Source organism: Diadema antillarum, unplaced genomic scaffold (assembly GCF_040938485.1).
Source record: "Diadema antillarum isolate AM-2024a unplaced genomic scaffold, OU_Dant_1.0 seq00001494_RagTag, whole genome shotgun sequence".
NCBI classification, from domain to species: domain Eukaryota; kingdom Metazoa; phylum Echinodermata; class Echinoidea; order Diadematoida; family Diadematidae; genus Diadema; species Diadema antillarum.
The window spans coordinates 328,592-400,680 of record NW_027272231.1 but is presented as its reverse complement, the minus strand read 5'-3'; the positions used below and the strand labels follow the sequence as shown (position 1 = coordinate 400,680).

General features: G+C 40.1%; 1 pseudogene; it reads right to left on the bottom strand.

Moving 5' to 3' along the window:
* Positions 1 to 14,480: 14,480 nt before the first annotated feature.
* On the bottom strand, positions 14,481 to 67,134 carry LOC139710024 (uncharacterized; annotated as a pseudogene).
* Positions 67,135 to 72,089: the final 4,955 nt, after the last annotated feature.

The following is a 72,089-nucleotide window of genomic DNA, read 5'->3' as shown; positions in this document are numbered from 1 at the left end:
ATTGTTAAAAGTATGGGTCGATGCCTTTGTAACTGGGATAAAAACAAAAGTGGCGTTTGTTTTGTTTTTGGTCTGTTTTTATCTTATTTGTTATTTTTCTAAAAGGAAAGACGGGACTAACAGGCTGTTGGAAACCACTAATTATCTGGATTTGAAATTTGCATGGATATGTTTCTGCCAATGTCTGTATATTCATGCGGTGTGCTAAGTGACAGGCTAACGGAACAAGGGTATTCCCATAGAGAATGTTTCTAATGGCAGATGGAACATCCTCTTTCCCTGCGCCCCCGGGGCACAGAGTTCAGACTTGACATAAGGATAAGATGTGATAAAATTCCCAAAGACTCTGTGAAGCGTTATGATGGCGTGATGGCCATGCTCACTGAGAACGTGGCACCTTGACGATACAGCTCAAAATGATACAATGTATAATGATGGAAATAGTTTGCGACGAGAGAGTGTGAGATGTAAAATGGTAGGATAATGTTGACGGGTGAAGATAGCCAATCATAGTCAAATGCCTGGAATATGATTTGGAGGCAATATACAGACATATGGCAACAGAGGGATCGTCTTCAAAATACTGACTGGAGGATGGGAACAAAGGTCACTCCTGTATGTTGCCAGGTAGATGCTTACTTTTTTTTTGTTGTCACAAAATTTCAAATTATTATTTGGTGTTCTTCTTAACAGACCTGTACAAGACATGCACAATTCATACTAACACATAAATAAGCTAAACGCAACAATGCATGGCACTGCCTATGCACGGGTTAGTGACAAACTCAATATCGAAAAAGACAAAGCGATACACTTTATACAAGTTATCAGTTGCACTAGAATGTTGTCGCATATTTTTTTTCTTTCTTTTTGTGGTTTGATTCGATTTCCAAAATGTTCTTACCAGTGCACAATTCTGGTAAAGTACATCGATAAAATATCAACAGCTACTAACGTGTGACTCGTACAAATGTAGCAATGATCTTACAACAGTACTTATAACTGACACAGCCGTTGCACAGCAACAAACGATTTACACAGAACCATATAAAATACAAAGAAAGTTATCCAACAGTCATTTCTGTACATTTCAAACTGTTGAGTACCATGACTTGTTTTCTTAAATCATTACTAGTTGGTATGTTTATACTGAATTGAATAGTATGACAAGCACTTACTTTAAAAACTTAGATATTGGCTTGCAAGACAGTTTGTGTACGTTCACATTTACACTTGACATATTTATCATATCTGAAAGAATATTTCATACACAAAATACTTCAGTACAAAAAAAAAAAAAAAAGACCTGAAAACAAAAAGCATGAAATACAAATAAACAAAATGAATGACACAAAATATTCAGTGGTTTATGTCAGTTTCTTATAAACTCCTATACTGGGGGGGGGGGGGGGGGGGGGGGGGGGGGATAAAAAGGAAAACAAAACTTCTCAACCATATAGACCATGTATTGATGTTAAGAGAAAAAGTAAACGATAACAATGTACGCACATCTCAAAAAATGACTTTCTTTTTCGTGGTCAACAATGCATCACTAAATACGATGTAATACTATTAACACCTCAAAATACGACATTTCTTTCTCTTCTCCGCGGTAAACACAAGACGAAGGTTGCCACAAGACATGTCATAGAAAAAAGAAATACACGCTCCTGCATCTCTGTTAAGGAGACATGCAAAAGTAAAGAAAAGAGAATACGAACCCACTTTCATTACATTTCAGAGTCTTTTTGGTCACAAAGACCTGCAAATACTGAACTTACAACATTGTGTATAACATCAGAATTCAACATTTGTGTGATACACGTATCCATCGACTCGCACGTTTGCTTTGCGAGCCTGTAGTGACCATGCATAACGCACAAAGCCCTGTGGATAACTCCCAGCGTCTGTGGAGTGTCCACTGATAATGTTGATACAAAGACATGCAATTCAGTCATTATATAAAACAGGCCTACTGATATGGGGCCACATGGTGCTATGTTAATAGTCCAACTGCATGCATTTTACCATTTGATGTGCATAAAGGTGATACATGATTTTACTGAGTTTTTTTTCTCTCTTTGCAAGAGCATCACACAATGATTTCTTTTGTGCGTGTGTGTGTGTGTGTGTGTGTGTGTGTGTGTGCGCGCACACAACACATGGGAGTACTTCAATCAATCTCTGATCACATGACTAGACAAGCCAATAGAAAGTGAGCGCTAAACATGAGCAAAAGGTAATTAACAGCATCATTATCATTGCATCATCACCTCAAACATGATACTGCTATCACAACTTGTCAATATCAACGCAGTTCGAGCAATATCAAAATCTAATCACAGTTTTGCTGGAAAAGATGGTACACCTGAACAATACCGGACACAGAACTCCCAATAAGACAACAAGAAGTGAAATTATTTTTCTAGATACGAAAAAGATCCCACAACGGGACGACAGAGAGATAGTCCAAGGTGAACTGAAAACAAATACCACCAGTGCTCACTTCTGGTGCTTAGTGACATGCCAAACATCTGTGCATCATGGGGTATGAACGTAACTACATGTATCTAAAAACCATCTCACCACACAATAAGTATGAGAAAACAAGGAACAACATTCAAATGTTTTCATTCTCTCTTTTTTAACAGGAACATACCACAACATACACACACAACTACTTTTTTTTTTAATTGCTTCACAAGTGATCACAATACAGTCTGGCACATCCTCCAACTTGTGCGCTTTTCTGACCAAATCTCTCCTCGTGGGGGAGAAGAAAAAACATGCACTTGCTACGCATGGGGAACGTTCACTCATTCCGTGAGTCAGACCGAAGGTACTCTATTAGCTACAAATGTTGAGGCGTTTTTCTGTCTACGAGAGATATATAGCAATACATACATATATAAATTAAGAGGGAGTGTAGAGCGAGGGGAGTGTATTTCATGAGCAGGAAAAGAAGATAATAATCATCATATGAGAAAGGGGAAAAAAAGAGCGACATAAAAAAACCACCTAACAACAAACAATGACAAACATTCACGCCAGTCGCGACTGAATATAATTCAGTCGAGCTGGACAGCGAAGACTGAAAGCACGTTGAAGGTCTTCCATTCACGGAACAGTATGATTCTCGAAATGACTGATTTGTTCCAGGGACGGTCACATAAACACAAAAACAAAACATGACAACCAAAAGCCAACACAGAGAGGGAGAGAGATCTGTAACATTCACAATCTCTACTGACAACAAGACTATCTACAAGTTTCATCATTGGTAATAACATCCCACAAACTAAAGTCAACGAACAAAAGCCATGTCAAATGGTAAGACCTTATATGTTGTTGTTTAAAACAAGACAATGCAAGGAGAGGGGAGTATTTGCATATCTGGTCAGTACATCTCACAAACTAACAAACTAATGCTACAGATCGAGGAAATGAGCACCTCTTAAACAGGGAGCGTCGCATCATTTCCTAACAAAACAGACGTCACATATCAGTTAATACTCGGTGACACTGTGCACTAAAATCGCCTAACACACATGATGCGAGTGATTTCTCTGAAATAACACAACCCGATTCACTGTAAGCTCACACAATGAATGCATCAAGATCAAGTAAAAAAAAGAACAAACAACACAAAAAACTAACTACTCGTAGTACTTGTAACAATCTCGGCAGCCGATGAAAACTGACCCAACACTTGAGTGCTGATACACCTGCAGCTCATCAGAAAACACAACCAAGACATCTAGTACATACTCATACATACTATATGTCACTACAGATTCTTACATATGACAGCAAGTTCTACCTTTAATATATTCGCTATTACACACACACACACATACAAACAGACAGACACACACACAGACACACAAAACCAAAAGACTAACTCCCTCTCTTGCTAATGACTAAATCCAGTTTAGTCCAGGGTTCGTTAATGATACCTAACAAACAAGAATGTCCCTCTTGTTTTTCATCTTAATCTACACCTAAACTACATACACTGCATGAAGATACAGTACATCTACCCAGAAACATACAAATACACAGACAGACAAACAAACAAAGACAGACACACTTAAATACAAAGACATGCACAGTAATCATCCTTCTGAGAACAAACCTTCTGGCTACAACTAGGATTTCTAGTAACTGGCATGACAGTACAAAGCATCATCCATGACTTGCCATGGTTGTCAAGGTAACGGACAGAAAAAGACTGCATGGAGGAAAAGCCATTCATAGATTTGTCAAGTCAAAGCAGTAACGTGCCCATCTAACCCCATCGAGGCTCGATCAAATGTGACAATCCCCAGAGCTGGTCTCATACCTTATGCTCGGTATGCCATGGTTCTTCTCTTTTAACAATGATGTCAAAGAAAAAATAAATGTTTTCCGAGCATATAAACCTCTAAACTACTTCTGGAACTCCAACTATTCACTTCACACTGCAAAATGCACACCCTACCAACTCTTAAGTCACAATTTTTCAAATGCTAACATCACTCATGGGTGGATTTGAATCCCTTAGGATCAAGATACTAATATTACAAATTTAATGAAACATTTATGAAATCGTGCTTGCCAGCAAGCATTCAATACACTTCATGAGAAAAAGGTTTGGTGTCATCAAGTTATAATCACTCATTTTTTTTTTTTTTGCCTTTGCAAATTTGTTTTTGAACTACATTTTGCCATTTTTTTCTGATATGTCCATGTCATAAGCACACAAAATGGTTAAATTAACCAAACTAAGAATGCAACCACACGGTTTTTCAATCCTGCCAACCCCCCCTCAAAAAAAAGCCCCATTTGTGTAAAGGTTGGCATCAGATACCGTACAAGACCCCTCCTGTCCATTACAGATGGTTTGTCTCTACGCCAACAAGTCAGAAGAATGCCCAAGCTTCGTGGAAAGCGCTTGCATGAAAGACAAAAATCCTGAAAGGATCCATTCTTTCGGTTGAAGACTTGCCGACACTAATACTTCTTGTGATGGGCTAGAAACAAATGCTCCGTGTACGGCGGCGTACTCGTGTCTCACGCCGTACGCGATCTCAGCGACAGATTCAAATACGAAGAAGGTGGCAAACATTCGAGCCAGTGCTCCGCGAGGAGAACCTTACTCAAAAGAGGATTTAGGATTCAGAGCCAGCAGAGAACGGGCCATCTCTCGTGTGGAAAGAAACAATGCCAAAACAAAAACAGAAACAAAATGAACTAGAAAAGCACTCTGAGAGAGCAGACCTCCGCCAAGTAGCTACTTTCCACCGATGATCTTGCTCACCCCAAAGAGATTTTCCTCTTCTTCACCACTGGGGAAAAGTTCTCTGGGCTCTTTACTTCCATAGAGATCAGTGATTTCCACCCAGAGGTATACATGTTGGGAAAAAATCCCAATATAGAAGCCTTTGTTACATCATAAGTCCTCAGCTGCGCGGCACGCCTCGCCCTAGCAGAAACTAGAGCACGCACTTTAGTGCGCGCATGCAAACCTCAAATACGTGCAGCCTGATCTCCCCAGTTCATTGACCCTACCAGCCAAAATGTCAAAAATCCTTCATATATTCCCCCAAAATTCTCGGATCACTACCAAAATTTAATCATCTGTTACTTGTATCATTCTAAACCTTTCCTGCAAGTTTCATCCAAATCCATTCACTACTTTTTGAGTTATTTTCCACACGGACAAACGAACACACAAACCAACGGTAACGAAAACATAACCTCCTCCCTTGGCAGAGGTAATAACAGAGAGAAAACATGCAAAAAGAAAATATGTAACACAAAGAGACAGGGAGAAGAGTTGGGGGTGAAATGAAACGTAGAGGTATGTGAAGAAATCTGTCACACTGGAACTTGTACATACTTGGATTTTTAAGATCATATCAATCTATGTCTGGTTGCTGTATATTTCGTCTTATCTCTTTCTTCCTGCTCCCGCATCATCACTTTCCTTCTCTCTTTCATTTTTTTGAAAGGCAAAAAAACACTAAAAGAATACCAGCATTACCTTAGAAGACACCCCACAAACTGAATCAATTTCAGAAAAAGGTACAGTAAATACTGAGCGACACTTTGGTTAAGTTACAGCTCTGCCTTTGCTTAATAGGGAGAGATGCAATAGTCTGTTCAGATGCAAACTTTGAGTGAAAAACTTTGAACGTTCAGAGGCAAGTCATTATATGAAAATCAACATGTGGAAAACAGTCCTTGTGAAAATGTACCCATTACATTTTCCATTAACAATCACACACTGAACATTTCAGAAGGTGGCTTAAAGCAAAATTTTTATATGTTACTCAGAGAGTAACAAGCTTTAAAACTTTTAGAAATCTCCTGGCAACTAATATTCATCTTTAACACACTCATGGCAGACAATGTATGAGAGTTACATTTTAATTGAAAAGGTAATTGAGCATGTTTAAAGATAGTCTCTAATATTCTTAAAAGAAATAATAAAAATGAAATGCATGAGAAAATGAATTGGCTGAGATATCCAGAAACAAAGAGATCCTAATTAAAGGTGGGACCCACCATTATAAAGACCACTTTGTTTTACTTTCTTTTCAGATATCTCAGCCATTTCAAAACCAATTTACACCAAATTACCTTGGAATACCTCTTACTGCTGTATGCCTTTTAATATTTCATTAGTGGTTTCTCACAAAAAGTCTAAATCTGAATCCCCATCTCGACCAAATCTATACCATCCCTTTAATCACGATAAGACATCTACTGATGAACAAAAATGCATGCCCTGGAATCTGCGGTGTTGAAATAATGGTCAATGAACTCTGGCATGAGCTCACAGTCACATTTGGTGGTCTACCCACTACCGCAAGAGCCAAAGCACCTGGCTTCCTTCCGACTTCAGCCTCCTACGGGGGCTTCTTCTTCAAGAGAGGGAGGCAAGATTACCATCCCTCCCCCCCCCCTCCCAAACCACATGTCTGTACTCCTTGTTATCATTTCCACGAACACTACAATGGATGAAAGCCTGTTCTCTATTCACACTCATGTGTTACATACTTGTCTGCACAGTCACTTGATGTTGTGTGTTTGCACTAACCAGCTTCTGATCAGCTGTAAAGCCAGCCAAGTGGTATCAAAATTGGAGAGGGGGGGGGGGGGGGAGGGATATGTACAGATAGACAAATATGAAGAAAGTCCACAGCAAATCTTGGTAGAGGAATGCCGCACACAAAGGCAGTTTCTTCAATTAGACATTGTCCGAATTACTTCATCATGGTTACCTTTCATATCTCTCCCCATTGTTTTTCCCTTTTCTCTCGAGATGCCCCTCAAAGTCTTGGGGGAGGGGGGTGGTAAGCTCCTTAACTGGGCTAGAAACGCGCAAACATGCATTGTGGCGTGTTTTTCTCAAAAAAAACCCCACAAGGGTAACTCGCGTCTGATGAATGGGAATGAATCCATTGGCTGAGAAATAACAGCAGCCCTTGAAATGCTTCACAGTTTGAGTCAGAAAGAAAGAGAGAGAGAGAGGGAGGCACTTGTTGAGAGCAATTTAAAGAATCTATGAGTGCCGCATGTTTCAAAGAAATAGCTACAGTAACAAGCAGCATTCAACCCAGGAAAGAGTGTCGTCTTGAATGAAATGCAACGAGGCAAAATTTACGGCTGCACTGAAAATCCCAGAAGCTAGCAAATGGTACACACAGTTTTGTGACTTGAATGCAAGCCGACTTGACACGTACTTATACCAGTATCAAACTCTTTACTGAGGTCATGTAATTTTGGCTCAGCTTGAATTTTGACTCTCCTGTTTTATGCATGAAAAACAACAAAATTTCACACTTTTCCCTGACAGCAAATTTTCTACATGACAGCATTTCAGACACATCTCAACTGTTACATAATCATTCTCCAATGGAGTGCAGCATTGCCATACTGAATTGTCACTTAAACACATAAACATGTGACACACAATTACTGGGTCTTAATTCTTTGGAATTTGTCTGCATCCACTACAGAGTCTAGAGATATTTTCAAGAATAACAGACTTAGGGAGAGTGAAAGTGTGACGACAGATGGAGAGTGAGAGAGAAAGGGGGGGGGGGGGGGAGGGTGGTTAGTGGCAATCGGATACTGAAATTCTAGCAAGCTTTTCCAAACTTGGCTTGGTTGAATGACCGGGACAAATACTGGATATTAGGTGCGCGTTGGTGCGAGGTGGAAACGAAAAAAAAAAAAAAAAGATGAAAAAAAAAGAAGAAGAAATAAGGCTTGTATGGAGACTTAAGAACAAAATTCCTTATAACGTAGCTACCAGGCAAATCCAGCATTTTACACCTCGAGATCTAGGGGTCACAGGTGTGGAGTAAAGGATAGTTTGTAACCCCATGCCTTGTAACCTGTCACTTAGCACCTGACAATGGGTTTCAAGTTCCCAGTCTTGCCGGAAGAGAAAGGCTCCGTTGAATAGCAGTCTTTTGTTACCAAACCCCTCCGGGGCACAATCGTGCATGAAAGCACGCAAGGACTGAAAAAGTGGTCTGGGACCACCACAATGAACAGCTGTGCCACGGGGAAGAATGGTTTTCAATCTCTCCCCCTCTCCCTTTTGTTTCCCTTTTCTGTACTGCTTTTGTTGGATACCTGTGGTTTTGATTCTCTGGAAATTAGACATCATATCTTGAGTTAAGCTGTTCTCAAAGACATACTATTGTGAGACTCTCTCCCACCTCCCCTCCCCCCCCCCCCCCCCCCACCACCACCACCACCTTGTTGCTCACACCTTAGCAAGGCTGGATTGGCAACTGTTTATATGAGGTCATTAAAGTTTGTGGTAACAGAGAGCATGTTTGACGTGGAGTAGATATGACAGCAGGGTCTTGAGCACAGAGAGAAAAAGGGTAACGTTGTACTGAGATACTGATACAAAGAGAGAAAGAAAGAGGAAAGCAATAGAATAAGCGAGAGAGAGAGAGAGAGAGAAAAGGTTGAAGTTATATTTTTATAAGTGGATACTTTCTTGCTTCTCTCTATCCCAAACACTCTTTATGAAGGCTGTATCCCATGGAGAATTGATGTTGTACTATGCAGTGCACTCTTCTTGCAGCTAATCACATCTTGTTACATGAAAAAAGTTATGTTTGCCACAAAAGTAATGTGCAAACACGAAGAAGGGAGGAAGTTTGGTTGGGGGAAAATTAGTTGATTGTTTATCAAAATATGAAATTCTTCTTAAAACATTCCCGAGTGGCATAACCTCAGTTGCAGCTTAACTTTTTTTTTTTTTTTTTTTGCTTTTTTGCAACACGTGTAACCAGAAGTTCTTATCAAAGTCATCAGATTTGAGCTGCAAAGGACCAGACCATTTCAGGTACAAAATTTAGTTTTGGGATAGCCTCTTGAATTCCATGGTCATCAAGTGATAAATGACCGATCTGAATTATTGCATCATGCTCTTGCTCGTCGCCTCTTTCTCAAAAGCCTGATCTCGTCGCCTGCTGGAGACCCGTCGGCAGCTTGTACACAGCTTTCAGTCAAATGCAAGTGGTGTATGTAGCTGCAGCATCATCTTGAAACAAGGCAATGATGTCATTTAGGATGGAGCGAAGAAAGTTTGTGTGTGTGTGTGTGTGTGTGTGTGTGTGTGTGTTGTGTGTGTGTGGGTGAACACTTGTATGTGGTAGGTAAAGTGAGGAGTTAGTGTTTGGGGGTAAGGAGTTAGTGTTTGGAGGGTAAGGAGTTAGTGTTTGGGGGTAACCACGCGCGGAGCATTCTCCGAAGCTAAGATAACATGGATTGTGCACCATTCATGTTTGGTGATTGGAACTGCGGACAAACAAGACAAAGGAGGGGGATATCTTCCATACAGGGATTAAGTGGGAGAGAGAGACAGGCGCAAGGATAGGATTAGGAATGGACTCAGCAGCGTCTTGACATATCTGATTATCTCTATCAGACCGTCTGGACGGATGTGCGCTAGCTAATGGATGATTCCCCCATTCTTTCGAGGTTTTTTTTTGGATGAGTTCCAAAACATGCAGCGGAAGTTGTAATTGCTTCCGAAACACACACTTTTGAATCAGTTGATGTCACATGTGACCGCAGCACTAAGTGTCACACATTTAACCAACTGTGACTGATTTCTCCTGTTTTCCACTGGACGAAAAATGAACAACCCACTACCTGATGCCATGGGGCGGATAACCGCACTGCAGTTTGCTGCATCACCGGTCAAGTCAAGACAGCAATGACATAACTTTGTGCACACAAGTTCTACACAGAAAGTGAGTGACAAATGATGTAGAAAAAACCCCCCAAAACAGATTTTTTTTTTTTTCCCCTCTCCCCCTCCCGATCCCCTTTTCAAGTTACACAACTTCTTCATCCATAGAAAAAGAGAGAGAAGGAATACAGAGACACAGCCAAATCAAAAGATCTGGATGTGGAGATGTCAGAGGACTGCAGAAAAATGAACACACAAAGGTATCGCCAGGACTTTCTTTGGGGAGAATGTGGACAAGATTCAACCTGCTTTCAGCACCTTGCATATGACATCTAGAAAAATAAAACAACAAAGAGAGTCCAGCCTCAGGTATGTAGCCATATTGTGAGTGTGGCGCCCATCTAGACAAGTAATACGGCCGGATAAGTGAGATATGCTTAAGCACAACATTTTCAGGCAAGTTGTGTAGGGAAATACACACAAGGCATTGCTAATTTCGTATTCACCATGATTTTGCATATCTGACCATTCAAACTCAAATTAAAATTATGTGAAAACGAAAATGGAATATGACCGGAAATACACTTTCTTCTTCCCCCCTTGGTCTCTGTTCCTTCTCGAGGTGGTATTTCGCACTGAAAAATGTAACAACAATCGTATGTGCCAGTCCCTGTCCTGGTAATGTAGAGATCACGAAGAGCGATGGCTGGGTATCAGTGAGGTCGGACTGTACTGGTAAGAGAGATAGAGCCATAGAATATTATAGAAGTAACTAGAAAAGCACTTGCAGAGCCCCGACCCCCACCAAGCCAGCAACACATTTCCACCCATACACACATGCAATTTTCCAATAAAGAAGCCGTTTTGTTTACATCATCAGCTTCCAGCTGCACGGTGCCTCGCCCCAGCAGAGCACACGCTTTGGTGCGCGTATGTAAACCTCCAGTATGTGCTGCTAGAACTCCACAGTTCATTGACCTTATATGCAAAATGATAAAAGTATCCTTCAAAAATCCACGAAAATTCCCGGATCACTACCAAAACTTCATCATCTGTTCCTTGTGTCATTTTGAACTTTCCTGCATGTTTCGTTCAAATCCGTTCACAACTTTTTGAGTCATTTTGCAAACAGACAAACCAATGCTGATGATCACATAACCTCCTGCTTCCTTTGCCGAGGTGATAAAGAGAGAGAGAGTGTGTGAAGGAAAGAAAGAGTAAGAGGAAGGGGGGAAAGCAAGCTGAAGTCCAAAAATTGTCAGTGAGGACTAATGTACAAAAATGAAGTATAAAATGGGTTGACGGGAAGAAATTGCCAAAGCCAGGGCAATTCTCGATACTCACAATGATATGCATCAAGCACAATGTACAAAATAATCTTGAGTAAATGACCTGAATTCGCCGAGGGGTCCCTGGCCTAGTCTAGTCTAGTTCTATATCCTTTCACTACACTTTAATGCCACGATTGCTTGGCACGATTCATAATCACTGCCACGTTTCATTTTTTCCTGCATTTTGGAAGTCAAAAAACATTTTTCTTTTTTAATAAAGTGGAAGATATGAAGGCAAGCCAGTTGCCAATTGTCAGTTTTCCTATAAATCATTTGTTCTAAAATCTGAGTAAACAAACAAAACGAAAAAGAAATCCATGCAAATTAGCATAGGTTCTGTTTTGACAATACCAGTTGCCTTTGAATTACACGCAGTCACATGCCTCTTGAACGCTGTCTCCTTTATGATTCTGCTTACAATACTGTATACGCCATATATTTCGCAAGTCTAAATTTTTGCGAATCGGGAACTCCCGACGATTTCGCGAGTGGTTAAATTCGCGATCGTGGAGTCCTGTACTGAACAGAGAAATGTACACGCGACGTCACATCCACATCGGGATCAGAGTCAATATTTTCGTGTGTCTTTAATTTCGTGAATAGCACCTGACTCACGAAATTTGCGAAAATAAAAACCTCGCGAAATATTCGGTGTATACAATAATAGGTTCCTATTTTCTCCCTTTGAAACTGACGGTACCACATGTACAATACAGACTTGAATTCAGTGCTTAACTGATGAGCTTGCTCACAGAAAAAACAAAACAAAAACGTTTTGTCCAAGTTAATCAACGTGCTTATTCTACTATGTACATACCATCTACACTACAACCCAACCCGTACATGGGCGTGACAAGCTAACAACCTTTACATGTCCTACTGGACACTTGCCTGCCATGAAGCATGAGACCAAGTTACACATGCCTATGTTCCAAGCTCCATGATATATCACACCTTGACAATATAAACAAGATCAATCGATCTATCTCAAATAGACGTGGTTTTTCTCTGCTCTTTTTCTTCTTTTTTACTTCATGATTTTAATCATTCATGCAGTGTTACCCGGCAGAAGCTTTCACATATTCATCAAAGACCTGCCTATATCAACAGTAAAATTTCTTGTGAACTTGTAAACGAACAGCTCACTGCAGAATTCTCTAGCTTACATGGCTTTCAGACAGAACCGAACAACTCACTGCTCGCAGGGGGCGAGTCGACAATTTTACTATCGCGCCAGACAGGAATGATACATACATGTACGTGTAGAGCACATCATGTACAAGGGTGGAAGCTGTGATGTCACAATATGATTCTGGCCAAAAAGAGGTCATCGTCAGACAGAGAGCCGCAATTGTGTCGGCATGTCCAACAAGCGAACGAATAGTTAATTTTACAACCTACTTGAGCGTCCATGCTCTTTTTCAAGGCTATGAGTATTTTTAAGTGTGTATATGCTGCATACAGACAAAAAAAAAAAAAAACCCAACAACATAAAAGCATGCCAGTCAACATCAAGAAGTGCCACTACATCAATTTCAGAGGTCAAGGGTCAATGTGCACAGAAAAAAAAATGCTTCCAATCAGTTGGTGTAGTTTGAAGTACAACTTTACACCACATATCCATGTTGACAAGGAAAGGGTAATATCATATTGTGATAGCTATGAATTGATACACACCTTTAACTCATTTGTACACACGCATCATTTTGAAACTGTCCATTGTGAAATCACTTCCCCTCATTTTGAAATCAATTCATTTAAAATCGGTGAAAACCAACTGGTTTATAGAGAGGTAGCATTCCCACTAGCACAACAAATTCATACAGAATGATTCCTATATACCCCCATACACACTATGTGTGGGTGGGAGTATAATAAGATTGAAGGAAAACCATCTATTTGCACTGATGTGCTCAGCAGACCAGAGAAATGACATAACAGGACATAAAACATTCACTGTTTTTTAAAAGGTTTGCAAGCACAACTAAAAACACTTGTCCTGCAGTGCACACTATTACTGGAAACTTGCCGTTTTGCAGGAAACGTGTCGCTATTTTGCCAACGGACCATGTGCTCCACAGACCAGCCAGCTTTCCCTCAACATTCTGCTGCATTTATAATCACCATAGCAACATCAAAACGCCATGCGGCCTTGTTAACAAGTCCAACTGAACCACGAAAGAGTCATTTTGACAGGCAATCTTTGCCATAAGTACTGAAATGAAGTACACATACATTTTAGAGATATGTCATTAATTTTTCTTCATCAAAGCTTTAGAGTGGACTTCTGGCTCATGGCAGTCTCAAACAAATTATTAAGATTTTTTTTTTCATATTCAAAGATTATGATAATATTATTTTTTTTCATACGAAAGACTTACATGTCTTATACCACTTCAACATGATGAGTGTGAAATAAGATAGAAGTACTGCAATCCAGTGTGAAAGTACTGCAATAACACTCTTGACATTTGTAATCACGTTGACAACATTATGTTTCACATGCTTGCATGCTTTTGTAGTAACTATTTGCACTCTGCTGAAAGGAAAACTAACTTGTGCCGTAGTCAAAGATTTGTAAACCATGACATGATGGGTAAATGAGTGAGTCTATGTGAGAGACAAAAAAAATCTCAAAGCTTCAACTACTACCTTGTAATTTCACTAAATTGTCCTACATGTCATCCCAACTTACCCCAAATCATCCCAACATCAAGATGACATGTAGGAGGTTAGGGAAGGTTTGGGGGGAATGCATACTCATATCTTCCATAAGAACCCAATGTGTATTTTTCATTATAGTCAGGATTAGGGAGTTTCTTTGACATCTCACTGTGCTAATGAGAAGACAGAACTATCCTACTCTTTTTTTTTTTTCAAGGGTGGAGTTGGATGGGGTGTTCGGTGTCGCTAGTAACAAAACGGGAGACGGGAGCACATCAGTGGTAGGTGTACGCATAGCGACGGTCGAGCTTGGGGTGACCCCGGATGGGCAGGTTGGGAGAAGCCCCCTGGCTGTGGCTGGTGGTTGATGTCGAGGAGGCCGCCGAGGCGATGGCGCTCATGGAGCCGGAGGGGGAGACGGGCGTGGAGTTGGGCGCCCAGACCGACGGCTGGCGGAGGGAGAGTGGGTCGCTCCACTGCGGCGTCAGGGCGGCGTGGATGTTGAGATGCTCCCGGGAGGAGGAAGGGGAGGGGGACGGGGACGGGGAGGACGGCGGGTGCCAGAGCTGGTGGCTGCTGCCCCCTCCGCCCATTCCTGGGGCTCCTATGCCGGCTGCTGGCGAGTTGGGGCGCTGCCATGCTATCTTGGGAGGCCAGGTCTTTGTCCCATTCTTGTCCTGTAGCAGGACAGAAATATCAAGATTACTATCATGGACTATCAACACGTTAATTCCCCACAAAGCAACAACGAAATCACTACCTTTTCCATCCACAAATCCTACCATTACATGTACAAACTTTATATGTCCTGAATGGAGTTTTAGCGGTGGCCAAAGACTGAATTTAGCGATTTACCTCCACAAACACAAACACACACACACACACACACACACACACACAAACAAAACACACATACACACAAGCGAAAATTAAAAAACAAAATGAACACAGAAATATCTCTGACTAAATTTAGGGCCCCAACCTTCGAAACCCAACTCTAGAAAGAGCTCACCAAACATGAAATGCCAGCAACGGCAACAAATACACTAACAGCAAGAAATGCAACTATTCCTCTGACCTACAAACAAGGAAGGATACGTGTGAAAACCATCAACACTTTACAATTTTCTGTTGGACCCCAACAACAAGATGTGACTCACCAAGGGGACCACTTCCAGATAATGCATACTGGGCTCTGGGCTGGCGGAGAACGGCTTGCCGTGTAGCGTGTCCTCTCCGCTGCTATGTCTTCTTGAGTAACAACGTGCATTAACAGATCCAGGACCACGTGTTCGGAGAATTACCAGTCACGTGTGACAGAATGGAAATGTTGGACCGAGTCCAAGGATAAATGGACGGAGAAATAAGGTAAACATTTGAACAGAGATTGTATTCATGACTCTCTTTATCATATGTGTATTACACAATACCTACAAAGATTCTCACTATCATAGGGGCACACTGCTCATCATGAAATATGGAGTAAAAAGTACCACTGCATTGTGTCACTGCTGAGTGTTCAGTCTTTGTCAACCAGCTTTGGATATTGCGCTCAGACAACATTTATATCATATTGGATGGCTATGAACAGGATACTAGGGAATATTGCACTCATCAAACATGAGTGCAGTATTGGCCCTAACGTGTGTAATATTCCCTAGTATTCCATGAATTAATGCCTTTCAATATAATTATTATCATCTACATTGCATAATCATTACCATCGATAATCATATGTAGAAAAAGCATGAACTGCACACAACAAAAACAACCATACTTCTACTCATTTTTTAAGTTGACTTGGCACTGAAAAAGGAGTAGGCCCTATGCAACTGCGTATGAAGCAACTAGTTAAATGTTTGTACGCTTGTAAATTGTAACAAGATTTTGCGCGCTAGTAGAAAGTGTTCGCACACTCAGCAAGCGCTTGCGCAACAGACGAGACAAAATATGGTGTATTATAAAATGGGTTCAAGAATGTAGCCAATAGGAAGCGCTGAAATGAGACACACCTCCTTCCTTTACTTCAGTACAACTGCACTGCCTGTAATCCTATGGTAGATTGCCGATCGTCTGTGCGCGCGGCGGCTCCTTTGATGAATTGCATGCATACGCGTACGCGCTGTCAATCCTGTAAACAACTTCTAGCCGGCCTTAACCCTTAACCTTGTGCATAACATATGTGGCGTACGTACGTATACTGTACTATACGTACACTTTGTACAGTACAGTAGACCAAGCGTTATGGGACCGGACGCGTACATGGAGTCACTTTGAAGAGCAAATCCAACGATTTAGCAGGTTAATTCTCACGCCGTTTTCAGAGTATGTTGTCTATATGAGGAGTCTATATCAAGTCTTTAAGGTAAAGGGTGCATATTCTATGTAAAATAAGTAAGTTTTCATGCGGGTGTCCGGAAACCCAACCCCCCATTATACTTATACACACTGTACTGTATGTGCGGGACTTCCGCGAGTGCGACGTGCGTAAAAGTTTGGGACGAACATCTTCGGACGTCTTGACCCACAAAGGTACGTGAAAAACGCTGAAAAATGATGTTAGTTTTCGAATTTTCGACCCATTTTATAAAACAAATGATGCACAGGATTATTTCGTGGCGTTAACGCACTCTATCCTGTGCATCATTAGTATATTATTGAATGGTCAGTAACAGTGAATTGTTGAAATGTCTCACCTCCTCGAGACAGGAGCCAAGAGGCTAGCTCCACCAGGAGAACAGTGCACCATGGAGGCCAGGGAGCTGGGGTTCTCCCCACTGTTGGAGGCCTCATCACTGGAGCTGCCGGAGTCGTGGGCTGGGTTGGACCAGGTGCTGTTCAGGTTCTCATTTCTGAAGGGGTACCATAGGATTAAATGGATATATCAAGAACATGACAGGAGTGGGTTATATCTCCTTCATCGGCTAGTCCAATGGCTTCGGATGACGGTAAAAATGGTGGGTGCTTCTTTAGTCCCCCTGGTTGATAAATGTACTTGCATCCTTTGACAACTTGCTTTTTTTTTCAGGCATTAAAAAAAATATAGGTGCAATGGTCAATGGGTAAATACATCAGAACTTACAAACATGAAAAAAAATCTGGTTGGAATTGAAGGGTAATTCTCAAGAGATTGTGCATACCTGAAGGTACAAGAGACATGTTTCAGAAACTTATGTCATCACAAGAGATTTGTTCATGTCGGCAATGGTCTCTCTGTCTTTCTCTCTGACGCAACATGTCAATAAGGCCAAAAAAAAAAAAAAATTGTTGCATTGGCGTCACCCGCCCGACCCTAAAAATTCCGCCGACCCCATGTTTTTTTATTATTTTTTTTGCTATCGATATCAAATATCTTGTTGATTGCGATCGCGATCGCACAAACCCGGAAGTGGAAACGGCTCTGGGGATATCGGATGTACGAGGGAAAGATCTAGCGCCTCGCATAAGCCTCGCTTGATCAGTACGTCATCTGTTTCCAACACAGACGCATACTCTAACAAGATTTATTCAGTGTATACCATAGTTATGGGTAAACTCGGCCTAGCGGGTAAAGTCCGCCCCCAGCGCGCGCAGTACAACTTCTTGTACTGCGCGTGCTGGTGGTCGACTTTACCCGCTAGGCAGAGTTTACCCATAACTACGGTACTTAGCATTCAGACTGCGATGTATTGTGCACAGTTTTGCCATAGGTTTCTTGTGTGGAGAACTTACACGAATCTGTATATGTAGGACTGTAATAGAGATCGCCGTATGCGATGAAAAGATCGTACATATGGGTCAATTTGCATCTATCTTATCTAAGTCAAAATAGTAAAATATGACGAGAAAACATTCAGGATAGGGATTTCAACATCTTTAAATTCTGTGAAGGGGTATAATTCCAGTAATATCAGCCTCATAAATGATTTGTAGAATAGATGAACACAGCACATTTGGTGCAGCAGTTGTAACTGTTTACTGAGCTGAGCACGAGTTTTACACGTAAAATGCAGGTAGAAAAAAAAAAGAAAAAATCCGCCCGACCGACCCTATTTGAAAATCTCACGTTACGCCAATACAACCTTTTTTTTTGGGGGGGGGGGGGGCCTAAGCATACTTTGTGCTTTTCATGATTCTGCCACTATCATATTTGATACCATGCATTCTTGTTTGTCTGTTTGTTTTTTTAATGCAAATTTTGTAAACAAATTATGAAAGTGGAAATAAATGAAATGAAACGAAATGAAATGTCCTCCCCAGATTAAACAGAAAGATGGAGATAAAGAGAGAGATATTGTTGGTGCTCACCTCTCTGTGATGACATCACTGGTGGGCCATGTCCTGCTCATGGGCCCTTCCTCCTTCACACTGCCCACACTCCACTGCTGCTGCTGTTTCTGGTGGGGGCGGGGCGAGAGCTGCGGCGAGTGGGCCGCATGCGACTGGCCGGGTAGGTTCAGGTTGTCCGAGTAGCGCTTGGAGCGCTTGCCCAGGTAGTTGGAGGCCACGTAGGTGGCAAAGTCTACGTCGTTGTTGTTGTCGAATGTAGCGATACCTCCCTGCATCATCTCGTTGAAGAGCTGTTGTTGTTGTTGTTGCTGATGTTGTTGTTGGTGCTGCTGCTGCTTGCTGCTAAACTGGGGGTAATGCCGCATCGACCACATGCCCATCTGCTCCTGGAAGCGGTCTATCAGGTCTGCCTCCTGGAAGGAGGGGTTGTAGTTGCCGAAGCGGGATGAGTTGATGGCATTGTCCACTCCCTCACCACGTCCCCAACCACCCATGCCTCCACCAACTCCTCCGCTTACACCTCCTCCTCCTCCACCGCCTCCTCCGCCCTGACTGCTGGTGCTACTGGAACTGGAGGTACGGGTCACGCTGTCATGCACAGGTTTGGCCTGAGGGTCCAGGTGGGCCTGCGAAGAGGTGCGAGCCCGCACCCCCGACAGCAGGTTGACCAGATCCTGCAGGACGGAGTCTGATGCAAGACCCTTCTTCGTTCTTGTCAGATCTATAGTTGAAAATAAACAAAAGCACAAGTACAAGATGATTCAGATTTAATAAGATAGCACGAAGTTTTCATGTATCTACGTAAAAGTACACACACTAATTACAAAATGTTATAATCTGCACAAACTGCTTTAAATTTTGACCAACTAAAGATGCAGAATATTCAGACTAGCCATCATCAAACTGGTTATCAAACTATTTTTGTCATCATCATTGTCAGACCATCACGTTCATCATTTTCTAAATTATCACACTGATAAGAGTGACCACTGTTATCACCATTGTCATCACTATCATCACTATTACTATCGTTGTTACCACTATCAATATCAGTGTCATGTCACTATCATCACCAACATGTTCACTATTAACCAAGTTATCAAATCATCATCATCATCATATTGATCATAATCACCATCATCACCATCATCACAATCATCACATCATCAAATCATCATTAAATCATTACCAAGATCACCATCATCATCAATTATCCAGGTCTGCCAACATTAGTACATCCAAATCTGGGGGATTCCACACAGCAATCAGGGAGATATCTGTGTGTTACATGCATTTCAATGGGCAAAAATAATTCCCAAATTAGGGAAATTTGAATATCCTCTTATTCAAACATGAACAGATTATGACATTTTCAGGGAGACTCCTGCAGAATCAGGGAGACTTGGCAGCTCTGAATTATCACCATCATCATCTTCACCATCATTATCATCATAGGGACTGTTGATCCCCTCACCATGCTGCCTCATGATGGATGCTTCCCAGTGGTTCTTCTCCTCCGTGGGGCTCGGTTCGGACGTTATGGTAACCGTTGGACCGACCATCACCGGGTTCCTATACTCGGACTCTCGTGTGCTGGCCTTATCTCCCTGCACGGGGAAGTTCTGCAAAAAAAGAGTACCATGAGAAAATCTCTCTGTACACATGCCATGCAGAAGTATCAATAGAAATAAAAATATATACTTTTTCCTACTAAAAGGAGAACTTAACTGAAAAAAAAAAATGGTCCAGAAAACCGCTAATACCTCACATTCCATTTTTTTTTTTCAGCCACCAAATTTTGACCGTAAGTATGGAAAACATTAATCTCCACTTAAAAATTTCAGGTCGACCTAAATGACATATTTTGGTTCATTACAGAGAATCCTAATCTGCATTTTTTTTTTGTAGGTTTTGAGCTGGGCAGTCACATTCAAATGAAAAAAAAAAAAATGAAACTGAGACACCAACCATTTTGACAGTCTTGGTCTCTGTGTCGGGCGTTTCCTTCTCATAGAGGCTGCTGTTGGAGGACATGGTGGAGGAACCACTAGAGATGGATGGGGAAGAGAGGAGGAAGGCCTCTTTGCTGCACCCACTGCTGCTGCTGGTGGTGCTGTGGTTGCCGGGGCTCATGGCGGCTGCCGGCGCCGTCTGGACATCCAGGTGGCTAATGGGAAGGTAGAAGGCGCTCTGCGGGGTCGGCGCGGCCGAGACGGAGGCGGCGGCGGCGGCGGCCGGGTGGTGCACGGAGGACTTGCTGATGGGGACACGGAGCCGGAACTTGGAGACCAGCTTCTCGATGGTGCGCTTCATTCCGCCGCTAGAGGACAGGCTCTCCGTCGGGGTAGTGGGGGTGAGGGGCGTGGAGGAGGCGCTGCTGGTATGGGGGCCAGTCACCGTGATGGTGATGTCTTTCTTGACCAGTTTGATTTGGATGAGAGGCAACGAGCTTCGTCTGAACGGTGCGGAAGAAAAACAAAACAGAATGCGGTCAATGCTGGAAATAACATCGTCCACACTGTCATTCAATCTTTGAATATGTTCAATCTAAAAGACCTTAAAGGGACTGTACAGTACTGGTTGAGGTGGGGATTCATGTTTTGAAAATTCCTATTAAGTGAGATAATGAAAAGCCTCTTATGAAATATGAAAGAGCATGTAATTTTAAGAAGGATTCAATATTTATTTGATGAAAATTGGTTTTCAAATGGCTGAGATATCTAAAAAAGTGCTAATAATAAAAGGCGACATGCCACAACTTTATTAGGATCTCTTTGTTTCACGTTGTTTTGGATATCTTAGCCATTTCAAAACTGATTTTCATCAAATAAACTTTTGATACCCCTTAGAACTGCATGCTCTTTGACATCTCATAGAGTGGTTTCTGAATATCTCGCAAAACGTTAAAAGCTAAATCCTTACCTCGACCAGAACTGTACACACCCTTCAATTTACATGGTAACTCATGGTGAAATCATGAAATTATGTCAAAAACTTTGAATGTAGCTCAAATGCCTACATGGAAATGAATATTCTGGCCTAATTGGATTATTGTTTGCTTCAGAAAAATATGCCATTGATTTGATCATCAAAATTTCATCTTCAGGTGATATTCTCGTTGACAGGTATTACCCATATGTACATAATATTCTATATTCCTTTGAGTGAGAATGACAGCCATATACATTTTTACCAGCATCTACCCCTGTTTTTCACATGGCAGTCTGCCATAGATAATCTTTAGTCCATTGAATCAAATACTGGGGGCAGCATATAAATATGTGTGAATTCAAATTTTTTTCTTACAGACAATAAAAGTGGCAATACATAATGTGGAAGACCATGCTTTCACGGATGGTTTGGAAAAGTCTCTTGGAAGAAAATTTTGGCCCACTGCCCTCACCTTCTTTCCAAGACATCGATCAGGTCCACCTTGGCTGTATACACAACCTCACAGGCCCCAAGCTCAGCTTGTGGCTGCTTTTTCTCCTGGGCACCCTTGCCCTGTGCCTGACCCTGTGCTTGACCCTGTGCCTGGGCCTGCCCTTTGCTACTGGGACCACCCTCCTTGGACTCTGGACACGCCCCCTGGAGACCAGCTCCGCCCACCATGACCAGGTCCCAGACTGAGGGTACCTCCACGAGTATGGCGCTCTCCTGCGAGGTGATCTGGGCATAACGATGGTACGGTTCCGGCACCTCTGCTGCCCTCGTGGTCACCTGTGTGGCGTCAAATGGAAAGGAGGAAATTAGAGTGGAATTTACTACATTCGAAAGACTTGAGGAAGAAATTTTATTTCCTTTACAATAACTGACTTTGACTGTATTACATCGATATTGAACATTTGCATGTTTGCTGAACAAATATCCAACACTACCCATAGCTATATATGTGCTAAAAACACCTTATTTGAATTGCCTCACTAATGGTTATTATCATCATAATTATCACCATCACCATCAACACCATCATTATCCTAATCATCATCACTACATGTACTACTATCATGCCATAATGTCAAACAAAGATTGATATGGCACCCAATGGATCTTTTTTTTTTTTTTTTTTTTTTGCTACTAACAGACACACTCATAAACATGTGCCATAACTGTTTTCATCTAAAAAATTCCTGACCAATAAGCAAAAGGACAACATTTTGTGAAAAATGATGCCATGTCAAATCACAAGATTAAAAATGTTATCAGTCCCATGCATTGAATTGGATGTCTGTTTGTAAAACCTGTTACAATTGCTCAATCATCAACTACAGTTGAACCTCTCGTATCCGGACAAGTCGGGACCGGGGCTCATCCGGATAAGGGATTTGGCCGGATACGGGAGACTCAATGCTTTATACATGTACATATACATACACATGTACTGATGTAGCCCATTGTAGTACTACATGTACAGTAGTAATGTGTATACTGCAACCTTTTCATTGTTACATTTGGGGATGTTTGGGGATGTTAAAATGTCTGAAGGTAAGCAATTTGGAAGGAAATTTGATGTAATATATGTTAATCATGTTGGAAGTAATATGTAATTCATGTGACAATGTGTTTGTGTAGGAGTTCTCAAGGAGTTGGGAATCCCCCTTTCCTCCCGTAATTATAAAAAAAGAAAAAAAAATCACGGCGAGATTGCGTCCGTATAATAGAGAGATCCGGATAAAGGGAGGCCAGATAAGAGAGGTTCAACTGTACATCAACAAGTAACATGTCTGCTAAAATGGTGCACCTGTCTTCATTTATATCTACACATATTATGTATGGATGAAAGTCTGAGGCAGGCAGGACAAACAAAGAGAAAGTTATTGTTGTTGTTGGTCTTTTTTTTTTTGCACCTTGTTTCAACTTTGTTGTCAGTTGGTTTGAAAGCACTGTGAGATGAGATGTCAGGTTGCACAGGCATGGTTGCTAAACTTTGTTGTCCTGCAGTGCTTCCATCCCGAAACAAAAGCTCCCATAACAGCATCAATACAGCGGATGCCATAATTGGAGCCAACAAGCCTTGGACATACATGCATAATCAAAACCACAGTAGCACGCTCAGAGAGGAATTGAACTTAAAACCTTGTGATCCCAGCAGTCGGCGACTCTTTCTTCTTCTGTGCCAACTTCTACACATGTCATGAAATGTCCTACAATGTGGCCACTACCACCACACTCAACCTAATCGGCAAATGCTTGCCAACACTCACCACGTAGGCCCGGCCGAAGAGCAGCTGCACTGCCGTCTGACTCTGGAGATGGGCCAGCGCTGCACAGGCATGGCTGATGACCTGAGCCGCGACAGACTGGATGTCGATGATCACGTCCAAACGGGCTGCGATGTCTGTCACAAGATTTGTCACCACTTTCTGCAAATTAGATTTTTTTTTTCATCAGATTAGATTAAAGAGACATGCATTTGTTGGAGCATTACAGATTGAACACGAGTTGTCTATTCACGATCAGTGATGCATACGACAAATCCGCTAATAACACTCAAGAGATTATCCCATCAAAATAACCATTCTACAAGAAATGTTTTGCACATTTCTAAAATCTGGAACCAAAGTGAGGAGGATAACAATTAGTAGTTTAGAGTAATTTAAAGATTTCACACCTTAATTCGGACTTCGGATATTGAAATGTCTTCGTAGTCATATCAAATCACACGGTTGTGAACTACTGGCAATCCCACACATCAAATTTAATGTCTGTTTGTCACAATTGCCATAATTAAAGACTGAACACGAGTTGTCTATTCACGATCGGTGATGCATATGACAAATCCTCTTTCCATCATAATCACGAGGTGAGTGACGTCATGGAAAAAAAATACCTGTGTCCTCTTATCTCTGCAAAGAGGATTGATCTTTGGCATTGCAATATAAAAATCACTATCCATGTTACTCTCATGACTATCAGTGTGTTTTCTGGACAGTTTTTGTATTTATTTTAGTAATTCTTTCAATCCTGCTCTGTCTCATGCTTCAAGTGTCTCCCTTGTACCTCAAAATGAAGGTAATAAATGAATTCATCAAATAGATATTCTGCATTATATTTAACCTTTTACATGCTACATGAATTTTTCTTGTTCATAAAGTGTGTGTGTGTGTGTGTGTGTGTGTGTGTGTGTGTGTGTGTGTGCGTTTATATAAAATGAGTGTACATATGACTCATTGGCAAAAATGTTTAATCTCATGTCTTGTGATGTAATTCTCTCATGACTTGTCACTTTAAGTTAGAAGGCTTTTCCTGGGACCAGTCGCCTCCCTGTGCCCCCTTGATGATTTGAAACTGACGTCTTCTAACGTCAACTCCCTGCTCTCCTCGAGGAAACTGACCATCTTGTGGGTGAAGTCCTCCTCGGCACTGGACGTCTGCCTGCAAATCGTCCCGTCCACCTGCAGCGTCGTGTTCCGCAGCTCGCGGCGCACTGCCTCAAACCATTCCTGCTGGTTTATCTGCAGCTGTCCGCTCGCACCTGGAGAGGTGGGGGGGGGGGCAAGAGGTAGACAATGTATATAACTCACTGAGACACATGGACTACGATCACTGACTTCTATAGGAAGTATCTGAATATCTCATTGGCCCATTCACAATATACATACAATTCTCGGTATTGCCAATACCTGGGTGCCGCGCCTGCATTATGGGATAGCTCAAGGGACAAACTTGTCCTGGTTTTGGCTGCATATACATTGTATGCACTCGTGTCACGTTCCATCCTTATCCAGGGCTATGTTTTGTTGAAGATTTTGTCACTTTCCATTATGTGACCAGCACATTGAAGCCTTGCCGTAGTGAACCATGACTCTAGTGACTGCAAATCAGTAAAATTTTGAAGTTTTAAACTCTTTATCTAGCTTAATTCTAACTGAAGAAAACAGCAGCAATGAAAGAAAAGCAGACGAAAATCGCATTGAATCGTATGGCAAGTGACAAATACTCCTGAGGAATCCCACAGTGCATCTGTGACACGGCTCTGCAGCATGAGTAGAATTTTTTTTTTTTTTTTGCATTGGCGATACAGACAATTGAAGCTGCTGCGCTGCCATGTTACCACACACGCTCTATGAGGGCATGCACACATTTCCAGCAGAGATTGTCACAAAGATCACATGACGTCCAGAGCCTCTATACAAAGTGTATGGCGATGCGCTTGGTAAGATGGAGGCATGGTTGCTTCAAGTGATTGGCCAATGAGATATCCAGATGCATCCTATAGCGATCAGTGACTACAATAGATGAACACCACTCTTCGTTCGGGAAATTGTACATTGTACATATATAGCTGGGAGTTAAGCTACTATAGAGAGCATTCTCTCTCCACGTTGTTGCCACATATTTCACTTTCTTTATGAGAAATTTCCAGTCCCTTCCCATTTAGGTACAGTACCTGAAATTTCGCTGCATGATTAGTTTAAAAACACTCTCCTTTTGTTGTACTACAGGGTGTGCTGAAAGAAATCTTCCTCATTTTCAGAACACTTGATGATCCACGCATGTATTACTTTGTAGAAAAAGAACATCACTCACCGTATCATAAGGGTTTCAGAACTAATTTGAAATTCATGATTGATCAACTTGAATATCAAAGGGACTGTACAGTACTGGTTGAGGTGAGGATTCAGCTTGTAATGTTTTGCAAGATATTTAGAAACCACTCTATAAAATGCTAATGAGCATACAATTTTAAGAAGAATGAAAAGTTATTAGATGAAAATCGGTTTTGAAATGACTGAAATATCTAAAAACAAGGTAAAACAAAGAGATCCTAATAAAAGACATGGCCTGTCAATTTTATTAGGAACACTTTTTGGGATATCTCAACCATTTCAAGGCCAATTTTCATCAAATAAATGTTGAATCTTTCTTGAAATTACATGCTCTTTCATATTTCATAAGAGGTTTCTCACTATCTCACCAAAAATGTTATAAACCTGAATCTTCACCTCAACAAGAACTGTACAGTCCCTTTAAAGGTAGGGAATCCCATTTGCATGCCTTAAATGAAGAGTTGTATAAATACAGTGGTATGTTGAAGAGAGTATCATTTTAGAAACTCCCATAAAGTATTGAAAGTGGAAGGTAACATTTAGTACATTTTTTTGACCGTTAGATTTTGAATTGAATTTTTTTCGGGGCTCACCGTAAATTTCAGTACATTACTAGGCTACCTTTGCAGACCCATGCACCGCATGTGTGTCCATCATGTATATTTTGTGAAGAAAGTTCATCCACACTTACAAACAGTTCTATATACATTCTTGCCACACACTCTATATGTTATTACATCAGCTCTTGTACTTTAAGATTTGTGTTTATAGATAACAAATACAGAAGACTGCAACAAAAAGGCTTAAAGGTAGGGAATCCCATTTGCATGCCTTAAATGAAGAGTTGTATAAATACAGTGGTATGTTGAAGAGAGTATCATTTTAGAAACTCCCATAAAGTATTGAAAGTGGAAGGTAACATTTAGTACATTTTTTTGACCGTTAGATTTTGAATTGAATTTTTTTCGGGGCTCACCGTAAATTTCAGTACATTACTAGGCTACCTTTGCAGACCCATGCACCGCATGTGTGTCCATCATGTATATTTTGTGAAGAAAGTTCATCCACACTTACAAACAGTTCTATATACATTCTTGCCACACACTCTATATGTTATTACATCAGCTCTTGTACTTTAAGATTTGTGTTTATAGATAACAAATACAGAAGACTGCAACAAAAAGGCTTAAAGGTAGGGAATCCCATTTGCATGCCTTAAATGAAGAGTTGTATAAATACAGTGGTATGTTGAAGAGAGTATCATTTTAGAAACTCCCATAAAGTATTGAAAGTGGAAGGTAACATTTAGTACATTTTTTTGACCGTTAGATTTTGAATTGAATTTTTTTCGGGGCTCACCGTAAATTTCAGTACATTACTAGGCTACCTTTGCAGACCCATGCACCGCATGTGTGTCCATCATGTATATTTTGTGAAGAAAGTTCATCAACACTTACAAACAGTTCTATATACATTCTTGCCACACACTCTATATGTTATTACATCAGCTCTTGTACTTTTAGATTTGTGTTTATAGATAACAAATACAGAAGACTGCAACAAAAAGGCTTAAAGGTAGGGAATCCCATTTGCATGCCTTAAATGAAGAGTTGTATAAATACAGTGGTATGTTGAAGAGAGTATCATTTTAGAAACTCCCATAAAGTATTGAAAGTGGAAGGTAACATTTAGTACATTTTTTTGACCGTTAGATTTTGAATTGAATTTTTTTCGGGGCTCACCGTAAATTTCAGTACATTACTAGGCTACCTTTGCAGACCCATGCACCGCATGTGTGTCCATCATGTATATTTTGTGAAGAAAGTTCATCAACACTTACAAACAGTTCTACATACATTCTTGCCACACACTCTATATGTTATTACATCAGCTCTTGTACTTTTAGATTTGTGTTTATAGATAACAAATACAGAAGACTGCAGCAAAAAGGCTTAAGTGTGACTGACACACAGAACTACTGAGCTGTTGAGTTTTGTGCATCATTCAAATTTTAGATAACTGTTGACTATCAAATTTCTAAGCAGTGGCCTAAGCAAGTCCCCTGAGGTTCATATTTAATGTTTTGCTGCATTTTGGGAGGTCTGTAAAAGGTATCCCCTACCTTTAAGTGTGGCTGACACACAGAACTACTGAGTAGTTGAGTTTTGTGCATCATTCAAATTTTAGATAACTGTTGACTTCCAAATTTCTAAGCAGTGGCCTAAGCAAGTCCCCTGAGGTTCATATTTAATGTTTTGCTGCATTTTGGGAGGTCTGTAAAAGGTATCCCCTACCTTTAAAATGCTTACAGCAGCTTAACCCTATTTTAACTGGGCTATTTGAGACCAACTTTTTACTGGGGGGGGGGGGGTCAATTTGAATCCCCCCCCCCAGATCTCGGCCGCCGTTGCCGCAAAATTTTGCCTAAAGATAGAGCTGGATGTCAACTACAAGATTACATGGTCGTACAATAGAAAAATATTGGCTTTCTATTTTTAATAACTTAATTATGCAAATTTATGCATGAAATCATATTTTCACATATAACTCCATCAAAAAGAACGAAGGATTGCTAAATTTTTGTGTCAGAGTTCCTCAAGACACAGCAAACAATTTTCTTGAAAAAAATAGCACAATCAAACTCAATTTCTTTTGTTTTTTTATTGTTTTGTTAATTTCTTAGGTATTTCATTGTTTTTCTACCTTTTGTTTTCTATTGTTTTTTTGCCAAAATTTGTTTCAGGCACTTTTTCAAGCTTATGTACACTAGAATTGATTAATTTCAATGGTTAAAAGTTGAAATAATCTAATCTATATCAATTTAACCAAAAAACACAATTTGCATTGGATTTGCACACGATATCATGAATTTGAGCTGTTTTCGGGTTGACATGCAAATGCAAAACATTATGTTACTTCAGAACGGCGTACCCGGACGTCGCAAATTTGGTCTCAAAATATGCGGGAGACTTAAATGAAAAAAGTCGTGAAATCTTTGCGCGTTGCGGAATCGTGGCACGAAATATCGAGGGGGGGGGGGTCAATTTGACCCCCCCCCCCCCCAGTTAGAATAGGGTTAAGATGCAGTTTGTGACATCAATAATGAAGGTCATGTCACAGATGCATGAAAATTTAACAGTTTTAACTTAAAGGCAACTTGTAGGGTACATTGTATTTTCAAAAGAGACTGAAAAAAAAAACACAAACACAATGTACTAATACCTACAGATGTCACTGAACAATTTTGGGCATTCACCGAATATAATAAATCAAATGTACATCATCTTATTACTGTGAAATGCCGTTGAGAGAAAGAGTTTACTAGAAATTTGGTCAAGATTCTGCAGTTGATCATGCCAAGGACTCTTTCTATTTTTCTCCGCCGGCTATTGACGACACCAAGATACTCACCCATGGCCATTGCAGCGAGTTGGCTGCATCTGTGTCTGCTGAGAAGATCCTCCATGTCGGTGGGCGTGCAGCAGGCACGGAGGAGCATGGAAAGGCATTGCGAGTGCAGGTGGAACCCGCCTAGCAACAGGAAACTGGTCTGCGGCAAGATGGCGATCTCGTGCCGGTAGATCTGTGATGAAGCGACGGGGGGTATACTTTCATTATGCCAATAAAATGGTTCTACATTATTGTTTTTTTGATCTTGTGCATATACAAGTAAAATAATAATCAATCCTTAAAAGAAAACTTTAGGTGTAGAACTGAATTGTTTGCTTTGTACATCAAACTCCCAGACATCACCTGGCAAACAGGACTTTTTAATTCTTTTTTTTTTCTTCTAATTTTGCGCATATCAAATCGTAATCATAACTTAAAAGAAGACCTCAGATATAGAACTGGGTTGTTTGCTCTACACATCAAACTCCTAGACATTCTCCAACAAACAAAACTTGAATTTGGCTCCCTGCATCGAATACATCAAAACTGACCAATTCCAGAAGTTAAAAATCATCTAGTTTACTTCTCTTTGAACAAGTGAAGGTTAGCAGGAAATCCATTCCACCCTCAAACTGTCTCTACAAGCATTTGTGACTCTATCGCTAGTTCCCTCATTATCTTTGAGGCAGATACTAGTATGGGAACCAGCACCCCTTCCCAGCCTTTAACGTAGCCATACTAGTATTAAACAATCTAATAAAACTCACAAGGACAAAATGTGTTTGCCAAAATATTTACATTAATATTTAATCATCTTCATGTAAGTATCATATTGCAGGGAATGGGTGAAAATTTTGAAAGTGCAAAATATGTCACGTTAAAGGGATCGTATAGTTTTGGTTGAGACCTAATTTCAGGTTTCTAACATTTTTTGGTGAGATAATGAGAAACCTTCTACGAAATATGAAAGAGCATGTAATTCTATGATGAATTCAACATTAATTTCATCAAAATTAGTTTTGAAATGGCTGAGATATCCACAATAGAGCGATTCTAATAAAGTGTGGGACCCACACTTCATTATGATCGCTCTGTTTTACATTGTTTTTTGATGTTTCAGTCATTCCAAACCCGATTTCCATCAAATAAACTTTCAATTCCTCTTAAAATGGTATGCTCTGCACTATATCATAAGTGTTTTCTTGGTATCTCACAAAAAGTAAAAAGCCCAATTCTCATCTCCACCAATACTGTACCATCCCTATAATATCATCGTGCACATCCCCCTCATTAAAACTGATTTTAATGTTGATATCCACATGTCTGCGATGTTATAAAAGCTCTATATTGTGTTTCACAGTGGGAAATTGGATTGGATTGGATTGGATTGGATTGGATTGGATTGGATTGGATTGGATTGGATTGGATTGGATTGGATTGGATTGGATTGGATTGGATTGGATTGGATTGGATTGGATTGGATTGGATTGGATTGGATTGGATTGGATTGATGAGTCTTTGGGTATCAACTGTCAGGGCCCACCCCTCAGGGCCCATCCCTCAGGGCCCACTGGGCTCTCCATCCTTGCAGCACTCCTACCATTGACTGTGATTCCAGCTTCCCAGAGCGTCCTTGGCCTGTGGGTCATCGGTGCCAGCCTTGCCCTTGAGGCCCTCAATCAGGCCCAGCTCCTGGGATGACAGTGGGTCACCTCTTCTCAGTGGTCTGGTCAGCTGCAGCAACACATGAATTCATTTTTGTGAAAAAAGAGACAGCGGTTACAGAAGTAAGCAAACTTTAACATCCTCAGTTAAAGAAAATCACATACAGAACACAAAGTCCGCTGCTGTGAAAACAGGGTTAAAAAAAGTAAAACTTTAGCAAAATTTGGCAATTATTTGACAAATGCTACAAAACATTTATATGTTGGAAGAAATTTGAACAGGACACGCAAAGAGGCATCTACAAAGCAATAATCATGACAAGCTTTCACATAGTTTTATCTTTCAGCAATTGGCAGATGTTCTTATTATATGGCACTAGGACAAAGCCTTCAACATTCACAGAATACTGTATACACCATATATTAAAGGGGATGGCTAGTAACTGCTCAGTGTGAATGCTGGGGTGATTGTTCCAATCCTTGTGGGATTCATTTAAGAGTACATTATATATCTATTGTTGTGTGAAAATTATTTGCTTCAGAATGGTCTCATATTCAAGTAATTTGCAGTTTAATGTTTCCAGGTTAGCATGCTTGTACAGTGATGGGGCATTAAACTGCACATTACTTGAATATGAGACCATTCTGAAGCAAATAATTTTCACACAACAATAGATATATAATGTACTCTTAAATGAATCGCACACGAATTGGAACAATCATCCCCCAGCATTCCCACTGATCAGTTACTAGCCATCCCCTTTAAGCGAGTCTAATTTTTCATGAATCGGGACTTCCCAACAATTTCATGAATGGTTAAATTTGTGATTGTAGAGTACAGTTTATCAGTGAAATGTATGTGTGAACGTCACATTCATGTTCATATCAAAGTTGATATTTCTGTGTGCTTTTAAATTTGCGAATAGCACCCGACTAACAAAATTTGGGATATATTCGGTGTATACAGTATGAAAACGAGGAAATAAAGTTAGAGATGGAGGGCACATGTACATTGTGATTCAGATGCTCTTTCGGCTGCTCACTGTCATCTATGCAATTGAGAATGTTAAGGAATACGGTATAGGAAAGACCCAACGTAAGTGGTCCACATCTATTTGGACAATTGTTGCTCCTTTCGGATGGAGGAAAAAGCTTTTGATGATGCACACCTGCGCTGCTGACATCCACGACGAGCAGGCATCCCTGATCTCCGGCAGGCACTCGTCTCCGATGAACAGGTCCTCCAGCTCCTGGTACCTGCTCAGCGGGGCGTGGAGATCGGCCGCCGTCTGAAAGAAGTGGTACTGGGTCTGCAGCATCAGGAGGAAGCAGCGAGCCAGAACCTGCACAGGGGGAATGGAAGAAGAGCAAATTGATATTGAAATAGGGTCCATCAATTGGGAGAATACAGTTAGGAAGTCACAGTATCCATAGAAACAGGATGTTGATTGTTATCATATTTGATAAAAGAGATGATGATGATGATGAGGGTGACTTGATAATGGTCAATATTTTTCTCTCACTGTCATTATTACCAATTACTGAGTTTTCACAAATCTTGGTGCATGCAAAATTTGTGAAAGTTTTACGTTTGCAAAAAATTTCTTGTTTTACCTAATAGAATTAGTAATGTCCTGTTTTACACAAGTCAAGCAAGTGGTGCCTTCAAGCCTCCTATTAAATGTTAATAACGCTGACCACATGTTTGATTCATAGTTGTTGTTTTTTTGTCATCAAACCTTTACATTTTCTTTCACCAACCAGTCTATGAAAGAAAAGAGCAACAGATATCTTAGATAACCTAACTTCTGCAGTGTATGCTGTTGTTGTTGTTTTTTGCTCTATATTATCTGCTTTAGCATAGTTTAGACGTCAGAGAATACTGCTACACTTTGCTAACCAGCTGGTTATTTAGAAAGAGCTGGAATTTGTGTGTGTGTATGTGTATGTGTATGTGTATGTGTATGTGCATACTGTATATTTTCGAGGGCTGAATTTTCACAATTTTGCAAACCACAGTTGGATCGTGAATCTAACAACACATGATTTTTGTTGCCACGCGCTAGGGTAATAGTTCACTTACGATAGCTGCAGTGTCAATTTGCGAAAACAGTATCTTGTGAAAATATCTGTAGGCGAAATTAACAGCTTGTATAGTATACAGTGCTCAATGTTACGGGTGGCCTGGTGGTCCAGGGCCACTTTAAATTGGTGTCAGGCCACCAAATTTATATTTTGGTGGCCCGATTGGGCTACTGAAATTCAGAATGGATTGTTAATTCTGCTCTCATTTCAGGCAGCTTCATATTTTTTCCGAGCCACTCAAATTTCAGATTTAAGTATTTTATTGCCGCGAACAGGCCACCAGGCAAGAAGCTATTGTTGAGTCCTGATATAGACATACACAAACACACACACAAATAAAGAGGGAGAGAGAGAGAGAGAGGGGGGTGGGTGGGGCAGAGAGAGACTTGTAAAGCTTTACACACTTGTCAAGTGGGTCTGATGATAACTACAGAACAATGGTACCCTGAATCACATGAGCACACGATTGAATGGGACATCTCTCTGGTCCATTCTTGATTGTGAAAGTTTTGCGACATAATTCTTAGAACCGAAACAAACAGATATAAAACCCATTAAAATAGCATATCCTCCTTTGGTATTTCAAGACATATCATTACCAACAGCAGACTCTCCTTTTATTACATTTCATTCATCAAGACACTGAAAATGAAACTTGCATATTATGCAGATCCACATGCAGACATCTTGTGATGCATACATTTGTACATGTGCGTCGTACAAACAAATCTGTCCTATTCTCTGCAAAGCAGTGGAGTGCACAGAAGATGATGCTCATTGAAGCTGCAAGTGTTTTTCCGCATTGTGACCACACTGACTGTACAATGTAAATATAAAAATTAATATATATATATTTGATGGAGTCTGACAAAGGCTGCAATAGCTTGCTTTAGTCACAAAAATTTCTGATAACAATTTTTTTCTTACTTCAGCAGGCTTTCATATAATAAGGTCTTACTTATCCAGGGTAGCCTCTTCAGTGTTGCCACTGCTCTACCAGAGGGCCCTGCCATTATTATTACCCCAGCGTTGCCAGGTACCCATTTATACACCTGGGTCGAGAGGGACATTGTGGGTAAAAACATCTTGTCCAAGGACGTAAGCACTGGGCGGGAATCGAACTCGTGTCCTCCGACTGGGAGTCGAGAGTCTTATCCACTATGCCACAGCGCCCCCACCTTCATAAAGTCTGTATCAACTCAAACAAGAATAATAATTTTTCTGAGCGATGCAGTCATTCACCTTGTCCATACATTATGTTTGTCTCCCTCAAAAATCAGATACACCTTGGCATTCTTCTTTCTAATCTATAAATTCCTGCTCATAGTGTGTAAGAATCCAAGATTTATTTTCTGCTCGAAATGTGACTGACAATCGCCTTTACAAGCTTCGCTGAAATGCCACATTTTAGCATTACTTTCTAGTGACGCATCCTGTAATCATTTCACAAGCTTCGGTGAGGTTGCGCGGGGGATTACACCAACCCATTCATCAGCCTTTCCACACTGCAAATACTGGGTGACTCCAGAATATCACCATTTCCTGAATTAGACTTTACAGTTAATATAACTCAGATTGTAATGTATGAATTATCATATAGCACTTGATATGAACAAGATTACCTCAAGTACATAAATGAACAAATGATGCAGTACTAATAAAGGGATAGCACAGTATTGGTGGAGATGAGAATTCGGCTTTTAACTTTTTGTGAGATGCCAAGAAAACACTTACGAAATGGTACAGAGCATACCATTTTAAGAGGAATTGAAAGTTTATTTGATGAAAATCAGGTTTGGAATGACTGAAACATCCAAAAAGAAAGTAAAACAAAGCGATCGCAATAAAATGTGGGTCCCAAACTTTATTGAATCGCTCTGTTTTGGATATCTCAGCCATTTCAAAACCAATTTTCATCAAATAAATGTTGAATTCTTCATGGAATTACATGCTCTTTCATATTTCATAAGAGGTTTCTCATTATCTTACCAAAAAATGTTAGAAACCAGAAATTAGGTCTCAACCAAAACTATATGATCCCTTTAAGCCAACAATGTTATCTGATGTCTATGTACAATTGTAGATAAAGCAACACAATATCTTTCCTACATTTCTTTGTGAAGTGATGACTTGATGCCACTACAAGGTAAGAAAGAATTTAAAAAAAAAATGTGTAAACTTGAAATATTTTGGGATGGTTGCAAAACCCATGCTCAAATCGTTTTTTTTTTTTTTTTTATCATTTGACTTACTAATGTATTCAAAGTCATACTGTTTTATGCCAGTATGTTTTCTCACAACTCTTCATATTATTACTTGATTCCCATCAGATGTTATTGGCTCCATGTGTTTCAATAGTCTTGCAACTTCTCTGCATACAATCCAATTTTAGTAAACATTAAATTAAGAAATATCTCATAATATAGCTGGGGTTAAAACAACAAATAATTTTACAAGTTATTATCCACATGATACACAAAATGTTGCATGATATGCTCAATGCTTGAAAGATAAAACTATAAGTCATTAATCTCACCATCCATTCTTTATTCTTCTGCCAAAAAAAAAAGGGGGGGGGGGGGAGAAAAGCCAATATACATGTAAATGCACAGTACATCTTAGTTGTTTCAGGGTAAGACTGAATAAAATCTCAATGAACACACAAGAGTCGATTTGAAACAAGCATGCCTTCATAGAAGGCAATCTGTGAGTGCAATATGTATGCGTGGATGTAATACCCTGTACGGGAGTACGCGTATACACGGCCCAGCATAATATGTGTGGCGGCATGAGGAGACTGTGCAATGTATGCATTCATATGACCATCAATTACTGCCATTCCCCCCACTACGCCAAGTCCAAATTGTGTCTCTGTGTACATGTACACCTGCAGTCTCCTTCGATTTGGAGTGCACTTCTCAGAAAACTCGCGGTGACAACTGTTTTTTTCTTCTTCCTTCCCCCCCCCCCCTCCAATCGCCCACTCAGTTCATCCGTCTGCATATCTAAAGCTTTTTTTTTTTCTCTGTCAACACTCTGCCCCTTCTCTCCCTTTGCCCTTTTCGCACTCTTTCTCTATCACTGCACCATATATAGACCATCTGTATCTGATATGTGCAGAAATATCCCACATGATACTGACTGAAGCAAAATAAAACCATCACAAATTGTGTGCAATCCATATGTTGGTTGATGGAAGCCTCATTATAATACTGGCCAACACACGTGAACTGTAGACATTCAAAAACTGCACTATATGAAATGTAATTATAAAGCATCTAACCAGTATCAGGTTAAACATGGCAAAACTGGATACTGTGATATACTGTACTCACCTTAGTAGATAAACATTCAAACACAGAAAAAAGGCATTAAAGGACAAGTTCACCTTCATAAACATAAGGATTGAGAGAATGCAACAATATTAGTAGAACACATCAGTGAAAGTTTGAGGAAAATTGGACAATCGATGCAAAAGTTATGAATTTGTAAAATTTTTGTGTTGGAACCGCTGGATGAGGAGACTACTACAGCTTGTGAGTCATATACGTACAACAGTATAAAGAAAATGTAAAGAAAATTCAACATATTTCCACTTTTTTCACATAATAAAAGAGCACTTGACTTGACTCTTTCTAAAGGCAGGGGGAATAATATTACCCATAACATTTGTCGGTAACGAGTCGGGGGAATGTGTACTTTTTGCAAAAGATGAAATTTTGTGAAATTCTCTTTATATTTTCCTTATATTGTTGTACGCATGTGACATCTAAGTTATTCACACACTGCAGTAGTCTTCTCATCCAGCGGTTACTGCACAAAAACTTCAAAAATTCATAACTTTTGAACGGATTGTCCAATTTTCCTCAAACTTTCAACGATGTGTTCTACTAATATTGCTACATTCTCCCAATCCTTATGTTTATGAAGGTGAACTTGTCCTTTAAGTCACATTAATGAATAGAATGAGATAAATGCAGAACAGGGATATACAGCTCATTCAAGAGAGAAAGAAAAAAGAAAGACTCAGCTGAAAGGAAAATAGGTGAGAGTCAAGACTTCCTACATATTGTATTTGCACTACTTTGTTGAAAAATTATATATTCTTCGTACATGTAGTAGCACACAAGCCGCTTTGTAATACAGCCTACAGGGGGCACTGCTAACCTTTGAAGCACATAACAGACGAGGCATCATATACACTGTATTCCAAGAACTAACACTCATGTAAATATTTCTTCAGAGAGAGAAATTCCCAGTAACAAGAAAATTGGGGGGGGGGGGGGCAGGGAAAGGGAGGGGTGGGGGGAAAGACTAATCAAGGGGATTAAGCATTAGTCTTGGATCAAGTCACAATCACACAATACCACTGCCTGATGGCTAAGTATACACAATAGTACTGTACAGCAAAGTGTAGATCTTGTTTGATATGATCACATGAGCGAGGCACTTTCGCTTTCGGGCTGGGGAGCGCCACACGCACTCTCGGCAGGCAGCAGCGAGGGGGGAGGGGGGCAACTTCCTCCTACGGAGCCCAGAACCTCGTTTTCCCAGAATCGCGATTCCACGGAAAGACGGAGGGGCCGCTTGCAATTGGCGTGTGGATCTCCCTGGGCATGCCTCTGTGGCTCACGATGGCCTGAAGAATACACGCTTGTCAGTGTGGCTGACAAACGGAGACATGGGGGGGGGGGGGGGGGGTCTGCATCATGGGAGTGCATCATGATACATGCAAACAAATAACCTCCTCTGCCCCCACCTTTGAGGGATGATGAATTTGCAATGGCAGCAAGGACGACTGAATCTATCTTGCAGTGGTTACTGACATCACATGCTCTATCTCCGCTCTAGAGTTTGGGCAAGACACAGTGTGCCGTTTGAGCGGCTGGCCCAAGACAGGAGAAAGATGAACGTTCAAACTAGATCTATATAAAAACAAACATATTGTATTCTCATATTGTCATTGGTAAAAATCAGAGCACAACAAATGTTGTGTACAGCATGCATGCATGCTTGCCACGTTCCCATCCAGATTATCAAGTACAGCTGCAGGTTGCCATATGGCAAAATCCACAAAACCCATTTTTTTCTTGTCAAGAATAAGCCCACTTTGACAATCGAATGTCTGACAATTTGTTGTAGAACCCAACTGTATCTACTTCATATCTCCCCATCAACATGATTGAGGAGATGCATAAAACAGCAACCCCCTAATAAATATAAGGTACTTTGATGCACAAGCAACTGCATTTTGATGTTACCATATTCAGAATTGTCTCATTTCTCAATCACTGCTTCATCACTTGGTTTCTTGTTACAGCAATATTGTAAGTTAACCGCTAGGCCAATCAAGAAATCATGAAGAGAAACTGACAATAGTATGTTTGTGTTGAAATCTGCAAAGGGTACAATGCACATTTTTGTCATTAGCTACTATATAACTATAAGCATTACCAAGGAGTTATTCATTCCTTGGCATTACTAAACCAGGAAAGAAGTTGCAATGTTTATATTCTGTCCCTACAGTGCTGTAGGAATGATCTGAAATGACTCCTACAACGACCGCCCAATATTATCTGCATTTTCTTCATACATGTGTACATGTTGCGATTTAAAAAAAAGATAACATTGATGTACATGCCCTGATAGACACACTGTTGAAAACAAACCATCTGTACATCACAACCGATTCAAGTTCCTCCCCCCCCCCCCCCCCATTCCACATCACTTATGGTTCCTCTGTTCAGCTTTGAAGTACATGTGTACCAGTAATGATTGTGTTCAAACACACACTCCATGCTTGCACGATTGTGACATCGGTTGCCAACATGTTAAACCAAAGAGTAACTCAGCATATTCATACCCTGTATATAACAACAACTTCAATCAACAATTACTGCTTTCTGAGTACTCGAGAACTTAATACCTCAGTTATTTTCTGACAAGACACAGTTGAACATCCATCGAGCAGCATCGGCAAAAGTTTGTTGACCTTGCATCTAAAATGCATCGGAATTATCCTCTTCCCTGCTCACTGCTTCATTCTGGGAAAAAGGTGGGCATAACATCACCCCCCCCCCCCCATCCTCATTAATTTGAAGATGGGTTTTTCTCCTCCACTTGGGGAGTCTCCAAGCTCCACAGGCAAGATCCTGAGTTACAGATTCGCCTCGAAATGTGAACTGCTACCTGGAGTGATTGACCCCAAGAAATCTTGACCTCCATATTAGGACCGACAGCACTTGGTCAACCCACCTCATCCTCTCTCCATCTTACACTTTACAGACTGACCGTTAGTTTATGCAAGGAGGTACTAGGTACCTCCTTGGTTTATGGGCAGTCATGTTAAGGGGATAGTATAGTATTGGTGGAGATGAGGATTGGGCTTTTACCTTTTTGCAAGATACAGTGCACCAAGAAACCATTAATGAAATTGTACAGAGCATATCATTCTAAGAGGAATGCAAAGTTTATTTGATGAAAATTGATTTTGGAATGGCTGAGACATCCAAAAACAAAGTAAAACAAAGTGATTGTGATAAAAGGTGGGTCCAACCTTGTACTAGGATTGCTCTGTTTTGGATATCTCAGCAATTTTAAAAAACAAATTTTCATGAAATAAATGTTGAATTCCTCATGGAATTATGTGTTCATTTACATTTCATAAGAGGTTTCTCTTTATCTCATAAAAAAACGTTAGAAACCTGAAGTTAGTTCTCAACCAAAACTATACAATCCCTTTAACTACAGCTCCATCAATTTTAGGTTGGAAAGTAAGAGGCAAGAGAAAATATTACAGAGTGGCTCTCCTCATATTATACTTGTGTCTAGCACTAAAGTCAAAGTTTACTTTAAATACACCACGCATCCACAATCCAACATATTGCATCACATATCCTATTACATTACAAATCAAATTTCTCGACATCACATGACTCAATGCAAGCCATCAAGTTGCAAGAAAATGCAAAGCAAAACCAAACAAGGAAAGAAGTTTATAAGCAATTTGATCCAGTATGATTAACATATTTGTGCCATAAAAATGTAAATATATCATATACAATGCACATTACTTGAGATCTGGGCAATAACTTTTATGAGATAATATGTGCATTTACACAAGATTCATTTCTAAATCTATTCATGGAAGCACAAGATTCATTTCCAAATCCTTTCTTGGAATCACAAGAAGACCCCGAAACGATTATGCTATTATAAAAAACAAACACACATACAATGTACATACACACACACACACACACACACACACACACACACACATGTACAAACAAATACTGCAAGACATATAGCCACAGCCACAGTGTACAGTTTAGCCAAAGATGTGCATAAAGTTCACAATTAATAGCTGACCAGCAGCTCAGAATTCACATTTAATGAAGGCAAATTAATGTTACACAAGAGTAGGCTGTTACATAAACACCAGTTTCACACCCATCAAGGACTCATTTGTAAACATAAATGTAGGCCCCTCCGCACTTCCAAACACATTCCTGCTATCTCATTTCACTTTCATTTAACCAGATAGTATGCGGGCAAACCTAGAATTATGTTTCTCCAAGCGTGTTTGGCCAATTGTGGTTCGGAGGCGTTTTCCGACCAGGTTTTCGAGTTTTACTTGTTTTGCTTGCATGTCAGTAGACTGGAGACATCTTTTACTGCTAAAAACATGATCGGGGAAGGTGGAATTGAGGCTGACTTTTCATGCAACTCTCATACAGTACTTGCATTATATATGTTGTGATATTTATTTATGATACTGACATCTGTGCACACACTTGCATTTCAATGCATGTCTGTCTGTTGAGAATTACAGTCTGTTGCTTTTGACACCTTGGCAATGGAGTTTTGCACACAGCTGTTGTATGCAATGTTGCCGTTGTTTGCCACTACAGAAGCCATTGGCAAAGGGAGCTCAATTCAGTGCCGGAATACTCTGTTAACATGTTTAGAAATTATGTACTTCAGAAAGGTGAGCAAAAAAAAAAAAAGTCCTTTTGTAAGTCTGAATCCCAACACTGATTACCCCTTTTAGCCTCCAGACTTTTTGCAGGGTCCGTTCGAAGCCTGCATTTTTTTTTTTTTTTTTACCAGGTCCTTTCTTCGAATTGCGTGGGAGCTCGAGCACACCAGTTCCTCCTGAGAGAGATAGACGCTGGCGCGCAAGAGGATTTCGCCTCCACGTAACACCCAGAAAATTGAAATCAATTTCATCGCTGCTATCGGAATAGCTCGCTGCAAATTAGCCCGATATCATCTCCGAAGGCTGTAGCCATCTTTTTTTTTTTTTTTTTTACATTATCCCCCACTATCTCTCGATCTCCCTGTTAAATCTCTCATTACAGACTACAAGTACACACACGCATCTTATCCCTTATCAAGTTTGTTTTTCCCTTATGAGATGAGCTCATCCCAGCAACTACAGTATACATGTACAAAGTATAGCTACTCATTTGTGGCACTGATCCCTTTTCCGATCCACCTTTCATGCCTCAGCACGTCTTTCTAACACGAAACCTTTTCAATGAACTCTATCAAGATCGCCCTATATACTGAATAAAGTAAAGAAATTTAATATTTATACTAATAAAAAAAACAAAAAACCTTTCAAATCCCCTTTTCACAAGAGACAGCCATGCAGAACTCACCTGAATAGATCTAGGTAGCATAAAAGGCCGGCATGCCATAACTTTGTGTGTGATGACTCATTATGCATGCAAATGACAATGGGGGTATTCTGTTGGTGGTTTTTAGAGACATTTGCACATCACTTTTTGAATTCACTGACATTGCCTGGCATCCCTGTTGCAGCAATGCCGACGACTAAAAATAATTCTCGTGAGAAAAAAAAAAGAAGAAAAAATCAATGGCAATCGAAAGACGCCAGCACACAGGTGTACAATGCACGGTTTCTAATCAAATTTGACTGATGCTGAAAGATGAAAAAGAGGTGTATGATGGGAAATTGCTTCAGGTATAGGATATTTTGACAAGTACATTGTGTAGTACGAGGAAAAGTACACTGCATGGCTAAATTTGTCATGTAACCCTGTTATTTTTTGAACTCTCCAAATTTGTCCAAATAGAATGAAATTTTTCTCGCAAGTAGTGAAAAATATCACACTCTCACTGATCAAGATGTTGTAGTGGGGATACAACTTTGGTGCATATTCTATAAAAACAGTGGGCATTTTAAATATCTATTTATACTTGTTTTGTGACATAAAACACGTAACAATGCTATGATTCTGAAATTTACTCTCTAGTAAAGAGGAGGAATAAAAAAAGAAATTAAGTTTATGGATAGGAACATGAATCTATCATCCACCCGACCCATTCACATGAAAATAATATATCTAGATAGAATCGTACAGTGTATAACGAATCTATTATTTACCCCAAGCATTCACATGAAAATCGCATCATGCATAGACAGGAATATGTATTCCATCATCTATCTCAAGCATTTACATGAAAATCGTATCATGCATGTGTGTGTGTGTGTGTATAAAAATTACCCTTCTTTTTTTATGTGTTTGCTTGAGACTTTGCATTGCTGAAATGAACAACATACTGTAAGTAATGTATTACATTGTATGCGCCAATCAAAATGCCTGTAAATAACCCCAGCTGTACATGGAATACATGTAAATAGAATATTTTTAGAGTACCAGTATAGGCCTACATTGTGATTCTATACATTTTGCATGATTACCCTGTACAGATAATGACCAGCACAGCAAATAAAAGTAAAGAGAGAGAGAGAGAGAGAAGGGGAGGGGAGAGGAGAGAATGGAGAGAGAGCGATAAAAGGAGAGAGGGGAAAGAGATGAGATAGGGAGAGGGGAATGAAAAGCTCTGAAGGACAGAAAGACCCAAAATAGGTCCACATCCTGATCAAAACCATTCCAATGCTGGAGCAAAAAAGGTCATGGGAAAGGTCGCAAATTGACCTTTTGGTCAAGTTCAAACTGATTCAAGCTTGTCTGGCCTAATAATACAGCGTGTGTGTGTGTGTGTGTGTGCGGAGCTGTACACATCCACTGCCATAACAAGGCTGGCCACCACACAGCACTAGCTGGTTGGGTGAGAATGCATTGTACACACAGTCTTTTTTTCATATCCTTTTTGAAACTGAGAGTTTCAAAGTGTCTTTCCTCCCCTTTCCATAAATGTCACATGTCTTCCATTATGTAGACTGGCACATAATTTACAACCAGTTTGATTCTTTTTTTATTAACTTTTTAAACAAAATGAAGAAATGATCACGAATTGGCAAAAAATCACATTAGGTAAATTAGAGTTGCAATAACTTTGAGATGATGGCATAGATGGTATGGTCCATTGATTGGCCATTTAATTTCTTCTTGAAATGACAGGAAAGAAGGGAAAAGATGTATAATTCAAAGGCCCCACAAAAATGCAACTACACTAAATGCGATCAAGCAACCAAGGGCTTAGAACGTATGTCGGTTGAGAATGATAAGGGCGTTAAGTTGCCACTAAACCCATAGTGTTCGGGACAAGTTAATGCCCTTCTCATTCTCAACAGACGATAATCAGTGGTTTCATCACATCAGTTGTTTTATCACAGGTGCAGTTATAAATCCTGCGTGAGCTCATGTGACATTAAAGGACAAGTCCACCTTCATATACATGTGGATTGATTGAATGCAACAATATAATATGAGAACACATCAGTGAAAGTTTGGGGAAAATCAGACAATCCGTTCAAAAGTTATGAATTTTTAAAGTATCTGCACAGTCACTGCTGGATGAGAAGACTACTACAGTGTATGATGTCATGTGCGTGCAACGACAAAGAAAATTAAAGGAGAATTTCACAAAACTTCACTTTTTGAATAAAGTACGCATTTCTTCAACATGTTACTGACATATGTCAAGGGTAATATTATTCCCCCTGCCTTCTGAAAGAGAGAAGTTAAGTGTTTTTTTGTTATGCTAGAAAAGTGAAAATATGTTGAATTTTCTTTATTCTTTCTTTATATCGTTGTACGCATTGTGACATCACAAGCTATAGTAGACTTCTCATCCAGCCTTGAGTGAGCAGACACTTAAACGGGTCTAGCGCTCACCTGAGTATCGCAAGTTCACCTTTCACGCAGTCACTAATCTAAATTATTCACAGCTCTACCAAAATTTGACCAGGCATTCTCAAGTAGAAGATGAAACTGTACAATAAGGGCCCAAATTTTTTAAGATTCCTTAATTTGGGGGGGGGGGATTGGGGCCCCCTGGGGCCCTCTGGGTGGGGCATGGTGCCCATTTTTATAAATTGAGATCCTGACCCCCTAGGGATGCTACCTGCCAAGTTTGATGAAAATACACCATGAGGTTTTCAGGAAGAAGATGAAAATGTACAATTCAGGTCCCCATTTGGACCTTCCCAACCACCCCCCCCCCCCCTGCCCCCAAGAGGGGCACCCCTTGATCTCCTATGAACAAACTTGAAAATACAGTCATTAATGTACTCACTCATAGTATTATCTTACCTCTATAACTTCTGATTCTAGAGAAGATTTTTAAAGATTCCTTCATTTTGGGGGTTTGGGGCCCCCCTGGGGGCCCCCTGGGTGGGGAATGGTGCCCATTTTAAGAAATTGAAATCCTAACTCCCTAGGGATGCTACCTGCCAAGTTTGGTGAAAATGGGTCATGGGGTTCTCAAGAAGAAGATAAAAATGTACAATTTAGGCCCCATTAGGACCCCTCCTCACCCCCCTCCCCTGGGTCCCAAGGGGGGCACCCCTGATTCTGCCATGAACAAACTTGAAACTACAGTTATCAATGTACAAACTCATAGTATTAACTTAGCTCTATCACTTCTGGTTCTGGAGAAGAAGATTTTTACAGATTCCTTAAGTTTGGGGCGTTTGGGCCCCCTGGGGGCCCCCTGGGTGGGGCATGGTGCCCATTTTAACAAATTGAGTTCCTAACCCCCTAGGGATGCTACCTGCCAAGTTTGGTGAAAATGGGTAATGGGGTTCTCAAGAAGAAAATGAAAATGTACAATTTAGGCCCCATTAGAACCCCTCCCCACCCCCCTCCCCTGGGTCCCAAAAATGCATAACGTTTGCACAGATTGTCCGATTTTCCTCAAACTCTCACTGATGTGTTCTACTAATATTGCTGCATTCATTCAGCCCACATGTTTATGAAGGTGAACTTGCCCTTTAAGTACGATGGACTGTGGTTGCATTGTTTTCAGAGTTTAGCCAATAATCGCTGCACCAGCATTTCACAAATGGTATGGAAAAGGCATTGTATTAAAAGGAGATTATGGTGTGAGTTGAGGGAATGCAGCAATATTAGTAGAACACATCAGCAATGTTTGAGGAAAATTGGACAAACTGTTCAAAAGTTATGGATTTGAAAGTTTTTGGTGCAGCTATTGATGGATGAGAATACTGTTACTTTTTTTTTAAGTCATGTACTGACAAAGATTCACTTTTCTAACATAATGAAAGAGCATTTGACTGGACTCTACAGTTATAAAAACAGGGGGAAGAATACTGTAAAAGTGGAAATTTTTGCGATGTTGAAATTTTCGCGCATTTCGCCCAATCAGAAACTAGCGCGGAAATAAAAGCACGCGAATATTTTTGCTTGCCATTTGTTCCTGTGCGTGATGTCTTGATTCCGCGGAACTAAAAACACGCGAAACTCTTCTCACCTGGCCAAGCGCATGAAAATTAGTCAAGCGAAAATATCCACTTTTGCAGTATTATCTTTCATATATATGTCAGTAACAAGTTCAGGGAATTTGTGCTTTTCATTAAAAAAACAACAACAAACAAACATGTGGAACTCTCTTGGTATTCTTTTTTAAAATCATTGTATTTGTATGTGATGTCACTAAGTGTAGTAGTCTTCTCATTCAGCAATGGCTTCACCAAAACTTTAAAGATTCTTAACCTTAACAGATTCTTAAAAGATTCTTAACAGATTGTCTGATTTTCCTCAAACTTCACTAATGTGTTCTATTCATTGTTGCTTTCACTCAATTAACAAATAAATTTGGGTTTCATTCTCCTTTTACCTACTGATTTCATAATGATGCAACCAAGGGCAGGGTCACAATTAGTTGTTTCATCACAGGTGCAGATATCATCCTGTGCGAGCTCTTCTGACAATACAATGCACTGGTGATGCATTGTTTTCAGATTTTCTAAAGCCAATAACTGCTGAGCACTTCATTAAAGGTACAGGAAAGGTAGGCCCTATTATTTGCTATATTTTGCTGCATTTGCATTTACATTAAAATAACAAATGCATGAAATGAATTTCCATCTTGTTACTATAAGCAAGAGAGGGAGAGAAAGAAAAATGTGAATGAAAGAGAAGGGAATAATATCACTTTCTAAACTATTTTAGGTGAATACAAAGTCTGAAAGTGAGGCTATCAGCTATTAAAGTTGTATTTCACATGTTGACACTTGTACAATGGACAAAAAGGGGAAGTCGATTTGAAACTTCACAAAGTGCAAACTGGCAAGGTCATGTGTGATGTTTACCACAGAATGCTGACATTCTGAGCTTGTAAGGGGGCTGTCACTGCCTCTGGAGAAATGTTGACTATCCTTGGACAGTGAGTAGATGCTGGCAAGTTACATTAACTAATCCAACATGCATGATGTAAGTTAAGAGGGTTTGTAGCAGTGACCTACAGGATTGTTACACATATTCTGGAAATAAAAATAGGTAGCACTTGAGCACAGATAGACTGCTCATAATTTTTTTTTTTCCAGACACCACCATCTATGTTCAGACAGACAAAACAACAATGTGTTATTTTAGGGACATCACTCAAGCATCGCAGTCCAGAAATACATGTAGTTTAGTGGGCGAAGAAGGCACAAGAGTTAAATGTTCAGTTGAAGTCATATCGACACATATGGAGGTAAAGACACTTGGAGGTTGACGATTCACCTTGCTACACCATATTAAAGGGATCGTATAGTTTTGGTTGAGACATAACTCCAGGTTTCTAACATTTTCTGGCGAGATAATGACAAATCTCTTATGAAATATGAAAGAGCTTGTAACTCCAAGAGGGATTCAATGTTTATTTGGTGCAAGTTGGTTTTGAAAAGGCTGAGATATCAAAAACAGAGCGATCCTAATAAAAGGTGGGACCCACCTTTTATCAGCATTGCTTTGATTTACTTTTTTTCCGGATGTCTCAGCCATTCCACAACCGATTTTCATCATATACTGTAAACTTTGAATTCCTCTTTTAAGGCGTGTCTTCATCAGCCCAAAGTTCGAACTAGCGGGATATTTTGCGGTCTGGGAAAATAGCCCGATACAGCGAATGTGCGTCTCCATCAGCTTGCACAGCCCGCTTGGGGAAATTAGCCTGAAATTTGATGCATGCGTACTTTGCATCATTACTCTGCTTATAGCTCGCAGTTCGAAAGTGGATTTCCCCGTGCAAAATCTCCTACACCGTACTCCCCAAAGGGATATTGATAATGCTAAGGTACTCTTTCTTCTGACCAGTGAGACATCTTATGAAATTTACGATTTGCAGAGTTTAAACGCGTCGTAAATACACACAATCTGCAAGAATCTTCAGCTCAGGTAGAGTGGACCAGAAGAAGTACAAACAAGGATGAAAATGCCAGCATCTACGGTACAGAGTTTTAAGAAGATGTCAACAACTGTAGGCCTAGTACGCACATGTGACCCTTGAATACACCGTGCGTGTACATGTATGTACACAGTCACTAGCTTGTTTATGTGCTTTACCAATAATTTCCCACAGCCAGCTGGCTAATCAGAAGCGTGGAGGGATCGAGAAAATTTCGGGCTGATTGAGACGCACTCTTAAATAGTGCGCTAGTTCACAAATTAGCGCGCTTAATTCACGAACTAGCCTAAGATTTGTTGGGATATTTTTCCTATTTGCGCCTTCACCACAGAAACAGCGCGCTATTTTTTACATCGGGCTAGTTTCATAACCTCAGAATAGCGCACTTGGGGCTGATGAAGATACACCTTTGGAATGGTATGCTCTGCATTATTTCATAAGTGGTTTCTCGGTATCTCGTAGGAAGTTCAAAGCCCAATCCTAATCTCCACCAATACAACATCATCCCTTTAACTACACAGGTAAACAGGTTTAAACTGCTTTTCCAACAATCCCATGTTACACTGTATTGCAGTATTGAGAGTAAACATGGCCTCTTCACTGTATGCTGGATATGTAGGTCAGGGATGTCACGAATCGACATTTGACTTTCTGACCAACACCCACATACGAAAATGTTCACACGCTACATTTTTCCTTCTTTGCCTGAAGGTTTTTTACTAATAATCACGAGTGCTGTTGATGGAAGACAACAACATGGATTTGCCGAGTTATGGTCTATAGATGTTACATAATTGTCTCAATTTAACGCAAGCAATACAGAGCAACAGACCTGGCAAACAACACATACAATCAGACAAAATCATGTCCAGTCAAGTTTAAATTACAGGAGTTCTCAAGGCACCATGGTAGCCACACATTCAAACACTGACTGATGCATGAAAGATGCCAAGTTGCGCAAAGTTGTAGAAAATTTACGTCCAAAGGTAGATGACTTTTGTCCTTAAATACAGAAGAATTCCCTGGATTTGGGCTGAGAAGCAGCAAGAATTTCCGATGAGTCCGACTGAGGGAGTCTCTCCTGTGAACCCACAGTAGTCTGGTGTGAAACCAAAATCTACAGACATGTATCCAAATGGACCGTCTTTACCCCCCACCCCCTCCCATCCCCTCCCCCCTCCCATGCACTATTTGAACATTTTTGAAAGGGAGAATCTACTCCAGAAATAATATGTGTACTACACACACAATATTTTAAAGTTGTGTTTTGTCTTGTGTTTTATCTTGTCTTTAAATCAGATATTCTCATAGTCGGACATCATGATATAAGGTGGCAGCTGGAATGAAATAAAACCCATGGTTGGCACATTTTTCAGATGAAATTATCTACTCTTCTTCAAAAATTGCCTTTGAAATTTCATGAAACTATCAGATATGGTACATGTTGACCTTTCAGGTAGCCACAAGAAATGTTATTGATAAATTATATAAAAAAGGTACATCACGGATTCTGAACGCTGACTTTTTTACAGCATTGTCTGCATCACCACGAAGGTTCATACACTGTATGCTTGTGCATGCAAAGCTTTCATATCAGATTCACACTGCAGCTACGAACATGTACTGTACAGGTAAGCTGTTTGTTTTCATTTTATCTACAAATACCAGAAGTGAGAAATGAGAATCATAAGAATCGATGTCCTCAGTGGATCACAGCTTACGAAATGACCAAGGAATTGATTTCAATTTGATACTACAACTCATGTACAAGTACATTGCAATGATGATGCTAAAACTTGATAGGACAAAATATGCTCCTGCTTAATACCAAACAGCCTGCAGCTATTGTAGCTCCTTGGACCGAGCATTCTAGACAATCAGTCATATATATTCTTTTCCTTTTCAATTCAATATATAAGTATTCTCAAGATGGTCAAATCCCATTCCTTGTTCCTCTGTTCTCCAGTAGCATTTTCCTGACACAATACAGGTATGTACCTTCAACTCCGTAGTCACCCCTTTTTTTTTTCTTCCAACCTGTAAGGTAAAAGATGCGTAACATACATTCTCAAGAAAATTGCCTGGAACACCAGGGGGGATGTGGAAAAAAAAAAAGAGGAAGAAGACTCAGACGAAAATCCTTGTAAATCAGCATCTGGCGAGGGATAAAAAGGCAGAATGCTAATTTCTTTGGGTATTAGTGCCTCGAATGGCTTGGTACTGCGCCACCTCCATCGCATGATACGTTTGAAAATTGGATTTTAATAAAAGGCACGCGTTGGATTACAGGCAGGCACGTGAATAAAACCCACTTCTGTAATATGGAGTGCAGTACATATATCATGCATTCTGGCAGTTTTCAGGGTACAGGTATTCTGTCCAGCAATCCCAAGTCTCTTCACATATAAGCAAAGACAAAAGAAAACAATAACAAAAATGGTTGCTTTGCAAAATAGCATTGATACTCACGTAGAAGCTCAGTTAAAATCTGAGCAATGATAAAGCTTGATCATATTAAGTAGAATACCAAATACATATGTGGTGACATTTGTGTGGATACCTTTACTTGCCTTTTACATTTCAATGGGGACAGCAATAAAATAAGCATGTTTAATGTGTAATACACTGTACAATATGTATACAATGAATATACAGTAAAGATAATGTACACAGGCAATTCCGCGGTTAGTAACGTTACAGTTAAACAAATTCAGATACTAATTTTTACTACTAAATCACCATTTATTCATTTCAACTCAAAATCATGTTACAAACATGTTCATCCTTCCCAGGTTTATGATATAGAAAAGAATGAATACAATCCAATGAATATTAGAATTGCTATGGCAACTAGAAGGGCTGCTTAGTAACGTTACGAAAAAAGGACACAACAAAGAAATCAATGGGTTGTAACAAAAAGTGTGCAAAAATTCAAGTTACTTCAAAGTGCTGCATTAATTTCAATTATTGCATCATGACAAATGATCACGCAAATATTTTTAGCAGTTTGACCGATGATTTATTAGCTAGACCCTCAAAAGCAAGGTTAGTAATGCTACAATTAGTAACATTACGTTTGTCTGGAGTAATTCCACAGGTCATTTCACCCTTTTGTAATTGACAAAATGTCACATGACTTCTGGAGTATTTAACTGTATTCATCTTTTACCCCTTCGCAAAACTTTGAAGAAAATTTTTTACAGGAACCCACTGTAATTCGCATTTAAGTGAATTTCAATGTCCCCAGTCCCATATGTACATTTTAAATGATGGTTTTAGATCTCGCAAAACCATATAGATACGAAAAATAAAATCTACTGAATTTGAAAGACCTTTAATGATTGGTGAACATCCATGGCATTAGTTGATACCTAAATTACAGAGTAAGACAAAGAAGCACATTTCTTTTATCCATGTCGTGTCCACCTGTAACTGCGGAATTGCCCACCAGTATCTTTAGCATATAGTGTGCATGATAATGAGCGTATATGTGTACTTATAATACAAAGTATACAATAATGATGTGTGTATGTGCATGTATGGAATGTATATTTTTATGTTTGTATTTTACGTCCAGGTTTCTGGGCGTATGCACAAAGTTGTGTATGTCGGCCTACATGTAGGTCTACGTGTCACAGTACGTGTGCATATAGTTTTTCCTGTGAATTTGATGAAGTACATGTCATGGCTGATTTCCTCTATCTGACAGAGATGATTATGAACATGAATTACAATGTACTTTCACATAACATCTTCTTGGAAAGGGTAAATATAAAATGGGGCACAGAACATCACAATCAGGGGCACATCTTGGCAGATGAAGCCTTTCAATACAGAGCTGCAGATGTGACCACATTGGGCATTCTGAGATACCCACCAAGCATTTTCACATGTACAGCTGTACCACAAATGTAAAATATTATCACATTTGTCTCAGCATGACATGTTTTTAAACAGATACCATCTACCCAAACACTTGTACAGAGTACTGTATGTTCATCTCAGCTATCACTAAAAGTTGCTGTTTATTCTTTCTCTTTTTTTTTTCATTAGAGTACAATCTGGAAGGGGATTGCCATTAAAGTTACTATGTTACCCTGTCATACTATATTCAATTATTCACTGCATATTAAACAATGTCCTCCACATTCATTGGGTTGTTTTTACGCAAACTGAGAAATCAAATGCAATGAAAAGTTCACATCAATTGAAGTTGCACAGTGGTTCATCTATTTGTCTGTGTGTTCGTTCTTGTTGTTATTTGGACATACTACAGGCTTCCATGTTGTGGAATCCTGTTAATTTTATAAACTTGTAATTTTTGACAACTGTACAGTAAGTTAAGATTTGATGGACTTTTTAAGTTTTTCATTTTACTGCAAACATGTTGCTATACAAATGATGCACAGGATAGAGTGCGTTAGTGGAGGCGTAGCACACTCGAGATCTCACTAACGCCACGAAATAATCCTGTGTATCATTTGTTTTATAAAATGGGTCGAAAACTAACAGCATTTTTCACGTACCTTTGTGGGTCAATACCAGTCAGCTACATGTAGCACTCGCTCGAGAGAGTCGAGTCAAGCACGTCGCACTCGGAAATCCCGCACATGTAAGTACTGTACGTATAAGAGTACTGTATACGTACACCACATAATATGTTATGCACACAAGAAAGGCTGGCCGGCAGCCCGAACTAGAAGTTGTTTACAGGATTGACAACGCGTATAGTAGCGCGCGACGCACTTGTAACAACTGATTGAGTGCGCACTGGTACTGCAGTGCAATGGTACTAAAGTAATCAAAGCCCACATGACTCATTTCAGCGTTTCCTATTGGCTACGTTCTTGAACCCATTTTATAATAGCTGTCAATTCCTACTGTAGACAAAATCTAGTATACAAATGATGCACAGGATAGAGTGTGTTAGTGTAGGCGTGGTGCACTCGAGGGTATTTACAATTGTGAAACATGTTGCACTACATTGTAAATACCCGAGAGTGAGCTACGCCTCCACTAACGCCACGAAATAATCCTGTGCATCATTTGTTTTATAAAATGGGTCGAAAATTCGAAAACTAACATCATTTTTCAGCGTTTTTCACGTACCTTTGTGGGTCAAGACGTCCGAAGATGTTTGTCCCAAACATTTACGCACGTCGCACTCGCGGAAGTCCCGCACATACAGTATAAGTATAATGGGGGGTTGGGTTTCCGGACACTTAAGTTCCCGCATGAAAACTTACTTATTTTACATAGAATATGCACCCTTTACCTTAAAGACTTGATATAGACTCCTCATATAGGCCTACTAGACAACATACTCTGAAAACGGCGTGAGAATTAACCTGCTAAATCGTTGGATTTGCTCTTCAAAGTGACTCCATGTACGCGTCTGGTCCCATAATGCTTGGTCTACTGTACTGTACAAAGTGTACGTATAGTAGAGTATACGTACGTACGCCACACATGTTATGCACAAGGGAAGACAGGCCGGCCGGCCGGCAGCCCGAACTAGAAGTTGTTTACAGGATTGACAGTGCGTATGCATGCAATTCATCAAAGGAGCCGCCGCGCGCAAAGACGATCGGCAATCTACCATAGGATTACAGGCAGTGCAATTGTACTGAAGTAAAGGAAGGAGGTGTGTCTCATTTCAGCGCTTCCTATTGGCTACATTCTTGAACCCATTTTATAATATGCAATATTTGCATAAATTTCTATTTGATACTGGGGCCTGCTCCACACTTCACAAATTGTGTGAAAGCTTCAACATTACATGGCAAACTACAGACTATAAAATGCTAACCCAATAAGTATTGGTAACTTGTCTCAGTTGTTATTGCAATACACAAGCTCAATACTTGGCTCTTCCTCATGAAAGTCAGGATACTTTAATACATGTGTACCTGCACATTGTATGCATATTTAAAGCAAACAGCTGAACTTGTCATTAGATCTTCTGATACCCCCTTACTGTACGTGTCAGGGACTTTGGACGGTGTGTACAATTCTGCAGGCTTTTCTGAGCCAATCGGCACTCAGAGCATACAAAGGCTTAAATGAGAAACCTCTTATGAAATATGAAAGAGCATGTAATTTTAAGAAGGATTCAACGTTTATTTGACGAAAATTGGTTTTCAAATGACTGAGATATCCCAAAAAGTGATAATAATAAAAGGCGACAGGCCAGGATCTCTTTGTTTCACCTTGTTTTTGGATATCTCAGCCATTTCAAAACTGATTTTCATCAAATAAACTTTTGATACCCCTTAGAATTGCATGCTCTTTGACATCTCATAGAGTGGTTTCTGAATATCTTGCAAAATGTTAAAAGCTAAATCCTCACCTCAACCAGAACTGTACATTGTACACACCCTTTAAACGGAGGGAAACTTCAGAGTATGACCTGGACTTCTGACCCCTTGACCTTTCCACGAGCTGCTACAAATTCAGTTTGTGATTGTTCTGGAATACTGCATGGACAACAGTACAGCTGAGCACATTTGTAGTGTTGACTGATCACTGCAGAATTTGACCATGATCTTTGGCAACTGGCTGATGAAATTTTGACTCTACACATAAAAACTCTGTAAATACAACTCTATGCAGAAACATCAGAATCAATATTAGCTTTTGGCTGTTGTTGGTGTTGTGGGTCACATCTTTCAATAGCTAACAGTGGACCACAGTCCCCATTCTACAGTGTACTGTAGTAGTAGTACTTGCCATTCCCTCTTCCAAGATTTATTGTTTTACCAATTTTTCAGTTTGGCTAAAATTCAGCAATCTTTTTTTAAACGTGGCCCTGCGTGAAACAGTTACTAAGTGCCACATGCTGACATCTATCTAGAGCAATTACACGTACAATGTTTATAATCCACTCGAACAAAGGCTAAAGTCTAACGTACAATTACATGACTGGCAACCTAATACCTTTCAATCAATATTCATCAGTGGGATTCATACCGACGTACAAAACAAAACTCACACGATTTACCTACAAAATTCCCGACAGAACTAACATAAATTCACACCACATTATCATCGTAGAAACACTGGCGTAGCCAGGGGGGGGGGGGGGGCGATGGGGGCGGTCGCCCCCCCTAAGATTTGGACCGGGGATTTGGGAGGCGGAAAAAAAAATGCGTGTATACTGTATGCATGCACATACATTTCATTCAAAGTGTGCACCAGATCGTTGAATTTCAATTCAAAATATGCAAAATCTCTCGTGCTTGGGAGGGGGTATCCCCCTCCCAAACCCTCCCCCTCTGTGCCTCTTTCCCTAGCTAAGTACACTTTTTAGATTTACAAAAAATTCTGAATAATTCTGAGTGCACAAGACTTATCACTTATATTCCGAAAACTGAAGGTTCCCTCATGTATAAGGGGAATTTCCCCTTTTAATCGACCCTTTCCTCCCTCAGCCCCCCCCCCCCAATCAGGTGTTTTCTTTTTTTTTGTGGTGATTTCCCAAATGTTGATTCCATCAAATATGCGTATACGAGATATCTCAATTTCAACCTTAAAAAGATAAAAGCTCCATGGGAAGGGAAGGGTGGAGTTAACACTCGCCCACGCCTTCTCCTGTGGCTATACCCAGATCGCTTTATTTCAATTCTAAAAACGCAAAAGCTCCGCGAGCGGGAAGAGGAATCCCCCTTCCCCTAAGCTCTACCTCACTAGACTTTATACATACGCACAGATGGTGCACATTCGGAATAAGAGCTAAATTCCGTGATTTTAACACTTCGATGAAAAAGTATCGCACCAAAGATTTGCACCAGATCGCTGAATTTCAGGTCTGAAAACGCAAAATCACCTTCGTGTGGGAGGGGATATGCCCCTATCTACACCCTCGTGTGCATGCTTTTTCTGTTTGATTGCTGAACAGACAGCGTTCATGATACTCAGTGTAAGAATTAGTACAAGAAGACTAGTGTATTCATATTATACCATTTTATAGGCAAATTGTTCAATAATAATCTACACTAAAATATACTGCAACCTTAAACAAGTAGGACTGTTTCAACTCGTTAAAACACGCAAAAACATGCATCAAATTGCACCATTTGCAACATCAAAATGCAAAAAGTTCTCACCGTGGGAGGGGGGACACCTTCCTCCCACACCCTCCCCTACCCCCTCGCTCGCTCCGCTCGCTCGGGTTTAGTCGCGTTCATGATATTCAGTGAAAAGAATTGATACAAGAAGTGTATCTAAATTATACCATTTTATAGGCAAATTGTTCAATAATAATCTACACTAAAATATACTGCAACCTTAAACAAGTGGGACTGTTTCAACTCGTTAAAACACGCAAAAACATGCATCAAATTGCACCATTTGCAACATCAAAATGCAAAAAGTTCTCACCGTGGGAGGGGGGACACCCCCCTCCCACACCCTCCCCTACCCCCTCGCTCGGGTTCAGTCGTGTTCATGATATTCAATGAAAAGAATTGATACAAGAAGTGTATTTGAATTATACCATTTTATAGGCAAATTGTTCAATAATAATCTACACTAAAATATACTGCTACCTTAAACAAGTGGGACTGTTTCACGTCGATAAAACGCGCAAAAACATGTATCAAATTGCACCATTTGCAACATCAAAATGCAAAAAGTTCTCACCGTGGGAGGGGGGACACCCCCCTCCCACACCCTCCCCTACCCCCTCGCTCGCTCCGCTCGCTTGGGTTTAGTCGCGTTCATGATATTCAGTGAAAAGAATTGATACAAGAAGTGTATCTAAAATTATACCATTTTATAGGCAAATTGTTCAATAATAATCTACACTAAAATATACTGCAACCTTAAACAAGTGGGACTGTTTCACGTCGATAAAACGCGCAAAATCATGCATCAAACTGCACCATTTGCAACATCAAAATGCAAAAAGTTCTTACTGTGGGAGGGGGGACACCCCCCTCCCACACCCTCCCACACCCTCCCCTACCCCCTCGCTCGCTCCGCTCGCTCAGGTTCAGTCGCGTTCATGATATTCAGTAAAAAGAATTAATATAAGAAGTGAATCTAAAATATATACCATTTTATAGGCAAATTGTTCAATAATAATCTACATCAAAATGAACTGCCACCATAAACAAGTGGGACTGTTTCACGTCGATAAAACGCGCAAAAACATACATCAAATTGCACCATTTACAACATCCAAATGCAAAAAGTTCTTACCGTGGGAGGGGGGGACACCCCCCTCCCACACCCTCCCCCCCTCGCTCGGGCTCGGTCGCTTCGCTCCCTCGCAGACTAACCGCCCCCCCTAAGATGAAATCCTGGCTACGCCGTTGCGTAGAAGTAAGCAGTCATGATCTATAAATTCACCATAAGAACATGGATGGAAAACTTCTCTGTAAATCACGGCGCAGTTTTGCGGGGTACCCTACCTGCCTAGCTGCCAGTGCACTGGGACGGCAGCTTGGACGGCAGTTATACATTAAAGGTGCATAGTCCCGGTAGTGTAGAGGGCGCTGTTGATGATACTGCCGATCACCATCAGCATTGATACGAAGATAGCCGAAGTTGAGCTGTCATCAAGAGTAAAGCGCGTAGGTGTTGCTAAGTAACATTGCCTTCGTTGTCTTCTCTGCGCATCAAGCAGTCTGTAGTAATGCCAGTGTGCGTGCATATATGTGCTTCTTATTATGACATCACAAAAGAAATTTGCTAAAGCTGTCATCCCCCTGAGCCGAATCATGAGCCGAACTGTGATCGGACCACTGACTACAGTGGATCGGACTTCTTCGGACTCGGGGAAGTGGGCCACAGCGTAAGCGCCAAAGAGGAGTCGATAGCATCTATAGGTCTCTATAGATAACTTGCGCTGTGCGCCCGCGTATGCATTTGACTAAAAACACGGGGACCATGCACCTTTAACATTGTGTCTCCCATATCCAGCCAGTTCGCTTATCCGGATGAGCACTGGTCCCGACATGGGCGGATAATCGAGGACGAACTGTAGCGGGATGTAAATCTCAAGATTTGCATCTCAATCTACATCTCAAGATTTTTGCCAGCGTAGACACAAAATCTCATTACATAGCACAATCAGCACTGCAATCCAAATTCAAAGAAATCTAGAGATTATTTCAGAAATATCAAGATAATTTGCACTGCGGTACGTGTGTGAACGCTGGAGCAAAAATGTAAAGATCTTTTCATCCAGTCATTTAAAACATGCATAATTGAACAACGCACCAACACAGAGGCAAGGGTCACCATTTCGGTAGATTTCAGGCATGTGCAGTTTGGTTGATAAATCATTGCGATCAGTTACTATAGCAGGAAATTTCTGTCCGTCTGAGTGGGCACAAACATCTTGGTGTTAAGATTTACCCTCATTATCCCGCTATTTTGTCTGTGTGAAGGCGACTATTGGCTCTTGTTCAATGTGCTTCATTGTTTGCATAACTTCCAAAATACCATTTTGATTCCCTACTAATGACAGATGTTTATTTCCTCACCTGCAATGAGCTTTTCTGTCTGGTAACCATGCATATTACATACTGAATAGACCTATACGACTCTACAAGGGACAAATTTAGAGAAATTATGCAAACTGCATTTTGTACTATACAAACACACAGCATGAGAGAGGTACAGTGTACATCTCTAGATATTTACATTTGTAGGTAATGCATGTAATTTTGCCTCATCATTTTATGAACTCAGCACGTATCACAAGTGGAATGACAACTTCCTGTTCAACACAAGAGTGTCACATTAGTGTTGATATTAAAGAAATCTGACATTTGCCCTGATGAGTACAATGTCTTTAACATTTGTCTTTTATTTTTCTTGGTATCACACATAAATGTAATATCCCCTCCGTGCTTGTTTATTCAGTTGCAAAAAGGGTCAGGTAGATGACTTAGCAGGCTATCCAGATTCTGATCAGGGAATGGGCAGATGTCCAGAATAACTAGTTTCAGCAACTGGCTCAAATGACCACAAATGCACATCTCACAAACATGCTGAATCTGCAGATGGACATGCTGCAGAAATATGAAAACATCCATGACCGTTTGACCTTTTGTACTCCTCCCACACCCCTGTTCCCCCCACGCAACACTGTAAATTGGATTAAAGAAGAAGATATCGGATGGGAGACCTTATCTTTGGACACAGCCGCACAGGTTCATCAAACAGCTCACCAGTGACAAGTTTGTGAGTGGTGTATGTCCAGCACCCATGGCTGCTCATCGGCCATGACTCATGGTTAACATTACCTAGTCATCTTTTACTCAAATACATGTCTATCTTATCCAAATCATAAATGTTATCTTTATTGTACTGTCTCATATCTATCTACAGGTCAAGTGAATTCTTAATGGGTAGGGCATTACAGCCTTGTCTTTGTTTTTTGTCAATCACACATTGTTATGACTGGAATAGGAAACAGATACTCCTCAGATCAGCGACTCGAGCTCAAAGGTTGCGCAATATCAAACAATAATTCACAAGTCATTCCTCAGTACTTCCTCAATCAAACTGGCTAGAGTAATTGATTCTCATGCACTTTATACTGTTATGGTATTGTCTGTTAAATGTAAATTCAAACCAGAGCTGAACTGTTGTCTATGAATGACTCATCAGAAAGAGGCTTGAATATCTTTTTCACATGAACAGAAGCATTATACAGGTACATATAGCCATAATATAATATGGGGTTTTGTAAAATTGTACAAAAATAAGGGCAACTTCAAAAGCACTCATGCTTATCTTGCAAGAAATCAAGTGTAATAAACCTTTGCATAAAACCAAGGGTCCTGGTTTTTGATTAAGCAAAAAGTATCATTTAATCATTCAGCATTCGAGCTATATAAAAGATATATTTGCCAACTTTGAATACACTGGCATGGTTCTGCATTGCATAGTAACCCAGGCAAATTTTTGCTCTGTGGACATAAAAATCACACATTTTGTGCAACATGAAATTAGTGCAAAAAATGCACAAATTTTTTGCTTATTGTTTTGCTTTCAAATTTGGTAATTTGTGGTTTTATTCATGTTCACTAGTCCCACAGTGCATAATGCGGACCAGTTACCTTATAAATGTATAACAGCAAGTATACAGTTGTAGTTGTATGTTGCCAAAGCCCTCAACAGCCAAGGCAGTGGGTGAGCTTTTTGAAGTACCGTACTCACTCCATTGTACATTGTGACAGTCCGCAGAGTTCATCTCATTCTGCTGAGCGCAAAAAATGAGTCGCGAGAAAAAATTTCCACTTTTACGGTATGAAGCCTACTTGCCTCGAGGGGCTATAGAAAGTGAAAGAAGACAATAGAGAATCCTAATCATGTACAGCGTGGCTTACAAGCACACAGAATTCAAGCTGTAACAGTTGGCAGGTACAGGTAATTATTCATTTCTGATGAATCTACTTTTTAGCCTCTGACAATCTGCATCAAATCATGGCACTAGACGTACGTGCATACATGTGATCTTTGATACAAACTGTAAAGACTGTATGTGAAATGGACACTATTACTATTAGACAAACTATTGAGGAAATAGAAGTACACAGGTGGGGCTTTCTTTAATTGAATGCAATCAATACATTAAAAGCATTATTTGCCACTTGCAGATGAAACAAAATCACGTTTTACAGCTTCAAAATAGTTCTAAAATGTGAGTTAGGGATGGAAAGAACCGATGTAAAAATGTCAATCAGTATAATCAATGTTAAGTTTTGAAGTACAAAATGTGAACAATAGTTATATAAATGGTTTCTAGACTAAACCATCTACAGTTATGGTTTGTTGAGAAAAATTGTGGTATCTCCTGTAATATATTTTAGGCTTTATTGCAAAATTTTTGGATGGTAGGATGTTTTGTGATACAACTGACCTATATTAATATGCATTAAATGTGATAACTCGAACATGTTTTAAATCACTGCTCCCAGTGGTAAGTTACAGTACCTTTAATGACCTAAAGGTGATGTCACACTTGTGAGAAACAGGCCGCTTTTAAACAAGAATGAATATGAAACATACAGAATGCAGAAGGCATCATTACATGGGAAATAATTGAAGGCTCTATAAACTTTATTGGTATAAAAACAAGTAAAAAGACTACAAGCTAGTTTCTGGCATTCTGAAGGAATACACATTATTTTGCAAATATCTCATATTTTACTGAGAGTATTACTCAATATATGCTCCGTACACATGTTTTGGAAGTAATTGCCAGTTTGTTACAGTTTTTGAAAGTTGCACCTATTGTCGGTGAAAAAATTGCAAACATGGTCAGGAGGGGTAAAAATAAAGGATGATATTCTTGCAAGCAGACCAAACTAACGATGATCTACATGTAAATCAAATGTAGGACATTTGAAAGACACATTCATATCTGATGAAGATAACACTATAGGTTTTTTATAGACAGTCAGCAAGTTTAAAGCCTTAAACAACCAAAAAGGGCCTGTTCTCACAGCACATCAATAGTCATGATTATTTGTGTTGCCATTTGAATCGCTGAAATTGCTTTGTGTGTGTGTGTGTGCATGTGTGTGTGTGTGTGTGTGTAGAGACATAATAACAGTGACTAGTAGTGACATTTGAATCGGGATCAGTGGACCACTTTAAGAGTGACAATTCCAAAACATTCATGTTTTTGTTTTTTTTTCCATCCTGAATAGAGGCAATTACTTGCAGTGCGGAGAATGGAAGAGCAATGTGCAAAATGTTAACACTATTTCATATTCTTTAATGCAAAGTGCATGTTGGACACTTGGGGACAGTCAGGTTGAACTCCTGAGACCCACACATATGCGCCATTTGGCCTGCTCAAACTGGTGCGATTTGGGTCACAATATCTTTTGCCTGTGTATGTGCAAAAAGGAGTGGAAAGAAAAGCATAATTTGAATTGTACTCATTCAGCCTGTGTTAATGCTAATAGGCCTTATGGCAACTTCTACTCACTGAAGGAAGTACTTAGTTTAATATCACACTAGCGGATGATATCAGGCACTAAGAAAATATGGTATATATAATTTTCACTTTTATGCCAACATCCCCCTCCCTGCCAAACACACAAACACAAATGCACACGTATTATAGGCAATCTTAGGCAGTTCTAAAATTCTATCATTTTGCAAAGGGGCTCCAAAATGAGTGATTTAGGTGTTAAAGGGTTAAGACTGGGCTTACTCTGAATTTCTCACATTTACAATCACCATGGAGCCTGACCCTGAGCGGGGAAATGATGACACAGCCCCTGGATAAATCCTTAAGCCTGGGTATTTGGAAATGGGTACATGCACTAGGTATTTTCTATTACTTCTCTCCAAAAAACAAATTGCAACTGACTGCATGTAATGAAATCAATCAACAATCAAATCCAATCAAAGGCGGCTTGGCTGTCAGTCAAAATCAGACCCGCATTAATCACCATTTGCAATTTGATTTTGCAGTCGCAAATCAAAACGCAGGCCTATCAAATGCATCAAGACCTGGTTTGCTTTGGTCCCGGATTTTCATCTCTGCATTAACATTCATGGGGAATTACTCTTGTACATGACCGATTATTCCTCCCACTCTAAACGCTCCTTCATCCGCCTACCATGCAAGTCAATCCTGTCAATCATCCGTGCCGCAAGTTGGGGTTTGCCTTCATGAATATTCACAACAGTTTGCACTCGTTCACAACATAATCCAACACCTCTGATTAGGGCTTTCAAACACTTGCAAGCCTGGCTAAGAGTCACACTGCAAAGCTGGCCCTCTTAATTGGGGTGAGGGTCCCGCTCATGTAAGCAGGGCTGTTGCAGCCTCCGGAAATTGCGAACTTTCAAAGAATGTGCACTGGTCCTCATTGAGGTCACCCGAAAGCAAAAATCAGAAGTTCTTGGCAAAACTGTGCTCAGAATATGTTACACATCTACATAAACTGCTGAATGTCTGTGGATCTGATGCAAAGTTTAAAGGATAAGTTGAACTTTGTATTCAAACACAAATAAGGGCAGTAAGCTTGGTTTATTGACTTTACACACATGAATTGACATTTAACATGTGGTGCTTCACACCAGACTGGCTCCAGTTTAAGTTTGGTCCATAAAAGTCCGGCAATGACTGGGCACTTGGACTACTATGGGATATAACTCATGTTTGCTGCATTGTGCTAAAGGGAGCTTATTGGATTCATGATCCTCTGAAAGTTGCCTATCAATGCTCCATTTCATTTCACTGGCAAATTACAGCTGTAATTGAATATTTTCATCTTCTATGCATAAACAGCAACTGTTAAAAGGCATGCACCTCTCCACCCTCTCCTCCACCCCCCACAAAAAAAGAAAAAACAACCAAACAAAAAGAAACAAGAAAAGCACTCCAACTTGTTTTCTAAAAAGTTCATGACACTTCTTTCTAATTCCATCAATTTGCAATCGTTGCAAAAATCAACCACTAGTGATATTGTTGTACAGGTCCAAATTCACAAAATAGTACAATTGCAAAATATACCAAATATAGAAAGAAAACTTTGTGGTAGTTGATTGATCAGCACATTACTTGCTGAACTGGAAATTAAGCCATTCTGCAAGATACAATATAATTTGAAATAGAGCACCAAAATAATCCATGGAGGCAACTAACCTCTCTGACGTATGACATTAAAAAACAAAACAAAACAAACAAAAACAAGAAATTTACTCCATCAAAGTATACATCTACACACATACTGTAGCTTCAGGAAGCATTATGTATGTGTGTGTGTGTGTGTGTGTGTATGTATTTTTTTTATACTATAGTATCTTGAATGTCAAGATGATTCTTCATATTACAGACCCATCCATCCAAAAGAACAAAATCTATTTTGAGGTATTTTTATTTCTGATAACAAACACATCACATCTGTCTGCAAAAAAAAAAAAAAAAAAAAATTGTATTTGTCTAATGATACCATTCACCTGAACATCACCAATATGCATTGCATATGGGCATTCTTGAAAATGGAACCTCTAAACAGTCTTGTGTGCTACCATTTGCAACTGGTTTTACCTGTACATGATTTTCTTTATCTTTTTTTTTTTTGCGTATGAACAAATCCTGCTACTTTCCAGCATCACTGCTACTCATAGGACGAAAAAAAAAAGCAGTATCAAATATATGAAAGATATTTTTCTCTGTGGAAAGTATCCAATACTTCATCAGCCACATCTGCCCTTGAGCTTGATGCTTGCATTTGTGCGACACTGCATTCACCCATTCAGTTTTTCCTGTCATTGTCACTATTCATCGTAAGGAATGAACCTTGCGGAAATGAAGTGCACAAGAAATAAAGAAGAAGAAGAAGAAGCGGTTTGACTTTGAACTACTTGGCACACATACGACTTCCCATCCCTTTCATTTGTCAAAAGATATATGAACACACACACACGCACACATACACAAATACACACATATTCACAATACATGATGACTATAATAACCACAATAACAACAAAAGATCCCGTGTGCCTGACAACCCATCTCTAATGAACAGCAAGTATGGAAAGAGATCTAGATCTACTTCTCCCTCAAGGAAACTGGCAGTGTCAGCATCCATTGCGAGCGATTAACAAAGGGGCTTGATATGAGGCCGGGGCACGGGTCTATCGCGGCATATTGATGGCCCGGCAGAAACATCGGGGTCGCCGGAAAACGAGAACGCACGCTCTTGATTAGTCTCCAGCACTTTAGGACGGAGGATGTGTCGCGTACCGTATATTCATGATTAAGTAAGAGAAGATTTGAGAAGCAAAATTGTGCTTTGAAGACGGCATGGGATACTTTTAAGGAACGACAAGAGTTATGAAGAAAATGAGGCAGAATGGTGCAAGACATGATGGAACAAGAACAGAGAGGAAGACACTGAAAAGAAGACCAACAGGATTTACAAAGTCTGTGTTCTGCTAGAGATATCACGACACTATTATATTCAGCACTACTTTTACACAAGTTTAAATAAGCTCATTTGGGAATAAATGCTGATCCTTATCACTGGACGATATAAACGGCATTCAAGTGTTTATCACACAAAATTTTACATAATCTCAGTGTACTAGTACAGTTGTATGTGTCTTTGGGTCTTGTGACATGGTGTACTCATCAATGTCACCATTTTAGTATTTGATTTGTATGAAGAATATTTCTATAAAGTTGTAACATGTTTTATACCTCAATTCACACAGAATACAGCTCATAGTCTACAGTGTACATGAAGCATAGTGTACATGAAGATATGATAGATAATGCATTTATAATAAACTGCATATAATACGCACTTAAGGAGGGAGAAATGAAATATTTAATTGGTTCTATTCTTTTTAAAGATATTTCATGACATTTAGGCACTGTTTTCTGATCTCATCAGCTTTACTATACTGTATGCTGCACCTCAAGTGTGCACTAAGTGTGCATGATATATGCACAACTCAAATACTTACAGATTGAAATCCATTGGACCCATTTGCCGATGAAAACCCTTCAAAAAATGATACAAATAAAAAAATTCCTGGATCCAGATGGGAGTCTGGATCACTACCAAAATTGAATCTAGAATCTGTTCCTTGTGTTATCATCTTTCAATGTAGGTTTCATCCAAATCCATTCACAGCTTTTTGAATTATTCTGTAAAGATACAGACAGACAAACAAATGCTAACATTGTATTAGCTAGTCCTCAATCTGTGTTTTGCATTTCTCCAAACAAAAACTGTCTTTTTTAAAAGAAATTTGTAATACAGTGCTGCCCTTCCTGTGTCTTAGAAAATATATTTCAAAGTTTTTAAACAGAGGGTTGGAAAAAATATTTCCTACTACTCTAAAAGAAAAAAAAAGGGAGAATTAGTAGCACTATTTAAAAAAACAAGAAGAAAAAAAAAGCATGAGGACTCGCAGCTAATATCTATAGGTACAGTATATAATTACACTGATTTACAGTGATTCTAATAATGCTTTTCACTGCATGCTATTGTTACGTTCTCACACCACTGTCATCAAAACAGCAACTTGCTTCAGGGCTCAAATCTTCCTCTGAGCTCTTCCACATGGCTTTGCAAATTGATGACCCGAGTAAGATTGGGGGGGGGGGGGGAAGGAAGGAAGGAAGATCTGGCTCTCACCTGCACAACATCCTCTGACTTTTCCTTGGGTCCCTTGCCCAGCATGCGGGTCACCATGGCAACGACATCATCCTCCACCTGGGCGCTGGCGTCCTGCGTCCGCGAGCCGAGGTCCTGGCTGACCTCCTGCATGCGCAGGGCGGCCTCGGCCAGGGACGTGTCGTGGAAGATGGCAACGAAGGTCTCTGCCAGGTGGTTGCTGGCCTGGCACATGGCGTTCATGGCGGTCAGGCACTGCCCGCTGTACGTCTGCAGGTCTTCAAGATTGGCCTGCAGGCTGTTCGGCAGGCTCCGGTGGAAGTGCGAACGACTCTTGGCCTCCCCCGCCATGGTCCTGCCTCTTGGGCTTGGCGCTCACTCAGTAGGACAGATCGGGACTTCCGATGCCACTGATAAAGATGGTGGTAGTGGTGGTGGTAATGGTGGGGCCAGGGAACAGAAAATTGTCTCCTAGAGAGAGTTTTGATTCAAAATTATTGACTTACAAACTCCTTGAAAGACCAACTTGTCTCTGAAATAGTTGACTTACTATAATGCAAACCAGAGGAAAGAGGGCATATGACACTGTTTCTTATCCTGGCCCTTGGTTGCATGCGTGCAAGAGCAACATGATGACTTAGTGCTCCAGAAGAAACGCATCTAGATTATAACCCTGAACTCACTTCCCCTACAGATTCCATCTGTATTTGAGAGCGAGCAGGAAGGGGCAAAAAAGGAAAAAAAGAAAAAGAAAAGAAGATATAGAATTGCTTCTGTCGTGTCTTTTCATCTACATGGTGACTTGCACACGCAGTGATCATTCAGAAATACAGCACAGATCAAAGGAGATGGCATCAGTTGCATTCATGACTGTCAACAATGGACGGACTCCGACAACGCTGGCAGGGGACGCCCACATAACAGCGGCACACTTTCCATTTCCCAGCTATCCACTGTGACGCCACTTCCTCTTCACCGCAGCACCAATCAATTGGGGGAGTGTGTCAGAGCGCTAAACCTTCACTTCAACTCATCAATGTGTCCATCACTCGCTGGCTGCCGGAATGGCTGTAAGCCGCCACCACCTTGCCTTTGTAGGCTCCGCTTGAAGTATCGATAGATGACGCCCTGAGCGTCAGTGTGTGCATAATTGTTTTCTCCGAGTTTCTACAGAGTATTGTCTCCTGCCTTTGTTGGCACGGCGATTCCGGAAGGTCTCATCAGCAGCCAATCTGCAATAAACAGCAACAGATAATGAAAGAGAAAAAAAAAATCTTTCCAATCCTTGGATGAGAAACAACAAAAAAGTTGTTGTTATTGCAACTGATGACTCCGGAAACATCAGGAAAATCTCAACAGGAAGCTTTCATTTTTCATACTATTTTTCTGTATCAAGTTGGTTGGTAGTTTTACCTTTGACCACCCATTAATCAAATTACTTTGTGTTTGCAGTGCTGTAGCAGATCAAAACTAGCATTTAAACAAATGCCCTGGCATACTCCTCACATAGCAACACTTCAACAGAAACTGTAAAAGGATAAGTCACTCTGACGATTCCTACTAATTCTACAAAAAGAAGCACTCTTGTAAACTTGATAAATAACAATTCAGAGCACATTTGTGAATAATAATCATGCTTGAAATATATGTTTATATATAACATATATTTTTTTTGACAGAAGGATAAAACTTTGTGGTTTCTATGAAACTTCATATGAAAGAACAAGTTTGGATACACTTTCACGAAAATCAAATTAATATCAAGACATTCAAATCACTCATTCTCGCTTGCTTCTAAACAAAGTGTATTTCACCATGAACAAATAATCTTATAAATGTTTTGTAACAACAATAGTACAGGGGAAACTCGGTATAACGAACACTGCTATAACGAGATATCGGTTATTACGAGGAAATTTTCCCGGTCCCAAATTTCCTTCCACACAAGTCTATGTAAAATGTTACTCTTATAGCGAGATCGGCTATAACGAAATAACTGCTATAACGAGATAAATTGTGTGATTTCCAAACAAAGAAAAACATAGCCAATCAAACCTGATATAGCGAGGTAAAGCAATTTGTAATGTCTTTGGGTAAAGCTTTACTTCGCCTGTGCTATCATGTTCCGAGATTGTAAAGCTCGATGCGCCAAAAACTGTCTTGTACACACATATTTTCTTCAGTTCACTCTACAGCTATGTAGCACCGCATGTTGTACGTGTATCATTGTGTGTGTGCGCGCGCACTGATACATGCAGAAAATTGTGTTGGGACGGCCGTATACATGACATCATCATGACGTTTAGCAAGTGTGAGGATATCTGATGCTGTGATTGGCTTTCTACGTAGGGAATTCCCCATCTTCACACACACACAGTCATAATGTACATACAGAATGTGTCACACACACACACACACACACACACACAGCATTGTGCAGACCATATTCAAGCTTTCCACACACAACACACACCCATACTATAACCACACACCAATCCACAGACGATCTTCACATAATCGCAAGCTATATAGATTTACACATTCAAACATCTACAATTAATAAGAAAAACATTCTTGATATCGGGTTTCATTGGCGAAAAAAACATCTTCTTTCCCATAAAGGTGAGTAATTACCTCACACACATTACCAAGTTATCAGTATTGATTGAAAGATGATTGGTAGTCCCACATGTGCAAATTAATGTCTTTATGTTATGCTTTCTTTTATGCCTACTGATATACAGTGTATAACTAGTATCATTCTTATTTGCTAGTAAGTTGAAAATTCACACTTTCTTTGCCACTTCATATTTTCTCTGGTCCCCCAATCGCGAATTTAACCACTCGCGAAAATGTGTGACATCGGCAATTCGCGAAAATTTATGTACGCGAAAATTATAGCGTATACAGTACCTCATTAGTAGACTTCTTTTCCACATTTATTGCCCTGTGCCTGACAGTGCCTCAATAGATTTTATTCACACTTTTTGGGGATCATTCCTAATTGAAGGGCATCCCAATCGTTCTTGAGGAACTCAAAGCTCATATCTGATATTCAAAGTACAGTGGAAACTCGATATAACGAGATGGTCGGGACCGAGTCGTTTTCCTCGTTATAGCCGATATACTGATATACTGTGTAATGCATCTATAGGCTTGGCCAACATAACAATTTATGGAATTCATGTTCAAATAAAGAATGAACTTGCGTTTAGACCAGGTGACCAGAAAAGTCTGTCAGTTGATGTTGTAGCAGGCATCGATTTCATTGTTTTGTATTGAAGGCAATAACAACCCTTTTCTTTTGACTTAGACCCCGTTTACAGGGCTGGGCCGAGCCCAGCCTCAATTGCGGGGCCGAGCCCCGCAATTTTGTCCGTTTACACTGCCAGGCTCGGCCCCGCTTTCAATTAAAACCTTTCAATATTTTGTCATAGTGGCGCTCTGCTTGTAAACAAACACAATTTGGTATAGTCTGGTTTTTAGACCCTTTGCCAATTGGATTCCGTGGAAACGAAGTCGCCGTTTGGGCGAAGGCCTTTGCCGAAGGAAAAATCCTTTGCAGGACAAAACCACCTTAAACTAAGTTAGTTTTCGACGTTGAGGGGGTTAATATCCTGAATAGCGAAATGGTACGGGCAGATGGTCTGGAAGCCAGACTAAAATTGGCTGCGCATTTGGACCAGTTTGTGTTTACACTGAGAAAATGCCGAGACCACCTCCAGAACGTGGCCAAATGCGCGGCCAATTTTGGCCCCGCATTTGGCCTCTTGCATGTTTACAATGAAATGAAGGCGGGCTCAGCCGCGGCCCAGCCCCGCACTGTAAACGGGGTCATATTGCAAAATATCAGGCTTGCTGTCAGGTGGATGTGCTGACAAGCGCCAATTAGATAGGGATCACATGAATGATCATCACATCACAGATGCCTATCATGGTCAATTAACGAACTAAAATGCCTGCCGGTACAAATGACCTTTTTCTGCTCATGCGCAGAGTGGAATTACAAACTGGTCTATTACATTGTATAGTGTAAGCACTGGGTTTTAAAGGGCAAGTTCACCTTCATAAACATAAGGATTGAGAGAATGCAGCAATATTAGTAGAACACATCAGTGAAAGTTTGAGGAAAATTGGACAATCGACGGAAAAGTTATGAATTTTTAAAAATTTTGTGTTGGAACCGCTGGATGAGGAGACTACTACAGCTTGTGAGTCATATGCGTACAACAGTATAAAGAAAATGTAAAGAAAATTCAACATATTTTCACTTTTTTCGCATAATAAAAGAGCACTTGACTTGCCTCTTTCTAAAGGCAGGGGGAATAATATTACCCATAACATTTGTCGATAACGAGTCGGGGGAATGTGTACTTTTTTCAAAAGATGAAATTTTGTGAAATTCTCTTTATATTTTCCTTACATTGTTGTACGCATGTGACATCTAAAGTTATTCACACACTGCAGTAGTCTTCTCATCCAGCGGTTACTGCACAAAAACTTCAAAAATTCATAACTTTTGAACGGATTGTCCGATTTTCGTCAAACTTTCAATGATGTGTTCTACTAATATTGCTACATTCTCTCAATCCTTATGTTAATGAAGGTGAACTTGTCCTTTAAAGATGGCATGCAAAACGTGTCCTGATGACACAAGAAAATGCCTAGGCAATACATGTAGATGAATGACTACATCGAAGTGGGATAAATTCATAAATATGCTCGAGCTCAGTCATACATTCTTCCAAAGAGTGAGACCATGACCACTTGATATCCGTATGAATATCACTTTCTGCCTGCTCCACGAAGAACAAAAGTTTTATTGCCCATCGATACAACTGGTACGTGCCAGAGCTTCTCTGTCCATTTCCTCCTCAGTCTCGGGACATCCCCTATCTTCTCATACCCTAGATATCGTACTCATGACTGCCACACTTTCTCTTGTAAAGCACTGTATGATTACCTCTTAATTATTTCATATCGCTTCATGTGCATAAAATTATATAATTACCTCCGCCAAGGGAGGAGGTTATGTTTTTTCGTTACCGTTGGTTTGTGTGTTTGTGTGTTTGTCCTTGTGCAAAATAACTCCAGAAGTAGTACACGGATTTGGATGAAACTTGCAGGAAAGGTTTAGAATGACACAAGTAACAAACAATTAAATTTTGGTAGTGATCTGAGAATTTCGGGGGAATTTATGAAGGATTTTTGATATTTTGGCAGGTAGGGTCAATGAACTTGGGAGTTCAGACTGCGTGTATTTGAGGTTTGCATGCGCGAACTAAAGTGCGTACTCTAGTTTCTGCTCGGGCGAGGCGCGCCGTGCAGCTGAGGGTTTATGACGTAACAAAGGCCTCTATATTGGGAAATCAGGCAACTTTCAGCACACAATGCCATATTAAAAGTACGTATGAGTAGAAATCACTGAAATCTCTATGGAAGAACAAGATCAGTCGTGGAAATGAGCTGCATGCTTGGTGGAGGTGTGCGCTCTCAGAGTGCTTCTCTAGTTTTCATATACTTTTATGCTTCATTTCAGTGCAGTTCTACAGGAATTTTGCAGAGCATGAATGGCATGAATTACATATTTTTGGGCAATGGCTATCAATTCAATGGCTGACTGACAAGAATACATAAAAAAGAAAAAAAAAATGTCCCTTCTCAACCACAAGAGGGTCCTACCAAAGTCTAATCGAAGCAAACTTGCTGATTTAGAGCAAAGGACACCAAGTCTACATCAAAGCATGTAAATGAAATTAGACTCTGAATTAGACCAAAAGATCAGCCTGTGCTTATTGATGGGGAAAATGTTTTGTTTAGACTACGTCTGGCTTCATGGAATGGTCTCTCCTATAAATACACAATATGTGACTGGCTAAAGGATGCATTCGCAGATGATCAATTATCAGCATACCATACTATTTTAGTGTGTTCTTAGCATGGTGCTGATGGTACGGTAGCGGTGTATTTTTTCTGTGAAAATTCCATCCAAAGCTTTGATATTTCAATCAGCCAGTGAGTGCACTGTACCTATTATCAGTGTACCCCATGCACAATTGATCAAGAATGTAGTTCAAGCCTTTGGGACCAAAGAAAATCTCTTGAACTGGATGAAATCTTTTTAAAGTAAATAACAGAACACAACAAGTGGTGGTCAAAGGTGTCACATTTTCACTGTCTAT